The sequence below is a fragment of the Triticum urartu genome, chromosome 7A (assembly GCF_056163025.1).
Source record: "Triticum urartu cultivar PI428250 chromosome 7A, HENAU_Tu73, whole genome shotgun sequence".
In the NCBI taxonomy this organism is placed as follows: Eukaryota; Viridiplantae; Streptophyta; class Magnoliopsida; order Poales; family Poaceae; genus Triticum; species Triticum urartu.
The window spans coordinates 159,263,942-159,336,030 of record NC_141879.1 but is presented as its reverse complement, the minus strand read 5'-3'; the positions used below and the strand labels follow the sequence as shown (position 1 = coordinate 159,336,030).

Below are 72,089 nucleotides of genomic sequence, written 5' to 3'. Positions count from 1 at the left end.
GAGATTAGGCTGAGTGAAGATGTACTTGAGACTCTTGTGATCAGTGAAAATGTCCACTTTTCTTCCCAATAGAAGATGTCTCCAAGTCAAAAGAGCATGCACAACTGCCGCCAACTCGAGATCATGAGTGGGGTAGTTCTTCTCATTGGGCTTCAACTGGCGAGAGGTATAAGCAACAACTTTCTTCTCTTGCATCAACACTGCGCCAAGACCTTGGAGAGAGGCATCACAAAAGACCTCGTATGCTTTGGATTCATCAGGCGGAGTCAAAACTGGAGCAGTGATCAATTTCTCTTTCAAAGTGTTGAAAGCAATATCACACTCCGGAGACCAAACGTACTTGAGGTGCTTCTGGAGGAGATTTGAGAGAGGCTTCGCGATCTTAGAAAAGTTTTCAACGAATCTTCGGCAATAGCTTGCGAGACCGAGGAAGCTACGGAGTTGCTTCACGTTCTGAGGAGGTTCCCAATTCACAATTGCAGACACCTTCTCAGGATTCACGGCAATGCCCTTGGCAGAGATGATATGACCAAGATAAAGAGCCTCATCGAGCCAAAATTCACACTTGGAGAACTTGGCGTAGAACTGATGTTCTCTGAGCTTATCGAGTACCAAACGCAAGTGCTTGGCATGATCTTCCTTGTTCTTCAAGAATACCAGAATGTCATCGAGATAGACCAAAATGAAGTCATTGGTGTAGGCATTGAAGATGAAATTCATCATGCGAGAGAACGTCGGAGGAGCGTTGACGAGGCCAAAAGACATGACAGTGTATTCATATGAACCAAAGCTTGTCCTGAAGGCCGTCTTGGGAATATCTTGCTCACGGATTCGAATCTAATGATAACCCATATGGAGATCAAGCTTGGAGAATACTTGGGCAACTTTGAGTTGTTCGAACAACTCGTTGATGTTGGGAAGTGGGTATTTGTTCTTGATGGTCTTCTTGTTCAATGGACGGTAATCAACACAAAGTCGGTCCGTTCCATCCTTCTTCTTCACAAAAAGAACACCACAACCCCACGAAGAAGAACTAGGCCGGATGAGACCCATTCTCTCTTGCTCATCGAGTTGCTTCTTCAGCTCCTTCAACTCTTCAGGTCCGAGCTTGTAAGGACGCTTGCACACAGGTTCCGTGCCAGGCTCAAGATCAATGACGAATTCAACTGGCCGTTGCGGGGGCATTCCTGGAAGCTCTTCTGGAAAGACATCTTGATATTCGCAAACGATTGGAATTTGAGAGATGGCATCCAATTCACCCTTCTCATTGAGAGAAAATAGACGGATGGTATTATCCCGAGCGGCAAAGACAATTACATCCTCAGACGAATGAGTCAATTGAATCTGCCTGGCTGCACAATCAAGCTGAGCCTTGTGCTTAGAAAGCCAATCCATCCCGAGAATAAGATCAATATCCGAGTTACCAAGAACCATTGGAGATGCCAGAAACTTGAAATCACCCATCATGATAGAAATATCCAGAATCTCGTGGTTAGCGAGCAAACATTTACCCGGAGAGACAACTGCTAACGGATTATGCATAACTTGGGAAGTCAACTCATGCTTAGATGCAAAAGGCTTCGAGATGAAACAATGCGATGCACCGGTATCAAAAAGTACTTTTGCGGGAACATCATTAACAGGAAGGTTACCCATGATCACATCTGACGAATCCTCTGCCTGAGCTGCATTCATCAAATTGACCTTGGCGTGCTTGGGGTTATGCTTGACCACAGTTGTACTTGCCGATCTCACAGGAGGAGGAGGAGGAAGACGCCTCTGGTTGAAACACTTGTTGGCATAGTGACCCTTTTCTTGGCACTTGTTGCATGTGACCTCTGAAAGCGGACGGTGGTACGGAGCACTTGATCTTGGAGGTTGAGACGAAGTCTTGTTCTGAAAACCAGGGTTGGGTGGGTGGGAAGAACCACTACCACCTTTGCTCTTCTGCTGATACGGCTGACGGAACGGAGGAGGAGGAAGCCAATACTTCTGCTGCTTGGCCACTTGAGTAGAGGAAGAAGGCGTAGTGTCTCTGACTCGCTTCTTGGAAGCATCACATCTCAACTCGGCCTCTTGCTTCAGTGCCATGTTGTAGAACTCATCGTATCTCAAGGGCTCAAAGAGAACAAGAGCTAGCTGAATTTATTCTCTGAGACCACCCCTGAACTGGTATATCATGTTCTTCTCATCAGGTACGTCCTGCTTGGCAAAGCGGGCGAGCTTCTGGAACAACTTGTTGTAGTCATAGACAGACAAAGAGCCTTGCTTCAGGTTGCGGAATTCCTCACGCTTACTTTCAACCACGCTCTGAGGGATGTGATGAGCTCGGAAATCTTAACGGAATTCATCCCAAGTGATCAGACGTCCACCTCTGGAATCCTTGTACTGCTGGAACCATTCTACAGCTTGATCTTTGAGTTGGAAGGAAGCGAACTTGACAAAATCTTCAGGCCTGACGTTGCTGCACTCAAAATGCTTACACAGATCCACGAGCCAATCATCAGCATCGGTTGCCTCAACACAATTGCTGAAAGTCTTTGGCCCATTAGCAAGGAACTGGTTGAGTGTAGCAAAGTGATTCTGATTGTTGCCTTGATTCCCTTGATTGCCTTGATTGCGCTCTTGGAGAATTTGCATGATCAACTGTGTGTTTGCGTTGGTTGCGGCCATCACAGCTTGCCATGCCTCCGGAGGAGGTGGAGGTGGTGGCGGATCAGGATTCGGAGTCGTGCGCGTTGGAGGAGCCATCCTGAAGAGGTTGACATCCATTAGCACATTGATAGACAAATATTGAAGCTGAATCCAACGGAATGAAAATTGCAACATAAAGTCTTCACATCCGAACAAAATGAACGAATGCAGTCCTCTTGAAATGGTCACACATCCATAAATTGAGAAGCCACGTTGAATTAAGGTAGATAAATAAATAAACAAGGTACGGCTCAAGAACGAATAATCGGTAAGAAATCCCAATCTCAAACCAATATCCGTGGAAGAAGAACTAGAGCTACAAGAATTCCCACCTATGAAACTCCCGAACCTTTCCGGTTATGCAATCAGGTGTTGGGGATACAGGGGAAGCATAATATCTCACCCAAACTAGCAAATCCTGCATCCAGCTGTATCCATCCTTCAACACATAACCGAGAAAAACTTCGGAAACCATCTACCTCAACCTTCGAAAAGCATCCGTTATACAAGTTATGGCAATACTCCCGAACTCCCGCCCCAGTACTGGGTGGAGTCGAGGTTATCTCACCAACGAACTGCATAAAAGAGATTTTTGATGTCGGCGTACTAAACTCAGGTATTCCAGAATTGCAACGATAAAATTATGATGACAACACCTCAGAGCTCAACTCCCCGGGACACTTCCACTAAACCCCTGACAGGAGGCACCAAGACAATGTTCTCATCATAAAACCATCGGAACGATTCCAAGATACCCGCGTGATCCTAAAAAAAATTTAGTGAAATTTGAGACGAGAAGAGTCAAAACTCTACGTCAGGATGCCTTACCAGAGCGATGAGGAGACTGGGAAGTAAAAAGAATTCCTAAACTCTCCGATATATAATTCCTAAATGACTCAAAACATTTTTCTAGACACAACTCGGCCGCTAAAAACAATCAAGCAATGGGGCTCCTAAGGTCAGGGAAGGCTCTGATACCAAATTGTAACACCCTCGATGCGACTATATCTCCCATGTGTCGAGGCACGACTTAGAGGCATAATCGCATTGAGGGCATATGTCGCAAGTCAGGTAATCATCACAAACATCCCATGTAATATAGATAACGAAAAGGGATAACATAGTTGGCTTACACTCACCACGTCAATCAAGTACATAAATAAAATACATCATCCAAACACTCATGGCCCGACTACGGCGCCAAAATGGAAGATAACCCAACAAGCGACATGGTCCCCATCACCCCCAACAGGGCACCACTACTGATCATCAGGAAAGGAAACATAGTAACGTTGAGAGTCCTCGTCGAACTCCCACTTGAGCTCGTACGTGTCACCTGGAGCGGAATCACCTGGACCTGCATCTGGTGTAATAGTAATCTGTGAGCCACAGGGACTCAGCAATCTCGCACTCTCGCGATCAAGACTATTTAAGCTTATAGGTAAGGTAAGGTAAATATATGTGTGGAGCTGCAGCAAGCGACTAGCATATATGGTGGCTAACTTATTCACAAAAGAGAGCGAGAAGAGGAGGCAAAGCGCGAACGAGAAACTAAAGGACAACCTGCGCAAGCATTACTCCAACACCGTGTCCACTTCCCGGACTCCACCGAGAAGAGGCCATCACGGTAACACACTCGGTTGATTCATTTTAATTAAATTAAGATTCAAGTTATCTACAACCGGACATTAACAAATTCCCATCTGCCCATAACCGCGGGCACGGCTTTCAAAAGTTCAAATCCCTGCAGGGGAGTCCCAACTTAGCCCATGACAAGCTCTCACGGTCAACGAAGGAATAGACCTCCTCCCGAGACGTTCCGATCAGACTCGGTACCTCAGTTCTTCAAGACACTTCGACAGGTTAAAACAAGACCAGCAACACCGCCCGAATGTGCCGACAAATCCCGATAGGAGCTTTACATATCTCGTTCTCAGGGCACACTCAGATTGTCCAGACTTCCAGTAGGCCAGCCCAGAGTTGCCCCTGGTAGCCACCGGCGGCTGACGAGGTGGACCAACACTCAGAGGAGCACTAGCCCGGGGGGGTTTAAAATAAGATGACCCTCGGGCTCCAGAAACCCAAGGGAAAAGAGGCTAGGATGCAAATGGTAAAACCAAGGTTGGGCATTGCTGGAAAAGCTTTAATCAAGGCGAACTATCAAGGGTTTCCCATTATAACCCAACCGCGTAAGGAACGCAAAATCCGGGAACATAACACCGATATGACGGAAACTAGGGCGGCAAGAGTGGAACAAAACACTAGGCGAGAGGCCGAGCCTTCCACCCTTTACCAAGTATATAGATGCATTAAGATAACATGGAAATATAATGATATCCCAACACGTAAATAGATGTTCCAACAGGGAACGGCCTTCAATCTTCACCTGCAACTAGCAACGCTATAAGAGGGGCTGAGCAAAGCGTAACATAGCCAATCAACGGTTTGCTAGGACATGGTGGGTTAGAGTTTTGACATGGCAATTTGGGAGGCTGGCAAGCAAATGGTAGGCATCGTAGCCTTGGCATAGCAAAAGAGCGAGCAAACTAGCATAGCAAAGATAGTAGTGATTTCGAGGGTATGATCATCTTGCCTGCAAAGCTGTCAGAGTTGACTGGATCCTCGAAAGCAAACTCAACAGGCTCCTCGTTAGCGAACTCGTCTCCCGACTCTACCCAAACAAGACAAACAATCAACAAGGATACAATCAACCACGTGCAAGCTCAAACAATAAGATGCAATGATGGTATGTTATGCGGGATGCGATGCGGGATGCATATGCAAGATATGACAGGAAATGCATGAACCTGGCCTCAACATGGAAATCCAAGTGTGCCACTGGAAAGATGAGATGAAATCGCTTGAAAACGATATAAAGAACGCCGGAATCGGAGTTACGGTTTGGAAATGGCAAGCGATTCAAATATGACACCGGTCTGCGATTTACAGCAAGTAGGCATCTAACTGCAATGAGATGAACATGCTACAGCACTCAAACATGGCATCCAAATACATGGCAGGGAAGCATTCAAGATGCTTAACAAAAGTCTAGCACTGAGCTACGGCCAATTCATCCATTAACACGTTCAAATAAGCATGGCAAAAATGCATATGGCAAACAGATCTCAGACTTAGTGAAATTAACACTTGTCTGGAATTTCAGACCAAGTAGCTCTCTTCGGAGCAACAAAACAACATGCTACAGGACCTGAACATGGCAAAGTAAAATATGACATGGAGATACTCAAATAGCTTAACAAAAGTCCCTTAGTGACATTGAGCCAAAAGGGATCAGAAAATATACTAACAAGCACATGAACATAGCAAAAACATAATCAGTTTTCAGACTTAGTGAAAACTGGCACATGCTGAAACATAACTCAAGTAGGCATGTTTACGAGCTCGATGCACTCACTACGGTGCAATTCATGACAAGAAAAGCATACATCTATCAAGAACACACAAAATACAAGCTATACATGGCAAGAACAATGGCATAGCATGCACGGATCAACTACAACATCATTGGCAAAATTGCAAACAAGTTGACAATCTGCCCAGATTCATAAAGTAGCAAAAATAGAGCTCGATTGACTCAAGCTAGGGTACTCCATAATTGCAAACAAATACATGGATGGATAGAGCACTACAATATTAACAAAACTCCTTTACTGATCATCCTCAAAAGTGGCACGGATCACTAGGAAACAACATGAACATATGGCATCATGAGATAAACAGGTCAAGGACTTAGTGGAATTGCTAAGTCCGTGAAAACAGAATTACCAAGTGCCTCACTTTGCAAGCTTGCACTAGTCACCACACTCATCACAAAAATACATGGGTTGCACCTCTGGAAAGATGACAAAACCCTTAACAAAACATATGTAGAGCATCTGGGCATAACATGCACACAATAATCATGGCAAAAATGACAAATGTCTAAGATGGAGTAGCAGATCTGATAATTAACTCAAGTAGCCCTCTTCTAACAACATTTCGGGCATCAAGATGAACTCAAATGAAAATGATGTGATGGAATGAAATGATGTACTCTCTGAGATGAACAATTTGATATGCCATATGCCAAAAACGGAGTTATGGATGAGGAGATATGATGCCATGAACAGGAACACTTAAGCTAGGGTTTCGGGAAAAATAACAACCGAATCTCAGATCCAGATCGGATCCACTGTAGCAGCACTGTAGCTGGCGGCGCGCGCGACCCGAGGATGGCTGGCCGGAGTCGTGGTTCTCGCCGGAGAGAAGGTCGCCGGAGTGAGGGGGGTCGAAGAAGGACGCCGGGACGGAGGTGCGGCGAGGTGGAGCTGCTCCGGTGGCCTTGGCGCGGCCGGACAAGGCGGCGGGGTCGGCGCCGGCGACGAGCTAGCGGGCGGCGGAGGCGGCCGGCGCTCGAGGCGGCGTGCGGTGGCGCTCGAGGGCGCGGAGGCCCTGGCGGCGAGGCGGAGGAGGCGCGGGGCACCCGGGAGATGGGCCTCGGGGGGCCCGGCCGGGCCGAGCGGGCCGGCGGGACTGAGGCGGCGGTGATGCGGTCCCGCGGGGCACGGAGCAACGGGGTGGCGACACATGGCGGCGATGGGGAAGCGGACAATGTCCGTCGGCGGGTTTTTGTCCGGTGCGACACGGGGGAAATGGATCTGAGGTTAGGGATGGAGGGGATCCGGGATTTTTAGGAGGGGTTCTATTTATAGCCATAGAAGGAGCTAGGCGAGCCCAAATGAGGTGCGGTTTTTGGCCACGCGATCGTGATTGAATGCTCTAGATGATGGAGCAGAGTTAGGTGGGTTTTGGGCCAAATTGGAGGGGTGTTGGGCTGCAACACACATGAGGCCTTTTCGGTCCCTCGGTTAACCGTTGGAGTATCAAACTAAGTCCAAATGATACGAAACTTGACAGGCGGTCTACCGGTAGTAAACCAAGGCCTCTTGGCAAGTCTCGGTCCAATCCGGAAATGTTTAATCCCCACACACGAAAGAAAGGTAGAAATGACCACCGGAGGAGAACGAAGCGCCGGAATGCAAAACGGACAACGGGGGAAATGCTCGAATGCATGAGACGAACACATATGCAAATGCAATGCACATGATGACATGATATGAGATGCATGACAACGATAACAACACACGGAGACAAAAACCCGAACCCGAGAAAATAAAATAACTTAACGCCGGAAACGGCAAGAGTTGGAGTACAAATTGGGTAAGTTACATCCGGGGTGTTACACGGGGGCTTAGCTGCAGTCCAGTACTCGCCTAAGTATTTGAAAATCCTACCGAGTGGTGAGCCAGCCTCCCACTCGGGGGCTTAGCTGCAGTCCAGTACTCGCCTAAGTATTTGAAAAATCCTACCGAGTGGAGATCCAGCCTCCCACTCAGGGGCTTAGCTGCAGTCCAGTACTCGCCTAAGTTTGAAAAATCCTACCGAGTGGAGAGCGACCCTCCCACTCGGGGGCTTAGCTGCAGTCCAGTACTCGCCTAAGTTTGAAAAATCCTACCGAGTGGAGAGCGACCCTCCCACTCGGAGGCTTAGCTACAGTCGAGTACTCGCCTAAGTTTGAAAAATCCTACCGAGTGGAGAGTGACCCTCCCACTCGGGGGCTTAGCTGCAGTCCAGTACTCGCCTAAGTTTGAAAAATCCTACCGAGTGGAGAGCGAACCTCCCACTCGGAGGCTTAGCTGCAGTCCAGTACTCACCTAAGTACGAAACACATCCCAATCCGCAAGGACGACGAGGTGCAGGTCGATTGCCACCTTCTCCTTTGGAGCTTCGCCACAAATACAACGTGCACTCCATCCCAAACCGCAAGGACGACGAGGTGCAGGTCGACTGCCACCTTCTCCTTCGGAGCTTCGCCATAAATACAACGTGCGCTCCATACCAATCCGCAAGGACCACGAGGTGCAGGTCGACTGCCACCTTCTCCTTGGGAGCTTCGCCACAAATACAACATGCGCTCCATCCCGATCCGCAAGGACGACGAGGTGCAGGTCGACTGCCACCTTCTCCTTCGGAGCTTCGCCACAAACAAAATGTGCACTCCATCCCGACCTGCAAGGACGACGAGGTGCAGGTCGACTACTACCTTCTCCTTCGGAGCTACACCACAAATACAAAAGTTGTCTCGAGTGAAGAACAAGTTCCACTCGACGGAGAATTCGTGAAGATATTCAACGATAAACCAAGTTCAGATAAATCCTAAAGGTTCCAGACCGCAGATTGAAGTGCTCGGGCATTCAGCCCAAAAGAGTTTAACGGTTACAAAAACCACTCAGCATTCCGAGGCAAATTTAAGGTGGGGCATAAAAGTTTGTTCACTCCGCAGGAGGAGGACTGGTAGGCTCGACGAACTCGTCCAGGTCAACGCCATCGGCGATCCGAGTGGCTGCAGCAATAAAAGTCTCCATAAAAGATCGGAAGTCATGCCTCTGGGTGTTGGAGACCTTGATTGCTGCCAGCTTATCTTGTCGCACCTCCTTGCAGTGGACACGAACCAAAGACAGAGCCACATCTGCACCACACCGGGCAGAAGATTTCTTCCACTCCTGCACTCGACCAGGGATCTCGTTAAGTCGAGTCATCAGAGACTCGAGATCATTCTGGAGCGTGGCCCCTGGCCAAAGTGTTGTGTCGATCCGTGATGTGGCGACCTTCAGTCGAGCCAAGTAGTCCACAACACCGTCGATGTGGGATTCCAGTCAGAGCAGATTCATGGCAGTTTCATCTTTCACGGGAGAGTTGATGGGGTCCAAACCTGGCTCAATCCACCCAGTCTCCTCCTCGAAGTTCTGGCAAAACTCTGCATTCACGATCCAAGGATAAGTCAATTTTCGTATGCTGAGTCGACAAAAAAAACATCAGTCGGAACAAAATGTATACCTTCAAGCTTGATGAAAAACTTCTTGGCAAGGCTCCTCAGATAACTCTCTAGGTCGTCCCTCCTGCGAGCGATGCCTTCCATCTTCTCGTACAGGTTGACATTGTTTTTCTTCAAGCGCGTGCACTCCTTGTTGGCTTCGTTCAGGGAAGATTTCATCTTGGCGTTCTCTTCTTCCAATTGTCCGACTGAAGCCAGTTTCTATTCAGCCAGAGCGGTTCTGTCGTCAGCTTTCTTTTGAGCGGCAGCCAAATCCTGATCCGTCTTCGCCAGAGCTTCATTCAGTTTTTCTGCAAAGAAATGGTGCTTGATTCAGAAAGAGCAGAAGGGTACTCAAGCCTAAGACAAACCAGTCGACAAGCTCGTCTTACCATTGGCGTCGTACTTGGCCTTTTGCAGCTCTATCTTGGCCAATTCCATGTCAAGGTTTAGCTGGATCTGATGTTTCTCCAAGTCAGCAAAGCGAGCTCCAAGATCGCAAGATTTTTGCAAACAGGGAGGTGAAGTTATTTTACAGCGAAAAACGACAAAGACAATCAATACTAAGACTACGGTCGACTGCCCGCAGTCCACCATAGTCTTGGGGACTACACCCAGTGGGTGCACTTTGCGTGCCCCCACCGGTTCGGTTTACACTCGACACGGCCAGACCAGATCGAGTGAAAGAATCAAAATACAAAGACTACAGTCGAATGCCAGCAGTCCACCGTAGTCTCGGGGACTACACCCAGTGGGTGCACTCAGCATGCCCCCACTAGTCCAAAAATTCAATCGACGCACCCAGTGGGTGTACAGATGCAAAGATTTTTGGAAAGAGAGTCTCCAGATAGCATATCCTAACAGAACAAGTGGTGACCAGCTAACCTGAACATTGCTTTGGAGAGCCGAGCTGGCGTCATAGGCGGCCTGACTGGCGTCCCGCACCATCTTCACCTTCTCCATCATAATGCCCGCCTGGCGTATGGCTTCCTTGGCAGCATTCACTTCGTCCTCTGGGACATGATGGATCGCAAAAACTGAAGGTGGGTCGGCAGGAGCTTGAGCAGTCGACAAAGAAGGCAGGGCACTCGACAATGGTACGGCGAAGGTAACAGAACCCCGATTGGCATCACCAGCGTCCTGAACGACTGGTTCCGCCATCGGCGTCGACTGTGGCACCTTGCTTGCAGGAGCTTTCCTATTTTTCCTCGTCAAAGGCCTCTCAGGATCTTCATCATCATCATCGGGGAGGTCAATAATGTTAGGAGCTGTTCAAAGATCAATCGCCAAAATCACATCACCCAATGGTACACATTGCAGTTGAGTCGACCAAATAAAGACAGAATGACAGAAATCATACCCAGATTGGAAGTGACTGCATCCTCCATTACCTCATCCTCATCTCTGTAAGCTGAGGTCCCGGAAGTAGCAGCGTTACCAGTTCCAAAGTTCGTCTGGTTAAATCAAGAAAAAAAAATAGCACGGAGCGTCGAGTGAATACAAAGGGAGACACTCACGCAGAAGCGACGGGATGTCAATCTTAATCTTCGGCAACGCCTTCCGAGGCTTCTGCTCTGCAACTTTGAGATGCTTTGACACTTTTTCAGTTGGGGTTGGTGAAGATGTCCGAGGACGCTTTGAAGACTGACCAGTCTGAGCAATCGCCTTTTCACGGGCGCTCGGTCGTTCTTGGTCAAGCTTGGATCGCCTCTCCCTGCAAGGAGGCGACTCGACTTCTTCTTCGTCACTTGAGTCGTCGCTTTCTTCGTCCTCTTCTCCGTCAGAATGCCATTCGCCACTGTCGCCGCCGCTCGCCTCTCCTTCCAGATCTTGCTCTTGCTCTCCGTTGGGCACTGAGTACATTTCGATAAGGGCCTGAAAGAAAGCAGGAAGAATAAAGTCAGTCGACGCAGTATAGACAGCTGCGTGAGTGAATTCAGATTATAATCAAAAGCTCAGGATCGGACCTTTTCTAGTTCGTGGGACTGGTCGAATGGAGGAACTCTCCTGGCTCCCCTGGGGTTGTCCTTGTTTTCGGTGATGCCCGACAGCCACCCCTCCAGTGTGTCGTCATCGACCTCCTCCGGGTGAATCCGAGTGGTGACGTCAAGACCCGAATACATCCACATCGGATGGTCACGAGCTTGAAGAGGCTGGATGCGCCGCCAAAGGAAAACCTCCAAGAGATCCATACCAGTGACCCCGTCACGGATAAGCTGGACCACTCGTTCGACCAGCACCCTAACTTGCGCCTTCTCCTCCGTGAGCACCTTCAAAGAGGAGGGTTTCCTCGCTCGGTCCATGGTAAAAGGAGGGAGGCCAGTCGACTACCCTAGTGTCGGCTGGTCTTTGCAGTAAAACTAGGTCGACTGCCATCCGCGGACCGAGACAGGAAGAATCATGGCCCGAAAGGAACTTTTCCCTCTCATCTGAACACCAAGACCCCCACACATCTGAATCACTTGTGTTCTCTCGTCACTCGGATTGGCCTTTTTCACCGTCTGAGAACGACAGGTGAAAATGTGCTTGAAAAGACCCCAGTGAGGCCGACAACCCAAGAAATTCTCGCACAAAGACACGAAAGGAGCGAGATACACGATTGTGTTGGGAGTGAAGTGGTGGAGTTGTGCCCCAAAGAAATTTAGAAATCCCCAAAAGAAAGGGTGAGGAGGCAAGGAAAATCCACGGTCGACGTGGGTGGCAAGGAGAACGCACTCACCCTCCCGAGGTTGCGGCTCGGATTCCTTCCCCGGAAGCCGCGCCGATCCATGGGGGATCAGTCCTCCGTCGGCTAGGTCGTCGAGGTCTTCTTGGCGGATCACCGAGCGGATCCAGTTGCCCTGGATCCAGCCCTTCGGCAGGCCGGCTCATGAGGAAGATCCACCCCGACTGGTCGCCTTCCCCTTCGCCTTTGCCGTCGCCTTCTTTGCCCGCTCCAGAGCCGCCGTCTTCTCCTTCCCCATCATCGCCGGCGAGACGCGTACGGAGCGGCGGCGCTGGGGCGAGAGCGAGCGCGACAAAGAAGCCTGAAGAGGAGAAGAGGAAATGAGAACGCACTGTTCAAGAAACCACGGTCCGACGCCTTATATGAGGTCGCTTCCGAGTGGCTGACTGGTAGGCCCGGACGATCTGTCAAATCCCGTCACAATCGTGCGCGCGATACGTGGCAGAAAAGGTGGCATGGAGATCGAGGCGGCTCCGCCCTATCCCATCCGATTACTGCAGCCTCCCCCGTCCCACGCGCTTCCCAAAATTCGAATCCCGCGCGCTTCCCAAAATTCGAATCCCGCGAAATCTGCGGGCAGCAGAACAACTTGTCAGACGGAAGATCTCCTCCACACCATCACTCGGAGCTTTTCAAGTAAAGAAACTCACTCGACAAAAAACTAAGAATGGATCAAGGCAACTGAAAAGGAAGTTGCTGTCATCACTCAGGTTCATTGATCCGAAACAAGATATGCTCATGGCATGAAAAATGAGTCGGAGAAGTTCTCAACTCCTTCCCCACTCAAACCTCAATTCATTCAGGGGCTAATGATGAAGCTATGTACCTAGGGTAGGGTCATGGACCTGTCCTAACTGCCCTACCCAAGGACATCTCTAGAAGAAATCACCTTTCAATCGACTTGGAGGTGTTCCACTCGATAGACTCGAAGACACTCGACCAAGAAGCAGTCACTCGACCAAGATCCAACCACTCGACGGCCAGGAGACCTAAAGTCACTCCGCACGCTAACGGTCGGTCATTAAGTAGCTTTTATGGTCATCATAGCACTTTATTAGGGGCGTTACCAGTAACGCCCAACCTTAATGTATTTGAAACCCTGCATAACTGAGGGCCGGAGGGGTCTGGCGAACTCTATATAAGCCACCCCCCTCCTCAGTGTAAAGGGTTCGCACGCCTATAATTCATACACACATAATCCAGTCGACCGCCTCCGGGCTCCGAGACGTAGGGCTATTACTTCCTCCGAGAAGGGCCTGAACTCGTAAACCTCGTGTGCTTACAACTACTCCATAGCTAAGATCTTGCCTCTCCATACCTACCCCCTACATTACTGTCAGACTTAGAACCACGACAGCGGTCAGTTGGAGCATGCTAGCAGCATGTATAGTATGACATAAAGATTTGCAAGGTACACACGGATCTCAATGTTCCAGACCCATTGACTAAAACCTCTCTCATAAGCAAAACATGATCAAACCCCAGAACTCATTGGGTGTTAATCACATGGCGATGTGAACTACATTATTGACTCTAGTGCAAGTGGGAGATTGTTGGAAATATGCCCTACAGGCAATAATAAAATGGTTATTATCATATTTCCCGTTCATGATAAATGTTTATTATTCATGCTAGAATTGTATTAACCATAAATTTAAATACATGTGTGGTTACATAAACAAGCACCATGTCCCTAGTGAGCCTCTACTAGACTAGCTCGTTGATCAAACATGGTTAAGGTTTCCTAACCATAGACATGAGTTGTCATTTGATAACAGGATCAAATCATTAGGAGAATAATATGATGGACAATGACCAACTGTAAGCTTAGCATTTGATCGTATCACTTGAGTTTATTGCTATAGCTTTCTTCATGTCAAGTATATATTCCTAAGACCATGAGATCATGAAACTCCCGGATACCAGAGGAATACCTTGTGTTCTATCAAACGTCACTTCATAATTGGGTGACCATAAAGATGCTCTACAGGTATTTCCGAAGGTGTCTGTTGAGTTGGCATGGATCGTGACTGCGATTTGTCACTCCGTATGATGGAGAGATATCTCTGGGCCCTCTCAGTAATACAATATCATAAAGAGCTTGCAAGCAATGCGGCTAATGAGTTAGTCATGAGATCTTGTATTACGGAACGAGTAAAGAGACTTGTCGGTAATGAGATTGAATTAGGCATGGAGATACCGACGATCGAATCTTGGGCAAGTAACATATCGCCGGACAAAGGGAATTGCGTATGGGATTAACCGAACCCTTGACATCGTGGTTCAGCCGATAAAAGATCTTCGTGGAAAATGTAGGAATCAATATGGGCATCCAGGTCCTGCTATTGGTTATTGACCGGAGAGGTGTCTCGGTCATGACTACATGATTCTGGAACCCGCAGGGTCGCATGCTTAACGTTCGTTGATGCTAGAGTAGTATTGGGATATTTGATGATTGGTAACCGAATGTTGTTCGGAGTCCCGGATGAGATCGTGGACGTCACAAGGAGTCTCGTAATGGTCGAGAGGTAAAGATTTATATATGGGAAGTCATATTTTGGGTTCTGGAAAAAGGTGTAGTTTTTTCAATATTGTATCGGGAAGCTTCCAGAAGGTTTCGGAGGATTCCGGAGGGGTCCAGAAGTCCACAAGTCGGTCCATCACGTCCCAAGGGCTGGCATGGGCTGAGGGGAGGCACCCTGGCCTTATTGGGCTAGGCGGCCATGGAAGGGAAAAGGGGGAATCCTAGTAGGAATATGATTGGACTTGGAGTCCAAGTCCTCTCCCCCTTGGCGCCAACTCCTATTAGGAGTAGGGGTGGACTCCCAGTCCTCCCACTTGGAGTCCAACGCTTATTTGGCTCCGTCGAAAGAGTAAGCCAACGGATTTTTGGTATACTCCGGTGTCCGGTACATCTGGGACTTACCTGCACATTAACCCTTCTTAACCCTTATGCACTTTCCGGTGATTGCACCGAATGTCCGATGAACCACTGCAGGAAGACAATGCCAAAGTGCCACTTGTTGACTCCAGAGGATGATGATTTAGAAGGGGCACTTTGAAATCTAGAGGACAATGAATCTTTGAGTTGGTCGAAGCATTGCCTGGAGAACGTATTTTAGGATGGCTGGGTTGATCATGTTTGCATGGTGGAAAGAAAGGTTGTTTGGATGCCGAGTGGTCTTATCTACTACTTTGGTTTTGTTTGGAGGTTGTATCTTTGTACATAATCGTGAGAGTTTGGTCATGTTTGATTGTCGAGAGATTGTACCCTTTTACACATTTTTTTGATTTTCTTTTCTAGGAACATTAGTGCTATTTTTTTAGACGTGTGATGTTCAGATTTTTTATTGTGGGACCAGTGTGACTTTTTCTTTCTAATCCTGGGATGGTCCAACCTTTTTGGATTGGGAGTTGAGTGCACGTTGAGATAATTGCATCTATAGTCCTCGTACTTGCAGGCGACGTCCAACTCAGTCCTGGAACTTGCGTGTTGCTTTAATACGGTCTCGGTACATGAAAATACGTGGCCAATACGGTCCCTGAGGTTGAAACGCCAGTCCTGGCTCTACACGTCACATACGTATCTCGTATTTTTGTAGTGGAGGCCACGATTCGTGCGGCCCATATGTCAGTGGGCCAAAAAAAATGAAAAAACCAACACACAGGGGGGATTCGAACCCACAAGCTCTGCCCAACCACTGCCCGAGCGGGCCACTAGGCCAATTGCGTGATCTTGTGTAACATGTGGATGCACTATGTATTATAAGCATATCAGAGTCTCTTTAAAAATATACATGAATTTTAAAATATTCATGAGTTTTTTAGAAAGCAAAAACGTTCATCGATTCACAAAATGTTCATGATTTAATAGTAAAACGTTGTGTCTACAACAAATGTCCATGAATTTTTAAAAATATTCAAAACAATATTTAAAAAATGTTCACTGATTCAAAAATGTATTGATGAATTCAAAAATGTTCGTCACAAAAAAAATGTTTCTGAATTTCAAAAGTTTTTCACGTATTTCAGGAAATATTTTCCTATGCAAAAAAACTTGTTGACGAGTTCCAAAAAACCTGTATGCAGTTTCAAAAAATATTCACTAAATTGGAAAAGTTCATGAATTTAGAAAATGTCCGCAACTTCAAAAATATGGTGAACATTTTGGGAGTGCATCTCCTCACATACATATAGTGAGTGCAACTTAGAAATTTCCAAAAGATAATGTTCGCAACTTAGAAAATTTGCGCAACTTGTACAGAAGACTAAATATATAGGGCGTGCATCACCTCACATATCGTGCGCGCGCACACGCACGCACGCACACACACACACACACACACACACACACACACACACACACACACACTTGGTATTCATGAATTGATTTTTTTATGTTCCTAGATTCAAAAAATGCTCATGATTCAAAAGTAAAAGTTTGTGTATAGAAAAATGTGCTTGAATTTATCAAAATATTGAAGAAAATGCTTCGGGTTTAGAAAAATATATTTCCTAAATTTTGAGAAAATTTTCACTGTTTAAAAAAATATTGATGAATTCAGAAAATGTTCACCACAAACAAAATGTTTATGAATTTCAAAAGTTATTCAGAAATTAAAAAAAAGTTTGCCTATGCAAAAAAACTTGTTAACGAGCTCCAAAAAGCGTACTTAAAAAATATGGTGAACATTTTTTCAATTCTAAAAAGAAGTTTTAAATTCGAAAAATGTTCAGCGCGATTTTTTTAAATGTTGACCGGTTCTTAAAAACTTGTGAATTAAAAAATATTCGCAATTTCAAAAAAATTGTATGCAGTGGGCTCAGTGGGGTACGCACCAGGTTGCTCGTGCCCTTTTCTTAGGGTTTGCTCGCGCCAAATAGGAGTCTGCCAAAAAAATGAACACGAACGAAAAAACAGAACATGCAGAAGACAGCTGGGCCGTAGCTATAAAACAAAAGGAACATGCCCGTACAGCCCAAAAAAAGACTGTGAATACCTAATTATATTTCTTTTTACTCAAAAAAACTAAATATATTTCTTGTAAAGAGGATTACATATATAGGGTGTGCATCTCCTCAAATATCACGCGTATACGCTTGGTCTGGTGGCTAGCACGCTTCTTCGGCCCACATGTTGCGGGTTCGAACCACAGCACCCCCGCGCGATATTTCTTTTATTTCTCAATACCCCACTGACATATGGGTCCAACCTAACGAGCGGGGCCAGTCTGACGTGGCATACGGCAGAATACACAACACGTATGCAAAGCTTACACCCAGGACCGGCGTTTCAACCTTAGGGACCGTATTGATCACGTGTTTTCATGTACCGGGACCGTATTGAAGCAATACGCAAGTTCCATGACTAAGTTGGACGTCGCCAGCGGGTACAAGGACTATAGATGCAATTATCTCGTGTACGTTGGATGGTCCAACCTACTATCATCGAGATTGGTTGTTATTTTTGTGGGTAGGGTGGAGGGTACACCTGGCTTATGAGATTTATTGTGATTTTGCTGCGTAAGGTACGGGTCACCTGGATTATGAAGATCTACTGAAGGTTCTAGTGCATTGACGAAAATAGGCCCATCGGATTAAAGGCTAGATGTTTTTAATTATTGTGGGATTTTTCTAAAGTTATTTATCTTTTTTCTGGTGATCCCATCAAGTATTTTTTTATATGTAATAATAATAGGATGGATTTGGATATGATATACTACTTTACTTGCATTGACATAGTATAGGATTGTACCATTAAGGTAGATTCAAGGTATTGCATATGATGTATTTGCTTAGTTGCAAAGTTTAAAAATGTAGAGGAGTTATTACATCATATCCTCTTACTAGAACAATTGCAACGGGTATAAATATTCTAATACATCAGTTTATGCTTTATCGGCCCATATTGGCAAGTGTGTAAGTAAATAATTATTAAATTATGCCTGTGATTTAACTTATAGTTTGATAAGAATTTTGGTAGGTAAATTAAAGTAAAATTGGTTCAGAATGTAAGCAAATTAATACATGATTGATTATCACACAAGAAAGGTTGGACGAAAGGGAAGAAAAGTGAAAGATGAAACCTTACATTCTTTTTAAGTAGATAGAACAGATTACAAATGACATCAAGATAGAATTGGACAAAAACGGAAAATAACAACGACGGAATGATCGGACACGGGTCACCCACTGTCGAGCAGTCGAGAAGTTAACAGCAAACCGATCTTATTTTTTGGCAAGCTAGCTCCTGATTGAGATATAGCTTGAGGGGTCAGCACGCACCTGCCCGGAATCCGAGTCCACCACCCCTAGCGTCGTACAACATCTCCAACGTTCTCATTTGGACATTGCCGAGGAACCCGACGTAACCATCTGACCCGGACTCGGTGAAGGCCAGACAGCCATCCAACAGAACCCCATTGGGGACATCGAGGTCGACCGTGACGCCGCCGGTGAACGTGAGAGCGACCTTGGGCACGGTAACGTCGCTGTATCCGGTGAAGTTGTAGCATGTGTCGTCGTCGTCGCTCGGGATGAGCGGGTAAGCCGCCATGGCCGCCCGGAACGCGGACCGGAGTTTAGCGTAGGGCGTCGACGGCAGATGTGAGATGATATTGCCGCAGTCCACGATCAGGCCCCCCTCAAACACCTTCCGTGGGATGCGGAGCTGCTTCCCGCCGACGCTGATGCCGGTGAGCTTCACCAGGTAGGAGGTTCCGTCATCCATGAAGTCAGTCATCGGCGTGAATGAGAAGCCCGAGGTGTTGCTGGGAGCGCCAAGGGCTAGGAACCCGGTGCCGCTGCTCACCGGCGGGAGGCAGTAGGAGAAGGAGCCGCCGTAGAGGGCGGAGGTCTGGACCGGGAGCGACTGGGGCGCCCCGCCGAGCCCGAGCAGGCCGTCGGTCTTGTCGTCGGCGCCGCGCTGCTTGTATGCACAGCCGAAATGGAAGTCCTTGACCACTTCGCCGGGGGCCAGCGTGAGCGCCTCGTTGCTGTACACGCCCCTGGTCTTTAAACCTCCTCCGTACTCGACTCGATACCCGCACTGGGACTGGGTGCCATTGTCGTTCATGCTGCAGCCATTGCCCAAGTGGTTGGACTGGAGGCTCTTGCAAACGTCGGAGCCGCAGGGGATGGGTGCGTAGGTGGAGGACTTGCGCGGGTCGAACAAAGGATCCTTCTGAGGGTAGCAGTCGGTGGAGTTGCATGGCGCGCATTGCACCCACGACAGGTCGCTGCCGGTGTCCATGAGGAGGACCTGCTCCACGGCCGGCGTGCCCAGGCCCAACGTCACTACGTACTCCTGCGAGTCCACAGAGGTGCCCAGGTGCGCCGGGATGCTCACCTTGCCCTCCATGATGGTTGTGGTGCCCCTCCCTCTCAGTGCTCTGCTCATGATGTAGTCTGCGCGGACACGGCTTCTGTGAAGCGCCTCGGCGAAAGATGATGGCTTGTCGGTGGACGGCGACTTGGCGCAGGGTCCGTGCCTGTGCAACAGCGGCACAACGGCGCCGGCGCGGTCTGGCCGCGGCATCACTAAAAGAAACATCAGAGTGTCATAGGACTGTTCCTAACATGCAGATCGGTTAGCGTCGAAAATTATGCCATGCTCAATTCATGCACGTACGTACCTGTTGATGTGGAGGTGGAGCAGACATCTTGTGTCTGAAATGAGCTGGTTGACACCACAACAAAGCTTTGCTTACCGTTGCCTGCAGCAGAAATGGTGGAAAGGTAGCTGCCAAATACGACCAGGAGGATGCACAAGAACAAGGGAGAAGCCATTGGAAGTTACAGTAGTATACAACGGGCTTGTTTAACCCAGTCTAGCTAGGACGCCCAAATTTATACACCAAGCACACGTACAAGAATCTATGTACCAATGATTATACCAAGGACTGAACAATCACTAAGAATGAAAATGGGCTCGAAGATTATACCAAGGATTGATGGGGTGTAGCCGTACGTGGTTGTCTTAGCACAAAAACAAGGATACTTTCTCTCCTCGAGTTAACCCGCACTCCTTTGTCATGTACGTTCACCGTCCACTTCTTACCTTGTAACTAGATACTAGAGTGCAATTTATTCTTAGAGTCCAACTCAAACATCTAACTTCTAACCACTTAGGGTTTTTTTTGCGAATAATTTTAACCACTTAGGTTAAATCTTCAACTTTTTTAATGCCCCTTATTTTGGACCCTATGCTTGTTTGCTAAAACAAGTAATGATAAAGCCGAAGCAAGCCTCGAGCGACATTAAACCTATTAAGCTATACATGAAGGGCGGCCAACCAGCTATGCCACATGGCGCAAGCTGGTTGGCCGCGGTGAGAAATCTTTTAAAATTGTTTCAGATGAGGGTGTGGATTATTATTAGGCTACACGTGAAGGGCAGCCAACCAGCTATACCACGTGGAGCAAGCTGGTTGGCCGCGGTGAGAAATCTTTTAGAATTGTTTTAGATGAAGGTGTGGATTATTTTTTAAATGTATTTTTTAGATGGGGGTGAGGACCTCTGATATTTTTGTTAAATGCATGGTTATGCAAGGTGGCACTCGCTGGTAGGCTGCGGTGGTAATTTTGTTTTACATTTTTTTAGATGAAGGTGAGGATTTTTTCTGAGGTGTTCTTTTAGACGAAGGTGGGGATTCTATGTATTTTTGAAAATAGAAATATGCGCACAACTTACTCTCAAGCAGCGCCATAAGGTGGTGCCCCAACCACTAGTGGTAGGAAATATACCGTCTTCTATAATTTTCACATGAATTTGATGTTTAAATGCTTCAAAAAAATTAAAGCATGCTTCAAAATTTGATGTTTATTCAGAGTATGCACATTTCTTGAGGAAATAGTGTCTTGATTGTTCTGTATAAACAGGTTTATGTGGTCATCTGTTTTTTCTAATAATCAACTTAATTATTAATTTCTAGACTAGACGGGAGAACAAGCCTTTACTTGCATGATGTTCCGTTGGATGGCTGTGATTTGATCTGATTCCATTTTTCACAATTCAATTTCCTTGAGTTTGTTCACTTATATTTCTTGCCTATATTGAGGGACCATGTTGTGAATTGTAGAAAAAAAACTAGAGATTTTCGGCGCCTACATCTTCGTAATGTTCCTATCATTTTTTTTTGTCAAAATATATGGGTGCGACTATGCATGCCATCATGATCTAGTACATACAGGAGACTAATCATGTTTGTTAAGTGAATACACAGTTATTAGTCCCTTTGGCATCTATGTGCGTGGATCGAGGCACCAAAGTGAATATGACTCCAGCATGATGACAACGAGAAAAGAAGCATAGTTTTTTCGGTTAAATCTTGAGTTGTAGGGATCCCGCACTATATTAAGAGGTGATCAAAGGGGTTCATGAAATATTTGCTCAAGTCAACATCTTCTCAGCATCATTCCACTCACATCTCTACCAAAAAGTCTTTGGTCGGCCTATCCACAAAATCAATCTTGTCAAATAGCCACTTCTACTTTCACTATTGCATTGTCCGGGTTCCTACCCGGATGTCCGCGCTATTGCCGGATCATCCAGGTTGCATTCCAGACATCCAGCTTGGCTATCACAAGACAACAATAGGTTTACCCTGGAACTGGATTGTACGGGATCCAACTCGTATGTTTGTCAACAACCCATAAGTGCTGCCCGAACAATCAAACGCAGGAGTGTTTTCAACCGGGCTACCCCGGGCGTCCTGACAATGTCCCAGATATCCATGTGGCACTACAAGAATCAAATAGTTTGTCATCAGGCAAGTACAGACGGCAAAAAATTTGCCGTCAGCTGGCAGACAACAAAGAGTGTCGGCAAAGCCTAAATCGGCAAAGAGTACTTTGCCATCAGCTTTTCATTTGGCAGACGGCAAAGATTTTTGCCGTCGGCAAAGAATTTTTTTGTTAGAAAAACCTGACCCAACAGTCCACGTAGAGCTAATGGACGACGACAAACACTACAGTATCCATCAACAGTTGTTGTTCCAAGAATCGACGACGAACAAATAAATTTCACAATACAAAATTACTCTATTTACACATAATCAACAATCACTTGTTGTTCCAGCACAAAAATGTTGCTCTATTTCACAAGATGAACAGATTACACACGAAAGGATATAAGAGATCCGAAGCAACGAGGAGCTCAAGGCGTCCGCCGCTGTGTCGGAGCTCGCCACGCTCATCCAAGCACTGGAGATCTGGCGCGACCCCGCCCTTCAATGCGGTGAGGGCCACCACTCCTTCAGGCGGGAGGTGGTGCCGCATCAATGGATGGGGTTGGGGCCAACGAGGCATGCGGGGGCGACGGTCCCAGGGCAGGCAGGCGAGGTGGTGGCCAGAAGGTGGCGACGGGGGCCGGGGCTGGCAGGGGCGAGTGGAGGGGGGGAGGCCGGCGGGGGTGATGGGGGACGGGGCAGGGGCCACCATCGACGGGGGTGAAGAGGGAAGTGGTCGGGGCCGACAGGCGAGGTGGTGGCCGGCAAGGCCGATGCCGGCAGGCAAGGTGGTAACGGGTGCCGGCGGGCTCTGGATGAAGAGTAGAGAGAGGTACGAGAGAGAAGGGAGAGAGATCGTGGTGGTGGTGGGTGTCAGGAGAATAAGGGATAGAGAGAGTGTGGTGGGGGCGTAGGATGGGGCGTGGGCGTGTGGGTTTTGCGTTGTGGGGATGTCTGGAGCAGATCATGCCATGTCAACGATCCATGTGACCGATCCGCGTGGTGTGTTTCTTCTTTGTTGTCTACAAAAAACACAGATGGCAATTCTTTATCGCCTGTAAAAAATAATAATTAGACTGCAAAGTATGGTGAAAAAAAGAGTAAAAATGATTTTTGTGGATATTGCCTACATTCCTAATGTGGAAGGTAAAATGGTTTTTTAGAACTTATAGGACCCAACTAGAGCACACTTGCAGTTCGAATTTGAATTACTTGATGTAAATCAATGAAATATGTCAATATCACATTGAAATTCAAAAAAAATTGGTAGCTGAAATCTCATGTGGTCTACTTTAGGTGAAAATTGAAAGGGCACAATTTACAATATAATTCCTGGTATTTGCTTTAAAAAGTCATCTTGGGCAGTAGAAAAATAGAAAAATGAAAAATTAAATTTTTATTTGCGATATTTTTAGTTTATCATTTTTCCTATAAGAAATTACACATAAAAGGCCTCCATGCAAAAGGATTTTAATTTTTGAGCTTTTTTCATTTTCTATGATTTTTTCATATTGTTGTCAAAATTACATGGATGACTAATCATATAAAATTGCACCCATTTTCTGATTTGTACACATATTCAAATGAAATTCATACAAATCATGATTAATTTCAAGTGCATGCAAACAACTGGAAATATAATCCAGTTTTAGCATACGAAATTCTTACAAATCATAATTTATTCGAATAAACAAGAAGTTCGGCGCGATCCTATTCCGAAATCAGAAACTAATCTTCTTTTTCAAGCTGCGAGCGACACGCGGCAATGAAGACCTCGAAGCTAAGACCATCCCAGAAGGCACATCGTCCGACGATGTTTCTGGGTGGCATTGGGTTGGGGCTGTCGAAGTGCTGGATCCAAGCGGTGTAGTCCTAGGAGAGGATGCGCGGCCATAATGGGTTGTTAGGCTCAAAGTCCGAATGCGCCCGCTCGTCTGGCGTCAGACATGCCTAAAACCTACAGACGGTGCGCGCAAAGGCTACTGAGTCGACGGCAGGGATAGGCGCCACCAGAAGAGCCCCCTGACTCACAATCCATCCCATCGACAGACATGTGCCCAGCAGCACAGGGATGTCGTAGGTCGCGAGAAGCTCGGCTTCATGGAGAGTAATGTTGCGTGGCCACACCATGGATGTGGAAAGGGAGGTGGGAGAGGAGGGATATGGTTTGTGCTACAGTGGTGCCGGAGGTGGATAAGGTTGTAGAGGTGAGTGGCGAAATGGGATAGGGGGCTACATGTATGGCATGAGAAGGGTGGGTTGCGGCGTTAAGCCACCATTGATGTGTTGGGGAACGTTGCATGGAAAAAATTCTATGCACATGCAAGATCTATCCATGGAGATGCATAACTACGAGAGGGGGAGAGCATCTATATACCCTTGTAGATCGCTAAGCGGAAGCGTTTATCAACGCGGTTGATGTAGTCGTACACCTTCACGATCTGTCCCTAGGGCGCCCTAGGGCACCCCCAAAGGGGGTGGAAGCCGCCCTGGGCTCCTGCCCTATGTGCGTCCCCCTCCCCCTTTCCTTCCTATGACGCAGGGGATAAGGCAGGAGGGGAGGCGCCCTCCCTTCCTTTTTCTCACGTGGAAGAGAAGGTAAGAGGGAGCTAGCCCTCTTCCCTTCCTTTCCTAGGGCCGGAGCCATGAGGTGGGACGCGCCAGCCCCTTATGGGCTAGTGTGCTCCCCTCTTCTTGGGCCGTTAAGCCCAATAACTCCCCGTGGTCTCCCGGAACCCCTTTCGGTGATCCGATAAATACCCGGTGCATTCGAAAACTCTTCCGGACACCAAACACTATCATCCTATATATAAATCTTTACCTCTGGACCATTCCGAAGCTCCTCGTCATGTACGTGATCTCATCCGGGACTCCGAACAACATTCGGTCACCAACTCACATAACTCATATAGTATTATATCGTCAACGAACGTTAAGTGTGCGGACCCTACGGGTTCGAGAATGATGTAGACATGACCAAGACGCTTATCCAGTCAATAATCAATAGTGTGACCTGGATGCCCATATTGATTCCTACATATTCTACGAAGATCTTTATCGGCCGAACCTTTTATGACAACATACGTAGTTCCCTTTGTCTGTCGGTATGTTACTTGTCCGAGATTCGATCGTCGGTATCTCCATACCTAGTTCAATCTCGTTACCGGCAAGTATCTTTACTCGTTCTGTAATACATCATTTTGTAGCCAGCTCCTTATTCACTTTGCTTGCAAGCTTCTTGTGATGTTGTATTACCGAGAGGGCCCAGAGATACCTCTCCATCCTATAGAGTGACAAATCTCAATCTTTATCCATGCCAACTCAACAAACACCTTCGAAGATATCTGCAGAGCACCTTTATGATCACCCAGTTACGTTGTGACGTCTGATAGAACACAAGGTATTCCTCCGGTATCTGGAAGTTGCATGATCTTATGGTCGAAGGAATATGTATTGACATTAAGAAAGCAGTACCAATAAATTGAACGATCATATGCTAAGCTAACAGATGGGTCTTGTCCATCACATCATTCTCCTAATGATGTGATCCCGTTATCAAGTGACAACACATGTCTATGGTTAGGAAACCTTAACCATCTTTTGATCAACGAGCTAGTCTAGTAGAGGCTCACTAGGGACACAGTATTTGTTTATGTATCCACACATGTATTTAAGTTTCTGGTCAATACAATCCTATCATGAATAATAAATCTTTATCATGATTAAGGAAATATAATAATAACCACTTTATTACTGCCTCTAGGGCATATTCCAATAGTCTCTCACTTGCACTAGAGTCAATAATCTAGATTACATAGTAATGAATCTAACACCCATGGAGTCTTGGTGTTGATCATGTTTTGCCCGCGGAAGAGGTTTAGTCAACGGGTCTGCCACATTCAGATCTATATGTACTTTGCAAATTTCTATCTCTCCATCATTAACCTTTTCATGAATAGAGTTGAAGTGTCTCTTGATGTGTTTGGTTCTCTTGTGAAATCTGGATTCCTTCCCTAAGGAAATTGCTCCAGTGTTGTCACAAAAGATTGTCATTGGACCCGATGCACTGGGTATTACACCCAGATCGGATATGAACTCCTTCATCCAGACTCCTTCATGCGCTACTTTCAAAGCAGCTACGTACTCTGCTTCACACGTAGATCCCGCCATAACGCTCTACTTGGAACCGCACCAACTGACAGCTCCACCATTCAATATAAGTATGTATCCGGTTTGTGACTTAGAGCCATCCGAATTTGTGTCGAAGCTAGCATCAACGTAACCCTTACGACAAGCTCTTGTCACCTCCATAAATGAAAAACATATCTTTGGTCCTTTTTAGGCACTTCAGAATATTCTTGACTGTTGTCCAGTGATCCAATCCCGGATTACTTTGGTACCTCCCTGCCAAACCTATGGCAAGGCACATATCAGGTCTAGTACACAACATGGCATACATTATAGAACCTATGGCTCAGGCATAGGTAATGACTTTCATTCTCTCTCTATCTTCTGTTGTGGTCGGACTTTGAGTCTGACTCAATTTCACACCTTGCAACACAGTCAAGAACCCTTTCTTTGACTGGTCCATTTTGAATTTTTTCAAAACTTTATCAAGGTATGTGCTTTGTGGAAGTCCTATTAAGCGTCTCGATCTATCCCTATAGATCTTGATGCCCAATATATAAGCAGCTTCACCGAGGTCTTTCATTGAAAAATTCTTATTCAAGTATCCTTTTATGCTGTCCAGAAATTTTATATCATTTCCAATCAGCAATATGTCATCCACATATAATATCATAAATTCTACAGAGCTCCCATTCACTTTCCTGTAAATACAGACTTCATCGTAAATCTGTATAAAAACATATGCTTTGATCATCTCATCAAAGCGTATATTCCAACTCCGAGATACCTGCACCAATCCATAGAATGATCACTGGAGTTTGCACACTTTGCTAGCTCCTTTAGGATCGACAAGATCTTAAGTGGTAACCTCACAAAAGGCTCATTCTATTTCTCACGGTTTTTAGTTGTTTTTTATTCATGTTTTTCTAATATTTTCCTTTTACTGTTTTTTGTTTTCTTCCTTTTTATTTTTTATTTTCCTTTTATTTCAAAAAATAAATTATTTATAAAAACTTTCTGAACATTTTTTATTCATAAACATTTTTAGGAATTCAAGATTTTTTTATTGATGCACATTTTTCAAATTCATGATCATTTTGAAAATTCATGAATTTCCTTAAATACGTGAAATTTTCAGAAAAGTTGGGAACACTAAAAAAGAAAACACCACAAATTCTGGGATCATTAGAGTTCTTTTTTCTGGCACCATTAAGTAAGAAAGCCCCGTAGAATGTACCCTTTTACACTTTTCTTGAATGTTTTCGCGACGTTGACAAGATTCACAAATTTTAAAAAATGTCTTAAAAAATCTAAACTGATCAAAGTTCAAAATATTCATGAATATGAAAATGTGCACATATTTGAAAAAAATGTTGAATTTGTCAATTGTTCTTGATTTTAAAATTGTTTACAAATTTGAATATGGTTCATGAATTTCGAAATATTTCAGGATTTTCAAATAAAATGTGATAGAATTTGAAAAAAACTGTAACTTTGAATGAAGATCAAGATATTTACAAAAAAAATTAAAGATTTGAAAAATAAAATAAAAAGGGGAAACAAAAAAAAGGAAAAATAAAGAAACCTACAAGAAAAAAGGGAAAGAAAAAACAAAAATTTGAAAATGAAAAAGGGGTAAAAATGAAAGAAAACAGATAAAATAATTGTAAAAACAGACTAGCGGTCCGGTCCATTACCGCGGGGAATAGGATCCCCCACTGTATGTATAGCGTATTACCGTACTATGTTTAGACAAAGTATCCACATACATGGCCCATAGTGATAGATCTTAAGTGGTAAACTTATAGAAGCTTCGTCCAGTTTCTCTGGGTTTTTGAGCAGTTTTTTTCGGGTTTTCTATTATTTTCCTTTTTCTATTTATATATTTCCTTTTTATTTTTCATTTTAACATGTGAATTCTTTATACAAAAATTCTGAACTTTTTTTGAAATTCAAGCTATTTTTAATACATTTTCCAAATTCATGAACTCTCTAAAATATGTGAACAATAAAATAGAAAACACGAAAAATTTGGGAACACTAGAGTTATTTTTTTTCTGGGATCATTAAAGAAGAAAACACAACGGATTGTTGGAAAATGCAAATGGTGCTCGGGCACCTTGGTGCCCATTAAAAAAACATTTTCTACAAAGCAAAAAAAGTTGAATCTTTTTTTACAAACATATACACATGTATACTACATATGTGCAAAAATTCATAACATTTTACTTTCACATGTGGTGTACAAAAAGAGACAAATATATATTTTCAAATGGGACACTTTGTATTTGGGCAAGAATTTTGTTATTTTTGTACAGCTTACAATTGTGTTTTTTCACACAAATTTTCATGGGATCCATAGTGAACACATACAAGTTTCCGCAAAAAAAGATTCAATCTCTTTTAGACTTCTAAATTTTGTTTTTGATCTTTTTTTTTTGAAAAAATGAGCACCACAAGCTCGCTCTTCACAGATTGTACCTTTTTACACTTTTTTTTTGAGTTTTTGGATCATTAGAGTTATACATTTCTTCACCTGTGTGATGGTTTTTAATCCTGGGATGGTCCTACCTGTTTGGATCGGGAGTTTAAGTGTAGATGTACGTGGGATGGTCCAACCTATTAGGATCAAGGGATTTTTTTTGCATGGATTAGGATCAAGAGATTGGTTGTGATTTTCGTGCCTAGGTTGGAGGGTATGGGTCCTTGTCGTTTATGAGATTGATTGTGATTTTGATGCATACGGTATGGGTCGACCTGGATTACAAAGATCTAAAAGATCTAGTACGTTGGCGGAAATAGGCCCAACGGATTAAAGGCCAGATTTGTGGGATTTTTTTGCGGGTAAAACAACTTGTATTACTCACTTATAATGTCATTACAATCATCAGAGGCAATCCTCACCACCTCGTCTGGGCCTGACCCCAACCAAGTCATAGTTCTACCTTGAGCCAAAGCAAATCGAGCTAGGCAGTCACTAGCCTTATTAAGCAATCTAGAAATATGAGTAATACAAGTTTGTCTAAGGGTCCTTAAATGCTTGATCTCCCTCACAATGGAGGCATACACCGATCGATCATCATCCACACATGAAATCATCGTTACTGCTTCCATAAAATCCAGCTCCATAGCTATAGGCAGGTCGCTGCATTGGATGGCTAATGAAAGGCCCTCCATGCAAGTGCAGAGTTCGGCCTCCAAAGCGTCCCTACAAGAGAACAAGGCCCGGCATGCTGAGAAATTAATAGTACCATGATGATCTCTTAGGATCATTCCCGCTCCCGCCCTCTCCGATGAAACAAACGAGCCGTCTGTGCTAAGCTTCAGCCATCCGGGCTCAGGAGGTTTCCAACTCTCTGGCACCTGGACATTAGCATGCGCTGCTGGCGCCGGTACATCGAAGATGATACACGATTTACCTTTTGCTGGATCCGCTTGAGGGTATAGCTTAATTCCAATGAGGGAGTCCAAGTATTCTCGGAGGAATCTAATAGACACTTCCATGAGAGGGGCCGGCTTGTGATGAACCACCTCATTACGGATAAACCAACACCTCCAGAAAATCAACAACACCATCATCCGACCAACCTAATTCAAAGGAGCAAGGACATGCAGCAGCCACACCTTCTCATTGTTCAGTATCAAATGTTGGTCTGGTAGTGGCCATACAGTCGCCATGGCTAAATAAAGATCACAGGCAAGCTGACAATTAATGAATGGATGGAAATTATCTTGTTCTTCAACCCCACAGACCGGGCAAATGCTCGATGTTTCAAGGCCTATACGATGTTTCCGCTGCCACGTTGGTAGAGAATCAGTGGCCAGCCGCCACGCAAAGGTCCGAACTGTAGGAGGAGCCCACCCTTTCCAAATAAAACTCCAGCAAGATCTACTTCCGGATGGGTTTGAGCTCGACGAAGCAGCCGTCGCATGGTGCACAATATCAAACGCCCATGTGTATGCAGACTTAACCGAGAATACTCCCCTCTTATCCGGGCCCCAAGCCAACACATCATCTCCCAGCCTAGGAGACGCTCGGATCTTCAAAATTTCATGCACATCCACTGCCAGAAAATAGTGAGATATAAGCCCATAGTTCCAAGAACCATTCTCATTCAGCAAGTCCGAGACGAAGCGAATACGGCATCTTCCTTGGGGGGGAATTGGTTTGTAAGAGAAGGGTCTAGGTATCTAGTTGTCACGCCACACCCGAATACTTCTCCCATTCCCCACCCTCCACACTAGCCCCTTCTTCAACAGCTCCAGCCCGTGACAAATAGCTTGCCACGAAGAAGATGCATTTCCTGAGAACACAGTATCTTCCAACTTACCATATGGGTAGTAGCGTGCTTTAAGCACTTGGGCACATAAGCTTTCTGGTTTGGTTAACAGTCTCCAAGCCTGTCGAGCCAATAAAGCTTGATTAAATATTCTAAAATCACGAAACCCCAAACCTCCTCTATCTTTTAGCTACAAAAAATGATCTCACCCTCTCCAATGAACCTTTCGTTTACCTTCTGCCGAACCCCAATAAAAGTTCCTTACCATACGTGTAAGATCATCGCATACTGGGAACGGGAGTTTGAAAACACCCATAATGTATGTTGGCAAGGATTGAGCAACACTCTTGATCAATACTTCTCGGCCCGGCTGAGCTAAGAGTCCATCACCCCATTGGATCAACCGTTTTGTAAGGCTAGTCTGTAAATTCTGAAAGCGACCTTTGGACATACGGCCTTCCGGAGTAGGCAACCCTAGATACTTTTCCTCAAAGAGAAGGGTAGTAACCTGTAGGGCGCCCCTTACTTCCTCCTTTACTGGATTCGGGCAAGCCTCCCCAAAGAACATGGAACATTTACTAAAGTTGAGACTTTGGCCTGTTGCACTTCCATAAATGTCCAGAGCCTCTTTTACTCTTTCTGCCTGAACTTTAGACGCCTCAAAAAACGGCAATGTCTCATCAGCGAACAACAAGTGGGAGATACCCGGTCCTCTCCTAGAAACTTTAACTGGTGTGATCTCCCTCATCAAAACTTTATTCTTCAAGATTGCTGACAAACCATCCGCCACAAACAAGAATAAGAACGGAGAGAGAGGGTCACCTTGTCGAAGCCCACGCGACGGTGCAAATGAATCCAAGAGGGTTCCGTTGAATTTGACAGAATATCTCACTGACGTGACACATGACATTATCCAGTCCACCCATCGCTGAGAGAAACCCATCTTTTGCATCACTTGCCTCAAGAAAGCCCAATCAACTCTATCATACGCCTTAGATAGATCCAGCTTATACGCACAAAAACTCTTTGTCGGGTCCTTCTCCTGCTTGATATAATGGATACACTCAAAGGCGACAAGAGCGTTATCAGTAATCATCCCCCCTGGTATAAAGGCACTCTGCTCCTAAGAAACAAGGCCATCCAAGAGCGGGCGCAACCTGTTAACCAAACACTTGGAAATAACCTTATAAATGACGTTACAGAGGCTTATAGGCCTATAGTCAGTTATCCTAGGAGGGTTGGAAATTTTTGGGATTAGCACAATGGACGTTGAGTTTACCCCTTCAGGCATAACGTTTGTGCGAAAAAACTCCCTCACTACTGCAAGGACACCCTCCTTGAGAGTACCCCAATTTTGTTGGAAGAACCTGGCCGGGAAACCATCCGGACCCGGTGCCTTGAGGGGGCCAATTTGAAACAACGCATCAGAAATCTCCTTATCAGAAAAGGGTGCACAAAGTTTGATGTTATCCGCCTCCGATACCTTAGCTTCAAGTAAATTTAGGATCGGTGTAGCATCAAGAGAAGGGTCAGCAACAAAAATGCTATGGAAATATTCATTTGCCATCCTTCCCATTGTACCAAGATCTATGTGAACCACACCGATACTATCCGTCAGTTCTCACATCTTGTTCTTCCTTACCCTCCATACAGCCTTGCTCTGGAAATATTTAGTATTTCTATCTCCTTCCTTCATCCAAGTGATTCTAGATCTTTGCAACCATAGCATTTCTTCTTGATAGAGCAGTTCATTCATTTTGTCCATCACTCTCCTAACGTCCTGCCTATCAGCATTCATATGCATTAATTCTTCCAACTGAGATCGCGACTTGGCAAGTTCACATGCAACATTGCCGAACTTCTTACTCCAAGAACTCAGGGTAGCCATCGTTTTGGAGAGCGCATCCCGCAGCTGGGCTAAGTTCTCAACAGCACCAACCGCATCCCATGCCTCTTTCACCACATCAGGTAGTGTAGCATCTCTTTCCCAGAACATCTCATAACGCCAGCTTTTAACTCCAACCGGCCCTGTATCCACTTCACCCTTCACCACGAGCATCACATGATCAGAACACGGTGAAACCACATGAAGAACCAAAGAAAAAGCATATAGATTCATCCATGCATTTGTCGCCACGGCCCTATCCAGGCAAACTTGTACATTGTTCGATCCACCACGCTTGTTATCGTATGTGTATGGTACACCTATAAAGCCAAGATCAACAAGCTCACACACTTCCAGAACATCCCTGAAGGCAATCATCTGTGGTTCACCCCTTGGTGTAGCTGAAAAATGTTCAAAGTCCCACATAGCCTCATTAAAGTCACCCACCACAAGCCATGGCATGTCATTTGTATTCTTCAAACGTTGCAATTTTTCCCACATGAGATGCCTATTTTCCACACGCGGTTCTCCATATACACATGTAATCCTCCACCTGTCTGCACCTTCCTGCGTACGCACTAGGGCGTCGATGAATCGATCCTCCTTTTCCAATATTTCCATCTCATACGACTCATGCCAGTAAAAAGCCAATCCACCACTCATGCCATTACTATCAACTCCCGTAAAACCCTTCAGTCCAATGCGGTGACGGATTCTCCTCATCTTCTCCGCCTTTTGTCTAGTCTCACATAAGAAAACCATAGTGGGGGAATGCGACTGTGAGATAGTCGCTAACTCACGAACTGTCCGGGAATTCCCCCCTCCCCGGCAGTTCCAACTTAAGATATTCATTGGGCCCGGCGGTCCCCCTCGAAGGAGGCCGCCTCATCATTCATAGTTGTGTCATCATCACCTCCCTCATCCCCCTGCTTCCTTCTCTTCACAATGGGCACCCTATCAGGTGTAGATGACGAAGGGGCCGCTTCATTCACCCCTGCACCGCCCCCTCCTTCCAGCATAAGAACTGTATTTGGGACTTTCCCTACAAGGTTCGGCATTGGCTACCCCCTCACCATGACAACACCATCAGAACCCATAAGCCTCTTATGAGCCAAATGAGTATCATCATCGCCAATATTTACAGTCCCCGGGGTAGCAAGAGCGCCATCCCCCACCCTTTGAGCAACTTCATCTCTCCTATCCGGTTGTGTCTCACCTCCTCCTCTACCTCCCAAACCTCCACCTCCTCTCCCACCTCCACGACCCGCCCGACCTACCCCCCTCGCCCCTTGGCCCGTAGCCGACCAGCCCCTTCCACGACCCCCAGCACCACCTGCCATCGTCGGCTCATTAGTCCAAAGGAGCCAGTCTCCCCACTCACAATCAACTGGGTCATGAATCCCGTCGCCACATTCTTCCACTACATGACCCATACAGCCACAAAAGTAACAAAAATCCGGCAACTTCTCGTAGGTGACTGGATACCTTTTCATCTCCTTGAGAGTTATACTCACAAATCGCACCAACAGCTTCTGAACATTCACAAAAACCCTGACCCTTAGATGGGTGGAGGGATTAATTCTCCCTTCGTTAACTACCACAGTAAACGGCGGCTCCCCAACCTTCTTAGCAACTTTTTCAGCTAGAGCCTTCTTCCTTGTTAGACCATCCGGAAACCCCTTGATCCTCGCCCAGATGGGATACATGTCCAGGGCATATTCAGAGACATTAGTGAAACCATCATACTCCACGATGACTACCGGATCCCTCCTGAATTGCCAAGGGCCTCCCTCCATGACACGCTTCCAATCACCAAGGCAATGGCATTGCGCCAAGAACAGGTTCGGTCCCTTGATATTGAAGGTAACTCCTTGGGCACAAGCCCATGCGTTCCTCATCGAGTTCAGTAACGCCGCATGGATGAACGGCCTCATCGTATGAACCCTAAATAAGCACAGCCATCTAACCTCCTTAATCAACCCCTCTACCTCCCCTGATATATCAAGATCCTCCTCCTCCTCCCCATGAAGATTTAGGCCCTCAAAAACGTCTTCCAACTCCTGATCTGGACCAAATTGATCCCATCCATGAGCATCCGCCCCCGATCTTCTACTATGTCCTCGTCTTCCGCAGTCTCCATAGACACTCCCCCACCCGAAGCGGCGGCTGCCTTGCGCTCCTTCGACTGACCTTCAGCCCCTTCCTCGCCTCCCCTAAACCCTAACCCGCCTTGTTCTTCCTTCTTACCGCCCCAGTCATCCTTGGGATCCAGATCCGCCATGCAACACCTCCGTCTTGTTCCCTGGAGAACGGCCTGCGAGACGCCTGCCGCGATCGCTGATCCAATCGCTAGATTTGTTGGGTGGACTCCGGCGTCGCTGTCGGAGGAATAGGTGGACTCTAGGAAACCCTAGAGGATGGTTCTCTAGGAATAGGTGGACTCTAGGAAACCCTAGAGGATGGTAGATTTGTGGGATTTTTTAGGTTATTTATCTATTTTCTAGTGATACCATCAAGTACTTTTTACATATACTAATTTGTTGCGTACAGTATGGGTCCACCTGGATTATAAAGGTCTAAAGGTTCTAGTACGTTCACAAAAATAGGCCCACCGGATTAAAGGCCAGATGTTATTATTTATGATATACCCGCATTAATATAGTATTGGATTGTACCATTAAGTATATGCATCTTTAACGTAGACTCAAGGTATTGCATATGATAGTACTTGCTTAGTTGCAGACTTTGAAAATGTAGAGCAGTCATTATATTACCGGGATATGTAACTTCCGAACGTTCGAATCTTGGGAATAGATCCTAACGAGTATTTTGCCGCACATCAGCATCGAGAAACCCCCGCGATATTTCTCCCCCACTGATCGGTAGCTGCCTAATTTTTTCACCGATCGAAACGCTCCCCTCGCTTTTTTTCATGCTGATCATTGCTCGATCGCTAACTTCCTTTTTTCCACTCGAAACACTCCCTCCGCTGTTTTTTCTCGTGTTGATTATTGCTCAGCATAAAAGGAATAAAAAATTATATTTATTGTGCCAATAACCAACTCACCTAATATCATTTTCTTGTCTTCTAAATGGAAACTTTCTATTTGAAGCAAAAGAAAAGTTACTCCTTTATCGTTTGTTGGCCTTCTCTAGTACATTATTTCGTACTGGGCTATAAATTGTGGAATTAGGCATACGTACAAAAACTTTTTTTGGTTAACTTTGATCTAAGGGAAAACAACCTGTTGAAAATATCCCCGATAGTTTGTATGTAAATGGCATGATAATTTGCGCATAGCGGAGTTGATAACTATTTGCACAAACACCATGGTAACTTTTGATTCAGAGGGGAAAAAAGTTATTGGAAACATTCCCTGGTAACTTTTGTCTGATAGTATGGTAATATACACATCATAGACCTGATAACTTACGTACAAACGCCGCGATAAGCTTGACCCCCAGAGGGAGTTGTTGAAATTATACCCCCGATAACTATTGTGTAATAGCATGGTAATATAGGCACAACAAGGTTGATAACTCATGCACAAACAGAGTAATAGCTTTTTGCCTGAGAAGAAAGTTGTTGAAAAATGTACCGTCGGTAACTTCTATCCAAATAGCATGGTAATATTTGCACCGTGTACGTGACAACTTATGTACAAATATCCCTGATAATTTTTGTGTAAATAGCATGATATGTATCGCGCCGCAGAGCTGATAATTCAAGTACAAACATCACGATACCTTTTTCACCCAGGAAAAAAGTTGTCGAAAAATGTGCCTCCGGTAACTTCTTTGTAATTCCTATGATAATATACACACAGTTGAGCTGATAACTCGCGTACAAACACCGTGATAACTTTTCACCTAGGGAATTTTTTGTTGTTGAAAAACATACCCCTGGTAACTTCCGTGCAAATATCATGGTAATATATGCACCGTAGAGATGATAACTTCGGTAAAAAAATGAGGTAATTTTAACCCATGGAAAAAAGTTGTTAAAAACATAGCTCCGGTAATTTATGTGCAAATAACATGGTAATATATGCACCTCAAACTTGATAATTTGCGTAGAAACAATGCGGTAACTTTTTTAGGCATAGGAAAAAGAATTTGTTGAAAAAACATATTGCCGATAACTTACGTGTAAATAACATGGTAAGTTAGGCACCGCGGACCTGATAACTTATGTACAAACATCGTGGTAACATTGATCCAAGAAAAAGTTGCTGAAAATATAGCCCGATAAATTCTGTGTAGATAACATGGTTTTTTACATGTCGCACACATGATAATTTATGATCAACACCATGGTAACCCTGACCCAATATAACAAAGTTGTTCAAACATCATACCGTAGGGCTGATAACTTTATGTAACCTCGGGGTTGGTAACTTAAGTTAAGGAAAGAAAAGAAAATCTTGATATAAAAGTAAAGAAGGTTCCAATATCTAGTTTATATGCAGTAAATTATAGTTGGTTGAGCTGGTTAGTGTGTTGCACATTTGGAGTAGAGATCATGGGTTCAATCCCATGTGCACGCATTTTCCTTTGTATTTTTTTCTTTTTTATATCTAGAAAAAAACGCAGCGGTAAGTAATGATCAAGTAGGTGAAGTCCAATTTGCTAGACAAGAAATGACATAAGGTGAGTTCGTAGTTGGATTAGTACTTGATACAAGAGGGCAGAGTTCGAATCCTCTCTACCAAAATTTTCTTTTTTGTCTCCCTTGCGTGGGAGAGATAAAAAGGAAGGAATCATGCTGATTAGGAAGAAATCGAGGGAGGCGGGATAGGATCGATCGGGATTAGGAAGGAATCGGCCCTTGAGTGGGAGAAATAAAAAGGAAGGAATCGTGCTGATTACGAAGAAATCGAGGGAGGCGGGATAGGATCGATCAGGATTAGGAAGAAATCAAAGAAAATCCCATGTGCACGCATTTTCCTTTGTATTTTTTTTCTTTTTTATATCTAGAAAAAAACGCAGCGGTAAGTAATGATCAAGTAGGTGAAGTCCAATTTGCTAGACAAGAAATGACATAAGGTGAGTTCGTAGTTGGATTAGTACTTGATACAAGAGGGCAGAGTTCGAATCCTCTCTACCCAAAATTTCTTTTTTGTCGCCTTTGAGTGGGAGAAATAAAAAGGAAGGAATCGTGCTGATTAGGAAGAAATCAAGGGAGGCGGGATAGGATCGATCGGGATTAGGAAGGAATCGGCCCTTGAGTGGGAGAAATAAAAAGGAAGGAATCGTGCTGATTACAAAGAAATCGAGGGAGGCGAGATAGGATCGATCAAGATTAGGAAGGAATCGTGCCAGGGAGGCGGGACGGGATCGTTCGGATCTACTCTCTCCGTCCCATAATATAAGAACGTTTTTGACAAACGTTCTTATATTATGGGACGGAAGGTGTCGGTGCGGAACGACACCTATGGGATCACAAGAATCCCTACTACGGTTGGCAGGGCGTGGGGTCGTGAGAAGAGCGGATCTAACAGGTAGCACACGGTTCGTTTATCCAGGTTCGGGCCGTGAGGATGCGTAAAACCCTACTCCTGCTTTGGTGGATTGTATATCTGTGTTCTTGAGCTAGCTATGGGGCATGAGGAGCTCCAAAAAGCCAAATCCTTCTCTTGGTCGCCTCGGGCCTCCTTTTATAGGAAAAAGGGTTGCCACAGTGGCACACAGGAGGTGGAAAGGGTACAGTGATGCGAGGTTATCCCTCGCATTACATGACAAGGCGCATTTAATGCGTCTTGCTTAGTTGTCCTTGCTTTATCGGGGACGGGGGAGAGATCTGCCTCGTCCGTCGCCGCTCCTTCTTGTGTCGACATGCGCCCTGGCCAGCGACGCCTGCGATGCCACATAGGTAGGCAGGCAGCTGAGGTGGCGCAATGGTGGGTCTTCACGAAGATCTGCATGCTGCCACGCAGGTGCCTGCCCAGCTGGTTGGGTCGGCAGCTGCATGCATGCGGTGGTGGAGGTTTAGTTGGCGTGGGCCTGATGGTGGCCCTGCAGGTGTCCTCAGTAAGGGTCTTGCCGGGGCCCCGACAAGGGTCTTGCCGAGGCGCTTGCTGTCATCCCCAGCAAGGCGCTTGCCGGGGGCCTTGTGATCTTCCTCGGCTGGGATCCCGCCAAGGGTTGTCGTCTCCTTAGTGCGTATCTGATCTTGAATGTCTTCACGAAGATCTGCATGCTGCCACGGGGATGTCTCCCGAATCCTTGCCCTTTGGGGGCAATGGACTCAAGGGTGATTCGCTCCATAGGCGCGGGACGAGTCGCCGCGGCAAGGGTCTTACCGGGGCTGCTAGAACTGTCTCCCGGCAAGGATCTTGCCGTGGGAGTACGCTTCGTCCCCTTTGCTCTTCGTGGTCTTGGCCTTGGCGTCGTAGTTCTCTTGAGCTTCGGTCTTACCCTGGCTCACCTCCCTTGCCTTTCTTGGTGTGGTGGTGCCCGTGGCTCAGACTGCCCGTGCACAGTTATAGGGGTACAAAAAGTGTACCCCTCTTTTTGTACACCGACAGGAGCCCCCGTGCATGGTCCACACATAAGCGCAACGCGTTGTTTGGGCTAGGCCCAAAAATAGTGCGCGGGCAGGCGGGGCGGTTTTTACCGCGGTAAGATTCTTCGCGCGCTGCGCTTTCCACGACTCCCGCGCGTGGCGCGGCGTGGGGAGGTGCGTGTGACGTGGGCAGCATGCGTGGGGTTGGGCTCTGCACGCATGCGTCATGTCGTAGTAAAGGGGCGGTTCGCGCTCTCCCCATAAACGGAGGGAGGCGTGGAGGCGCGGCCCATTTACTGAATGGGGCCGAGGCGCAGTCCTCGAGGCGTCAACTCCCCACAATCACAGGGTGGGGAGAGGTCACCTCACCCATCCCCTCGGTTCTGCACGTCCGCCACGTGTCTCCCATGCGCTTGGGTGGCAAACGGTGGAGGCGGGAAACCGGGTCGTCGCTGGTTGGGGCAGCGGGTCGGCCTTGGCTCCCTGCGCCTCCCGTGTCTTGATTGGCCGAGCGGGGCGGCCGAGCCCCAACCCCGATCCTTTATAAAGAGCAAGAGGGGGGATGGTGTCCCGCATTCTTCCATCTTCTTCTTCCTTCAGCTTCTGCTCCTCCCTTCCATCCGTCATTGAGAGAGGGAACCCCGGTCCTTCAACAGTGGCGGCGAGGGTCGCCGCTCGACAGCGCGCCCCTCCTTCCCCTGCGCCTGCGGTGGCAGAGCCAGTCGCGAGGGGAAGGGGGAGGGGCGAGGCCGTGGACGAGGCCGGGGCGCTCGGGGAAGAGGAGGACGGGGCGGCGTGCCGGCCTCGCCTCCGCCAGCAGCTCCTCCTCCAATGGAGGGCCACGTTGTGGATGACCCTTGTGAGTTCTTTGTCAGGCTGCGCCGGCCGCCGTGCCGTCGCCTTCGTCTCCCGACTCCATTTGCGTGGGAGATGGAGCTGGATTCGCTGGAGTCATTGTGGCTGCACATGAGGGGCTGCGGGATCAGTGGCCCGTGGGCCCGCGTCAACTTCCCCGCCCCTCACGTGATGTATCTTGGTCGGGGATGGAAGACGTTTGCTCATATCCACCGCTTAACGGAGGGGCTCACTCTCCATTTTAAGCTGATGGAGGGTGACCTTCTCTCCGTCAAGGTCTTCGGGTGCTTTGGGACCCATGCAAGATGCTGCGTGGAGAGCTCTTCTGATAGTGAAGACTCCTCCTCGGGCGGGAGTGACGAGGAGGACAGAGGCAACGACGATGAGGGTAGTAGGCGGCAGGATGACGGGTCCGATTAGGTGTCAGGTGCCGCTCCGTGCGGCACCGGCGACCCCATCATCCGCGTCGCCGACTCCCTCAACTTCTCGGGGTCGTCTCCTCGGGCGGCTGGCGTTGGGAGGCTGTGGAAGAGGAAGAGGGCGGGCGGCAAGGCCGTCAAGTCGGAGTACGCGGGTACCGACGCCTTCGACGCGTGCTGACGTCCTGCCGCCTCGTCTTCGAGCTCTGCTTCCGGCGCCGCCATCACCACCCAGCCTTTGGACGGCCACCAAGATGTTCTCTTGGTGTCTTCTGCCACCCATAGCTCGCCTAGGCACTCCTTTCGTCCCTTTTGCCTCCTTGACCTGCCTCCTGAGGAGAGGGACAAGAAAGGGATTACGGACACCTTATCTCTTTTTAGTTTGTAAGCCTTCAGGCCTTTGTTGAATCTAAAACTTGTAATCCCATCATTCATATTTTTCATTCCCTATGGACTGTACCTGAGTGAAATGTTTTTAATGAAAAAGGGATGCTTGCCGGGTCATTTGTTTGTGGGTGAAACCCACAGCAGGGAATAAATCCTTGATATTTTTAAGATAAACATTTCCTTGCCCGACAGCAGGCCTTGTCGTCTCCCCACTTCGCTCGACCTTCCTCACGCCTTTGGCGGAGGCAGGGACGAGGCGGGTTCAGGCTCCTTATTTCATCCTTTCGCTGCCGCGACTACGACCAAACTTAGCCCCAGGAACGAGCCCTAGGGCCTAGAGTTATGGGAGCACGGTAGCTTAGGGGAAAACAAGGTTTCACATACCTCGGTCCATAATGGAATGCATGATAAGGGATGAAGAACTTATCTGAAGCTGCAGTCCCCGGCAACCCTGGTTCGCCGTGGGTGAATCTTTGCTCTTGCAGCCCCCGGCAATACTGGCTTGCCGGGGACTAGATGCTGGTCTGTTCCTCTTTTTTTTTCCTCCCCAAGCGGTTCAGCACGGATATCTGTGTGTCCTGTGAACCAAAGGAGACAAAAGAAAGACAAAGAGACGCACACTCGACCTCTAAGCTAGGGGTTAGTCGCCGCTAAGCACTATCAACCCTAACCAAGGACGAGACTCGACCTAGCATGCATGCTATAACTTAGGGCGCCAGCACTTCATTTACTTATGCTCAGGGTCTGCGCCTGGCTTTGTACAAAGGGTTACATGCATCATCGGCAAGGCTCGTACAAAAGGTGGCTTGCCGGGGGGGCCCGGCAAGCCGCGCCTTACGGGTAAAACTTGCGAAGATGCTCAATGTTCTAGGAGTTACTCACCGGAACGGCATCTTCGGTCTCTAGGCGGACTGCGCCGGGCCTGGTGACTCGTATTACCCGATAAGGGCCTTCCCACTTTGGCGTCAACTTGTTGGAATTCTTGGCCGATTGAACGCGCCGAAGAACAAGGTCGCCTTCCTCAAAGCTTCGGGCATGAACCTTGCGGCTATGGTAGCGGCGCAAGGCTTGATGGTAGCGTGCTGCTCTCACAGCCGCCCGAAGATGATCTTCCTCAAGGAGCGTTGCGTCATCTTGGCACAGTTGCTCTTGCTCAAGCTCATCATAAGCGAGTACTCGAGGTGACCCGTATATGAGTTCAGTGGGGAGAACTGCTTCTGCCCCGTATACCAGGGCAAAGGGTGTCTGGCCGGTGGCTCGATTTGGTGTCGTTCTGATTGACCAAAGAACAGCCGGAAATTCATCAATCCAGCGCCTTCCACTCTTGTGCAGCCTGTCAAAGGTCTTTGTCCTTAAGGCTCGCAGTACTTCAGCGTTTGCCCTCTCATCTTGACCATTGCTTCGTGGGTGAGCAACGGAAGCGAAACAGACTTTGCTGCCGAGGTCTTGGGTATATTGCATGAAGGTGCGGCTTCTGAACTGTGTACCATTGTCGGTGATGACCCTGTTGGGTACACCAAAACGGCACACTAGTCCCTTGAAGAATTTGATGGCTGACTGAGCTATGACCTTCCTCACTGCTTCTACCTCTGGCCACTTTGTGAACTTGTCGATTGTGACGTACAAGTACTCAAAGCCCCCGACAGCGCGGAGGAAAGGGCCCAGTATGTCGAGCCCCCAGACCGAGAAGGGCCAGGAGAGAGGAATGGTTTGAAGGGCTTGAGCTGGCTGATGAAGCTTCTTTGAATGGAACTGACACGCTTCACACCTGGTGACTAGTGTCGTCGCATCCTGGAGGGCGGTGGGCCAGAAGAAGCCTTGCCGAAACGCTTTGCCGGCAAGGGCCCTTGACCCGATGTGGGATCCACATATACCTCCATGTATCTCCGCCAACAGCCCCAGTCCTTCCTCTTGAGGGATACACTTCAATTTCATGCCGTTCGGCCTCTTTCTGTACAGGACGTCATCGACGAACTAGTACATAGTAGAGCGACGGGCTACTTTTTCCGCTTCTTCCTGCTCCTCAGGAAGTTCCCATGTTTGGAGGAATCGGACGGTATGCTGTGCCCATGCTGGAGCCTGGGGCTCGAGGGCGAGGACTAAAGGTGTTTCCTCCGCTACAGGAGCGGCTGTCTCGACGGCAAGAACTTGATGCTCCGCCGGAGCTAGCCGTCCCGTGGCAGGCTCAGTATCTCCGGCAACATCCTTGCTGGCGGCTCCGGGGAGCTCGGCGGGAAAGTACTTGCCGGGCCCTGATTTCCTCCTCTTGTTTTGCTCTGTTGATGGATCAACGGATGGTTGAGTTAGTTGAAGCACAAAGGTACCTGGTTCCACAGGTAGCTTGAGGGCAGCGCGCTTTGACAGGTAATCGGCGATGTCGTTCTCCGCTCGGGGAACGTGCTCCGCCTGTATACCATCAAAACGCTCTTCCAGCTTTCTCACTTCATCGATGTAGGCCTTCATCAACGGGCTCTGGTAATCTTTGTTGACTTGTTTGACGATAAGTTGCGAGTCGCCCCTGACGATGAGTTTCTTGATTCCGAGGTCTGCCGCGATCCTAAGACCAGCAAGCAACCCCTCGTATTCAACAGTATTGTTTGTTGACACCTCCCTGGGGAAGTGCATCTGGATCACGTACTTGAGGTGCTCTCCGGTGGGCATGACAAGCAGTACGCCAGCCCCGGCGCCCTGTAAGGAGAAAGCTCCATCAAAATACATGATCCAGTCACAACTTGCCTCCTTGCCGGGGAGAGCAGTCTCTTGGGTTTCTTCGTCAGGCGTCGCGGTCCATTCTGCAACGAACTCCGCCAGGACTCGGCTTTGAATCGTCGAGGTACTCTCAAACTTGAGGCCAAAGCTGGACAGTTCCAGTGCCCACTCTACGATCCTTCCCGTTGCGTCTGGATTTTGCAGTATCCATTGCAAAGGGAGGCGAGTGACGACAGTGATTTCGTGCACCTGGAAGTAGTGACGCAGCTTCCTCGAGGCCATAAGAAGGCCGAAGAGCAGTTTCTGCACACCGGAGTACCTTGATCTAGCCCCCTGCAGAAGGGAGCTAACAAAGTAGACTGGGTGCTGCATCATCTTCTTCCTTGGCGGCACTCCAACCGGCTGCGTCGTCTCGGCATCGAGCTCCGTCGTTGCTATTACCTCCTCATCAATTTCTCTCTGCACCACTAGTGCGGCGCTGACCACCTGGTTCGTTGCCGCCAGGTACAGCAGCAACGGTTCCTGTGGCCTAGGCGCAACTAGTATTGGCGCGGAGGAGAGGTACCTCTTCAAATCTTGCAATGCTGCTTCGGCTTCTGGCGTCCACTCCATCGGGCCCGCCTTTTTCAAAATCTTGAAAAAGGGAAGGGCGTGCTCGGCAGACTTGGAAATGAACCTGCTCATGGCGGCAATGCAACCAGCAAGCCGACGCACATCCTTGACTCGCTTGGGCGCTTCAATCTGCTCTATAGCTTTGATCTTGTCCGGATTGGCCTCTATCCCACGCTGTGACACAAAGAACCCGAGAAGCTTGCCAGACGGGACGCCGAAGACGCACTTCTCAGGGTTCATCTTGAGATTGATCTTGCGTAGGTTTGCAAATGTTTCTTGTAAATCTGATATGAGGGTTGCACTGTTCTTGGTTTTGACCACTATATCATCCGTATAAGCTTCCATATTTCTATGGAGCTCGGGTTCAAAACCAATCTGGACCGCCCTTGCAAACGTTGAACCAGCACTCTTCAACCCGAAAGGCATCCGTATAAAGCAATACGTACCACATAGGATGATGAATGTCATTTTCTCTTCATCTTCCCTTGTCATGAAGATCTGGTGGTAGCCGGAGTAGGCATCGAGGAATGACAACAAATCACACCCAGCTATGGAGTCAACAATCTGGTCGATGCGCGGCAACGGGAAGGGGTCTTTGGGACAAGCCTTATTAATATCTGTGTAATCAATACACAGCCTCCACTTTCCATTTGCCTTGCGCACTACCACCGGATTGGCCAACCACGTTGGATGGAGCACTCCTCTTATCAAACCCGCTGCTTCCAGTTTCCGGATCTCCACTGTGATGAACTCTTATCATTCCAAAGCTTGCTTTCTGACCTTCTGCTTGACGGGCCGCGCATGAGGACAGACAGCAAGGTGGTGTTCAATCACCTTCCTGGGAACGCCTGGGATGTCAGATGCTTGCCATGCAAACACGTCGACATTCGCCCGCAGGAAGGTGACGAGCGCGTCTTCCTATTTGTCGTCAAGGGTGGAGCTTATGGTAAAATCTCCTCCCGTGTCGTCCTCCTTGGCAGAAACCTTTTTGGTTCCCGGCGGTGTGGCCCTGGACTTCTTGTTTCTGTCGGCGGAGCTCTCTGGCACGTCCTCGACGGGAGCGCTACACTCCGAAGAGGTGCGCTTGCCGGAGTGGGTGCCTGAGGTCTCACCGGTCTTCTTCTTTTGCCTTCCCAGGGCTCCAGCGGCAGGAGCAAGCGCCTTAGCAGTGGCGGCTGCTGCAACTGCTTGTTGATAGAGTTGGTCAGCGCAAATTAGCGCATCCTTCTTGTCTGATGGGACGGTGATGATCGTCACAGGCCCCGGCATCTTCAGGGTGTTGTAGGCGTAATGTGACGCCGCCATGAACTTGGCCAGCGTTGGGCGGCCAAGGATCCCGTTGTAAGGCAAGGGGATCTTGGCAACGTCGAACACAACCCTTTCTGTCTTGTAGTTCAGATCACTCCCAAAAGTCACGAGCAATGTGACCTTTCCCTTAGGTTGACTCCTTCCCAGGTTGACCCCCTGAAACGTGCCCATCTCTTCGAGGTCTTCATCAGGAATCTGCAATTTCTCGATCACGGCAGGCGAGATTAAGTTCAGACCGGCCCCGCCATCGACTAGCATCTTTGTCACCTTGAGGTTGCGTATTGTTGGTGAAACCAACAATGGCAAGCACCCGACTGCAGTAGTGCGATCAGGGTGATCCTCAGTGTAAAAAATGATAGGTGTGCTGCACCACTTCAGCGGCCTTTGGGCATCAAACTACGGTTCCGCCGCTGTAATCTCACGCGCCCACTGTTTAAGCTGGCCATGAGAGGTATGCAGCGAGGTGCCGCCATCGACGCACATGGCCTCTGTAGCTTTTTGAAATCCTTGGTCACCAGACTCATCGTCCTCTTCGTGATCATCGTCTTCTGGCTTTTTGTCACGGCCCCGGGCGGGCCTCTCCCGCTGTTTATCTTTGCCGCGACGGCCCGCCTGGCCGTCAAGCTTCTTGCGGGACCCCTCAGCACCGTCCTGGCCTTTCTCCTTGTCCCGCCTCTCATATTCAGCCCTCTGCTTCTCAGCAAGGAGCTCTACCTGTCGGCAGTTCTGGAGATCATGGCCTTTGGTGCGATGGATCTTGCAGTATTGCTTGTCGGAGTTTCCTGACTTCTCGGCAGCCGCCAAGGCCCGGCAGGCGACACATCCGGCAATTTCCTTGCCGGGGTCATCTGCCTTGGTTTTCTTGGCGGAGCCGGAGTCACCAGATCCCTCGACGACAAGCACAGCTTTACCTTTGCGCTTCCTGTTGCGGCGCCGGCCTTTCTTCGCCGGGGCGGCAGTATCCTCCTCTGAGGAGTCGGTTTCCACGCCGGCATCTTCGCCGGAGTACTTCCTTCCCTCTTCAGCTCGGGCGCATTTGTCAGCAAGAACATAGAGTTCTGCCACATCTTTCACCTTGTTCATTGCCAGTTCTTCCCGCATCTTGCGGTTACGCACATTCTGATGGAACGCGCTGATGATGGCGGAAGGGTGAACATCAGGGATATTGTACTGTACCCGGCTGAACCTCTGTATATACTTGCGTAGACTCTTGCCTCCCTTCTGGGGAATGACATGCAGGTCGCTTGCTTGGCCATGGGCTTGGTGACCCCCAGTAAAGGCGCCCACAAACTCATGGCACAAATCCGACCAGGAGGAAATAGAGTCTACCGGCAAGTGCATCAACCACGACATGGCGTTAGGTTTAAGAGCCAATGGAAAGTAATTCGCAAGCACCTTATCGTCGCGGGCTCCGGCGGCTTGCATCGCGATGGTGTAGATGCTGAGGAACTCAGACGGGTGAGTCTTGCCGCTGTACTTTTCGCCAATGTCAGGTTTGAAGGTGCGGTGAGTGGGCCACTGGAACTGCCGCAGCTCACGGGTAAAAGCCGGACAGCCTATCTCGTAAGGTAGGCCTCCAGGGCTCTCCAGGGCCGAGTGGTTCACAGCAGGCCCTGCTCGCCTGTCTGACTGGTGGCGCGCTCCGCGCCGGCGCTCGATAGTGATTCGAGCATCTTCATGGGCTCGTTCCCGAAGAACTTGGCACTGGTCACAGTGGGTCCGCAGGTCAGACGATGCTATGGAGATGGCGTCGCCCATGACGTCGCGACGAGCCAGCGTCCGCGGTACCATATGGGGAAGAGGTGAATGCACCGTGGTCGCTGCGCCGCCGGCTTTTCCGCCACTGGTCCGCGGGACTTCATCAGAGCGTCGACCCGGGGGCCCCACCGGACTTGGTTCGTCTTTGTTGGCCACCGCAACAAGGCTTCGGATAGTGGCTCTCCATTCGTCGAGTTTCCCCGTAGTGGGAGGAAAGTCGAGGAGCAACTGCGCGCGCGCTAGGGCCTCTGCTGGCGTCGGTGGCAGCGAAACCTGCACGGATCGCGACGCGGTTTGACTTCTGACCATGTCAGAAGGAGCTCTATCACGACCCCGCGGTCGCATGCCGTTTTCACCAACGCCTCGGCGAGTGGGCAGGTCTTCTATGTCCCGGGAGTGGTGCTCGGGGCTCTTCCCGCGGCGACGCCCGGGATCTTCGGCGTGATTACGCCGTTCGTCGCGCGCTGCCTGGGAGGAACGCGCTGTTGACGCCGCGTGGGAGTCTTGGAGGCCCTCGCGTCGCCTTCGGGCGGGGCGGCGATGACCTTGGAAGGCCCCGCTCCACCCGCGAAGGACTTGGCTCCGCCTTTGGATTTGGCGACGTGTGGCCCGTTACCAGGCGGACAAACATCGCCGCCTCCCAAAATTCGGCTGTTGGGATGGTGTTGGTGTTCGCGAGCAGCGCCCCGGGTCCTCTCTGCGACCGGTCCGCTGCTCGCCCGCGTCGGGACGGGCTGTCCGGCTTCCGACTGGCCAACCACCACCATCGTCTTCTTCTTGGGCGCCATGATGATGAAGAAGCGCCGAACTAAATGCTAAAGCCGATTCTCACAACTGCGCCCCCTACCTGGCGCGCCAGAGATGTCGGTGCGGAACGACACCTATGGGATCACAAGAATCCCTACTATGGTTGGCGGGTCGTGAGAAGAGCGGATCTAACAGGTAGCACACGGTTCGTTTATCCAGGTTCGGGCCGCGAGAATGCGTAAAACCCTACTCCTGCTTTGGTGGATTGTATATCTGTGTTCTTGAGCTAGCTATGGGGCGTGAGGAGCTCGAAAAAGCCGAATCCTTCTTCTGGTCGCCTCGGGCCTCCTTTTATAGGAAAAGGGGTTGCCACAGTGGCACACAGAAGATGGAAAGGGTACAGTGATGCGAGGTTATCCCTCGCATTACATGACAAGGCGTATTTAATGCGTCTTGCTTAGGTGTCCTTGCTTTATCGGGGACGGGGGAGAGATCTGCCTCGTCCGTCGCCGCTCCTTCTTGTGTCGACACGTGCCCTGGCCAACGACGCCTGCGATGCCACGTAGGTAGGCAGGCAGCTGAGGTGGCGCAGTGGTGGGTCTTCACGAAGATGTGCATGCCGCCACGCAGGTGCCTGCCCAGCTGGTTGGGTCGGCAGCTGCATGCATGCGGTGGTGGAGGTTTAGTTGGCGTGGGCCTGATGATGGCCCTGCAGGTGTCCTCGGTAAGGGTCTTGCCGGGGCCCCGGCAAGGGTCTTGCCGAGGCGCCTGCTGTCATCCCCGGCAAGGCGCTTGCCGGGGGCCTTGTGATCTTTCTCGGCTGGGATTCCGTCAAGGGTTGTCGTCTCCTTAATGCGTATCTGATCTTGAATGTCTTCACGAAGATCTGCATGCTGCCACGGGGATGTCTCCCGAATCCTTGCCCTTTAGGGGCAGTGGACTCAAGGGTGATTCGCTCCGTAGGCGCGGGACGAGTCGCCGCGGCAAGGGTCTTGCCGGGGCTGTTAGAACTGTCTCCCGGCAAGGATATTGCCGGGGAGTCCGCTTCGTCCCCTTTGCTCTTCGTGGTCTTGGCCTTGGCGTCGTAGTTCTCTTGATCTTCGGTCTTACCCTGGCTCACCTCCCTTGCCTTACTTGGTGTGGTGGTGCCCGTGACTCAGACTGCCTGTGCACAGTTATAGGGGTACAAAAAGTGTACCCTCTTTTTGTACACCGACAGAAAGAGTATCATATAGGCGCGAACGTTTGGAATATATCGCTGTCCTTATATTATATATCCTCTTATCACAAATGACGACGGGATAAAATCGAACAAACACGGAAAAATAACAGTGAAGGGATGATCAGACGGACACCCACTCTGGAGCAATCGAGCCGTTAACAGCAAACCGATCTTATTTTTTTGGTAGGCTAGCTCCCGATTGTGGTATAACTTGAGGGATCAGCAGGCACCTGCCTGGAATCCGAGTCTACCACCCTTGACGTCGTACAACATCTCCAACGTTCTCATCTGGACATTGCCGAGGAACCCGACGTAATCATCTGGCCCGGACTCGGTGAAGGCCAGACAACCATCCAACAGAACCCCGTTGGGGACATCCAGGTCGATCGTGACGCCGCCGTTGAACGTGAGAGCGACCTTGGGCACGGTGACGTTGCTGTATCCGGTGAAGTTGTAGCATGTGTCGTACTCGTCGCTCGGGATGAGCGGGTAAGCTGCCATGGCCGCCCGGAACGCGGACTGCAGTTTCGCATAGGGCGTCGATGGCAGATGTGAGATGATATTGCCGCAGTCCACGATCAGGCCCCCCTCGAACACCTTCGGCGGGATACGGAGCTGCTTCCCACCGACGCTGACACCGGTGAGCTTCACCAGGTAGAAGGTAGCGTAATCCATGAAGGGGGTCATAGGCGTGAAGGAGAAGCCCGAGGTGTTGCTGGGCGCGCCGAGGGCGAGGAACCCGGTGCCGCTGCTCACCGGCGGGAGGCAGTAGGAGAAAGAGCCGCCGTAGACCGCGGAGGTCTGAACCGGGAGCGATTCGGGCGCGCCACCGAGCCCGAGCAGGCCGTCGGACTTGTCGTCGGAGCCAATCTGCTTGTATGCACAGCCGAAATGGAAGTCCTTGATGACGACGCCGGGCGCCATCGTGAGCGCCTCGTTGCTGTAGACGCCTCTGGTCTTCAATCCTCCTCCGTACTCGACTCGATACCCGCACTGGGACTGGGTGCCATTGCCGTTCATGCTGCAGCCATTGTCGAAGCGGTCGGACTGGAGTCTCTTGCAAATGTCGGAGCCACAGGGGATGGGAGCGTACGTGGACGACTTGCGCGGGTCGAACAAGGGATCCTTTTGAGGGTAGCAGTCGGTGGAGTTGCATGGTGCGCACTGCACCCACGACAGGTCGCTGCCGGTGTCCATGAGGAGCACCTGCTCCACGGCCGGCGTGCCCAGGCCCAACGTCACCACGTACTCCTGCGAGTCCACGGAGGTGTCCAGGTGCGCCGGGATGCTCACCTTGCCCTCCTTCTGCTCCTGCATCTCCATGATGGTGGTGGTGCCCCTCCCCCTAAGTGCTCTGCTCATGATGTAGTCTGCGCGGACGCGGCTTCTGTGAAGCGCCTCGGCGAAAGATGATGGCTTGTCGGTGGACGGCGACTTGGCGCAGGGTCCGTGCCTGTGCACCAGCGGCACAGCGGCGCCGGCACGGTTGGGCCGCGGTGTCACTGAAAGAAACATCCGAGTGTCATATTGTATGTTCCTAACATGTAGATTGATTAACGTCGAGAATTATGCCATGCTCAATTCATGTGCGTACCTGTGGATGTGGAGGTGGAGCAGACATCTTGTGTCTCAAATGACCTGGTTGACACCACAACGAAGCTTTGCTCGCCGTCGCCTGCAGCAGAAATGGTGGAAAGGTGGCTGCCAAATACGACCAGGAGGATGCACAAGAACAAGTTAGGAGAAGCCATTGGAAGTTAGTATAGACCAGGGCTTTTAACCCAGTATAGGACGCCCTAATTTATACACCAACTCACCAAGCACACGTACAATAATCTACGTGGGACTGACTGAACAATCACGAAAGATGTGAATGGAAGATTATACCAAGGACGAGGTAGAGCCGCCGATGTGTTTACACTCATCTTAGCAGTACGTAGAACAAGGATACTTAGTAACTTTCTCTCCTCGAGTTAACCCGCACCCCTTTGTCATGTACGTTCACTGCCCGCTTCCTACCTTGTAACTAGAGTGCAATTTATTCTTGTCCAACTTCTAACCACACTTAGGCTAAACCTTCAACTTTTTTAATGCCCCTTATTTTGGACCCTATGCTTGTTTGCTAACACGAGATAACGGGGATCTCACACTAGTAATGACCGTATTCGTGGGCTCTTGTAAAACTGTACTCTCCCTTATTTATATATGAGGCAAAACTTTTGCCTTCGTTTCGGAAAAAAAAATAAAGCCAAAGCAAGCTTCAAGCGACATGGTAGGAAATGTACCGTCTTCTATAATTTTCACATGAATTTGATGTTTAAATGCTTCAAAAAAATAAAGCATGCTTCAAAATTCAATGTTTATTCAGAGTTTGCACATTTGAAATAGTGCATCGATTGTTCTGTATAAACATATTTATGTGGTCGTCTGTTTTTTCTAATAAGCAACTTAATTATTAATTTTAGACTAGACAGGAGAACAAGCCTTTACTTACATGATCTTCCTTTGGCTGGCTGTGATTTGATCTGATTCCGTTTTTCACAATTCAATTTCCTTGAGTATGTTCACTTATATTTCTTGCCTATAATGAGGGACCATAGTGTGAATTGTCAAAAGAAAAACTAGAAATTTCTGGCGCCTACATCTTTGTAATATTTCTATAAAAAAATTGTCAAAATAGATGGATGCGACAACGCGTGCCATCATGATCTAGTATACACATGAGACTAATCATGTTTTGTGTGTCTGGATCGTTCATGGAACGACAGGAGGTGGTTGGTATCTTCCATGCTAAGCGGGTTATTCTCAGGTTGAGTGTTTATTCACTCGCCATCGCACGAGAAAATGGCGGTAATAGGGATGCCCAGTCCCAAACTGCAAAATACAAAAAGAGTTAATCGCTCGAATAATCAAACAAAAACTCCCAGTGGAGTCAAAACCTTTACTTTGATCTCTTGAGAACCGCCACTAGCCTGTTTAGCATGGGAGATATTGATAACTGATAGTCGTGAAGTAAATGAGAAGGGTGCATGTCTCAGAATATCATTTATCTCTGTTTTAAAATTTTGAGCTCTCGCACCTTTGCGAAGGGACTATCTATTTACTTTTATGGTGTGTCATCACCTTCTAAAACAAGCGCTAGAAACTGAGAAAGCACAACTGTCATGACTTATGCATTGTGTGTAGCTAATGTTGGGTGCATCACGACTGGATCTTTTCTATCATGAATTACAATGTTTAGTTGTTGCTTGGACTTTGAAGATACTCTGCATTTATGTTTTGCGGTCTCAGAAAGGGCTAGCGAGATACCACTATTGTCATATTATATCATGGTTGTTTTGACAACATGTTGCCATTCGAGATGTCTTATCATTGCTCGCTAGCTGATTATGTCATTGATATGAGTTAATATAATCTTTAAGAGTTATTGTCGGCATGGTTAGTTATAGTGTTGGCTGAAAACCTGGATGATGTTTAATCTTATTTATGCAAACAAGTGCAAAAAAGTTCGTAAATTTTTTCTTTTTCACTTTGAGTTTATCAACTGAATTACTTGAGTATAAGCAAAGGTTTAAACTTGGGGGAGTTGATACGTCTCCAACGTATCCACTTTTCCTAATGTTTTTTCTCTTGTTTTGGACTATAATTTGCATGATTTGAATGAAACTAACCCCGGATTGACGCTGTTTTCAGCAGAACTACCATGGTGTTGTTTTTGTGCAGAAATAAAAGTTCTCGGAATGGAACGAAACTTTGCGAGGAATTTTTATATAATATATAAGAATTTTCGGGGCCAAGACCTACCGAAGGGGGGCACCTGGGTGGGCACAACCCACCAGGGCGCGCCCCCCTCACTAAGTGCGCCCAGGTAGGTTGTCCCCACCTGGTGGCCCCACAGACCCTGAAACCAACGCTATAAAATCCTACTTTCGAAGAAAAAATCAGGGAAAAAGAATTATCGCAATCCACGATATGAAGCCGCCGCCAAGCCCTGTTCTTCCTCAGGGGGGCGGGGGGGCAGATCTGGAGTCCGTTTGGGGCTCCGGAGAGGGGGGGTCTTCGTTCTTCGTCATCACCAACCCTTCTCCATCGCCAATTCCATGATGCTCCCCACTGGGAGTGAGTAATTCCTTCGTAGGCTCGCTGGTCGGTGAGGAGTTGGATGAGATTCATCATGTAATCGAGTTAGTTTTGTTAGGGCTTGATCCCTAGTATCTACTATGTTCTTAGATTGATTTTGCTATGACTTTGCCATGCTTAATGCTTGTCACTTTGGGCCCGGGTGCCACGATTTCAGATCTGAACCGTTTATGTTATCACCATTATATTCATGTTCTAGATCTGATCTTGCAAGTTATAGTCACCTACTACGTGTTATGATCCGGTAACCCCGGAGTGACAATAACCGGGACTTCTTCCGGTGATTATCGTAGTTTGAGGAGTTCATGTATTCACTATGTGTTAATGCTTTGTTCTGGTTCTCTATTAAAAGGAGGCCTTATATCCCTTAGTTTCCAATATGGACCCTGCTGCCACGGGAGGGTAGGACAAAAGATGTCATGCAAGTTCTTTTAATAAAGCATGTATGACTATTTGCGGAATAGATGCCTACATTATATCGATGAACTGGAGCTAGTGCCATATCGCCCTAGGTTATAATTGTCTCATGATGAATATAATCCAACAAGTCACCGATCCAATGCCTACGAATTTATCCTATATTGTTTTTGCTAAGTTACTACTGCTATCATCACTGTTACACTTGCTACAAAACTACTGCTATCACTGTTACCACTACTATTGCTGCTGTCACCACTATCAAAACTATCATATTACTTTGCTACCGATTACTTGCGGTAGATAATTAATCTTAAGGTGTGGTTGAATTGAAAACTCAACTGCTAATACCTTGAAATATTATTTGACTCCCCTTGTGTCGAATCTATAAATTTGGGTTGAATACTCTACCCTCGAAAACTGTTGCGATCCCCTATACTTGTGGGTTATCAAAGCCCGTAGTAGCCACGTAAAACTTGCAATAACAAAGTACAGGATGTCTAACTTGTTTTTGCAGGGCATGTTGTGATGTGATGTGGTCAAGACGTGATGAGATATAAATTGTTGTATGAGATGATCATGTTTTGTAAAAGTTATCGGCAACTGACAGGAGCCTTATGGTTGTCGCTTTACTGTATGAAATGCAATCGCCATGTAATTGCTTTACTTTATCACTAAGCAGTAGCGATAGTTGATACGTCTCCAACGTATCTATAATTTTTGATTGCTCCATGCTATATTATCTTCTGTTTTGGACATTATTGGGCTTTATTATTCATTTTTATATTGTTTTTGGGACTAACCTATTAACCGGAGGCCCAGCCCAGAATTGTTGTTTTTGCCTATTTCAGAGTTTCGCAGAAAAAGAATATCAAACGGAATGAAACCTTCGGGAACGTGATTTCTGGAACGAACAAGATCCAGGAGACTTGGGCCCTACGTCAAGCAACCAACAGGGAAGCCACGAGGTAGGGGGGCGCGCCTACCCCCCCCCCCCCAGGCGTGCCCTCCACCCTCGTGGGCCCCCTGTTGCTCCACCGACGTACTCCTTCCTCCTATATACACCTACGTACCCCCAAACGATCAGATACGGAGCCAAAACCCTAATTCCACCGCCGTAACTTTCTGTATCCACGAGATCCCATCTTGGGGCCTGTTCCGGAGCTCCGCCGGAGGGGGCATCGATCACGGAGGCCTTCTACATCAACACCATAGCCCCTCCGATGAAGTGTGAGTAGTTTACCGCAGACCTTCGGGTCCATAGTTATTAGCTAGATGGCTTCTTCTCTCTTTTTGGATCTCAATACAATGTTCTCCCCCTCTCTCGTGGAGATCTATTCGATGTAATCTTCTTTTGCGGTGTGTTTGTTGACACCGATCAATTGTGGGTTTATGATCAAGTTTATCTATGAACAATATTTGGATCTTCTGAATTCTTTTATGTATGATTGGTTATCTTTGCAAGTCTCTTCGAATTATCAGTTTGGTTTGGCCTACTAGATTGATCTTTCTTGCAATGGGAGAAGTGCTTAGCTTTGGGTTCAATCTTGCGGTCTCCTTTCCCAGTGACAGTAGGGGCAGCAAGGCACGTATTGTATTGTTGCCATCGAGGATAACAACATGGGGTTTTTATCATATTGCATGAATTTATGCCTCTACATCATGTCATCTTGCTTAAGGCGTTACTCTGTTCTTATGAACTTAATACTCTAGATGCATGCTGGATAGCGGTCGATGTGTGGAGTAATAGTAGTAGATGCAGGCAGGAGTCGGTCTACTTGTCTCGGACGTGATGCCTATATACATGATCATACCTAGATATTCTCATAACTATGCTCAATTCTATCAATTGCTCAACAGTAATTTGTTCACCCACCGTAAAATACTTATGCTCTTGAGAGAAGCCACTAGTGAAACCTATGGCCCCCGGGTCTATCTTCCATCATATTAATCTTCCAACACTTAGTTATTTTCATTGACTTTTATTTTACTTTGCATCTTTATCAAAAAAATACCAAAAATATTATCTCATCATATCTATCAGATCTCACTCTCTGTAACGCCCACGATGCGGCTATATCTCCCACGTGTCGAAGCACGACTTAGAGGCATAACCGCATTGTAAGCAATGTCGCAAGTGAGATAATCTTCACACAACCCATGTAATACATAAGAGAAAGATATACATAGTTGTCTTACAATCGCCACTTCACACAATTACATGAATAAAGCATTACATCAACCAGATACAATCAAGGTCCGACTATGGAACCAAAATAAAAGAAGACTACCCCAAATGCTACACAGACCCCGATCGTCCCAACTGGGCTCCACTACTGATCAACTGGAAATGGAACAACATAACGAACAAGATCTTCATCGAGCTCCTCCTTGAGCTCGGTTGCGTCACCTGCCCGGTTTCATCGGCACCTGCAAACTGGTTTTGGAAGTATTTGTGAGTCACGGGGACTCAGCAATCTCACACCCTTGCGATCAAGACTATTTAAGCTTATGGGTAGGTAAAAGGTATGAGGTGGAGCTGCAGCAAGCGACTAGCATATATGGTGGCTAACATACGCAAATGAGAGCGAGAAGAGAAGGCAAAGCATGGTCGAGAAACTATGATCAAGAAGTGATCCTAGAACAACCTACGCCACACATAACTCCAACACCGTGTTCACTTCCCGTACTCCGCCGGAAAGAGACCATCACGGCTACACACGCGGTTGATGCATTTTAATTTAGTTTAAGCTTCAGGTTTTCTACAACCGGACATTAACAAATTCCCATCTGCCCATAACCGCAGGCATGGCTTTCGAAAGTTCAAATCCCTGCAGGGGTGTCCCAACTTAGCCCATCAGAAGCTCTCACGGTCAACGAAGGATATTCCTTCTCCCAGGAAGACCCGATCAGACTCGGAATCTCGGTTACAAGACATCTTGACAATGGTAAAACAAGTCCAGCAACACCGCCCGAATGTGCCAACAAATCCCGATAGGAGCTGTACATATCTCGTTCTGAGGGCACACTCAGATGAGCGCTCCGTACAATTAAAACCAAACCTCGAGTTTCCCCGAGGGGGCGCTGCACAGGGCTCTAGTTTGGACCAACACTCAGAGGAGCACTGGCCCAGGGGGGTTTAAATAAAGATGACCCTTGGGCAGGCCTACCCAAGGGAAAGAAAAGGCTAGGTGGCGAATGGTAAAACCAATGTTGGGCATTGCTGGAAGAGTTTTATTCAAGGCGAACTGTCAAGGGGTTCCCATTATAACCCAACCGCGTAAGGAACGCAAAATCAAGGAACTTAACACCGGTATGACGGAAACTAGGGCGGCAAGAGTGGAACAAAACACCAGGCATAAGGCCGAGCCTTCCACCCTTTACCAAGTATATAGATGCATTAATTAAATAAGAGATATTGTGATATCCCAACAAATATCCATGTTCCAACAAGGAACAACCTTCATCTTCACCTGCAACTAGCAACGCTATAAGAGGGGCTGAGCAAAGGGGTAACATAGCCAAACAACGGTTTGCTAGGACAAGGTGGGTTAGAGGCTTGACATGGCAATATGGGGGGGGCATGATATAGCAAGTGGTAGGTATCGCAGCATAGGCATAGCAATAGAGCGAGCAAACTAGCAAGCAAAGATAGAAGTGATTTCGAGGGTATGGTCATCTTGCCTGAGATCCCGAAAGGAAGAAGAACGAGTCCATGTAGAAGACAAACGGACGTAGATGAACGGATCCTCACAACTCGACATTATTGGAACCAACCCGAAGAAGCAACACCGAAAAGAAGCAAACAACATAGTAAACAACCACCACATAGACATGGCATGATGCACAACCAAGTATGATGCATGTCCGGTTTAATGAAGCATGGCATGGCAAAGCAAAGTGCAACAAACAATCCTACAAATTAAATGGAGCTCAATATGCAACTCTGTTGCATATTGACGAAACACCATGTGACTTATTTAGTTCGATCTTGTTTATGTACCCAACAATATTAAATGTAGTTAAACATGGCAAGAGGGTGAAGCAGATGAAAAACTACCTATCTAGGCAAGTTTAAATGAGGCCGGAACAACAAAACAACAAGTCTGGAAACTCCTCATGTGCATATATTAGGTTTGGTACTTTTCTGCCCTAAACCATATTTTAGAGTTGTTAAACATGCAAAGTGATGCCACCAAGTTAAACTATGCATTTTTCTACCCCATTTACATATAAAGTTTGTTAGGTTTGGAGCTACGGTTATTAAGTTATGAATTAAATCATTTTAGCAAGTTATTTAGGCAAATTTAAACAAACAGCATTTTAAACCTTTTAAACATGGATGAAAGTGGCATATAATTAACCTACACATAATTCTAAGCATTTTTCATATATAAAACATTTCAATCCGATGCACGGTTGTGGAATTATTAAATGCATGATCAACAAGGGCTTTTCTGTAAAACTGTAAACCTCTGGATAAATAGACAAATTCGCAGCAGCGGAAAAAAACACTATGGGCCGAATCTGGTGCACTGCTAGGCTGAACAGAGAGGAGGGGCTGAGGGAGCTGCTCACAGCGGGCCTTGGGCCGGGGAAGCAGGCCAGCAGGAGCGGCCCGACGGGGGATGGAGCTGGGCCTCTACAGATCGAGGCGAGGCGCTGGCGGATCGGGGCTGGACGCGGCCGTTGCAGAGGGTCAACGCGGGACAGCCTGGTTCGTCCTCGACTCGTTCCTGCAGCAGGGACTGGGCGGTACTTGGCGCTGGCGTCTCCCGGCAACGAGGATGGGGCGGATCCAGGTGGAGACGACCAGGAACAGGGCGCGGGCACGGATCCGACAGCGGGGGTTCCATTCTCAGCGCCGGAATGGAGGCGGGATGCACCGGCAGGGGAGCTTGGAGCTTCGAGTGGTTCGGGCGCGATGCAGATGCAGAGGAGGCTGGCTCCGAGGCAGATGGGCGTGGGTCAACAGGGCGCGGATGAGGTCCCTGGCGGCGGGGCTTGGAGAGCTCGGCATCGAGGAAGGAGCTCCACTCCGGCGAACTCCCATGGCGGCGGTGTTTCCTGTAGGGCGGCGTCACTGGTGAAGAGCAGAGAGAGGGAGAAATGGAGGGAGAAGAAATAGGCGAGGAAGAGGAGCGACGGGGAGCGCTTGACCTGGTGGGGGAATTGGCAAGGCTCGTCTGCGGTGAGAGCTTCGATGGCCGGGGAGCCTCTCCTGTTGGGCTCAAGCGAGGCAACAAGGAGGAGGCAGGCGCGAGGCCTCCTGTTCGTCTGCTGCGGCCAGAAGGACGAAGAGGAGGGCACACAAGGTGGAGCTCGGGCGCGCTGGATTAGGGAAAAGGAGGAGGTTGGTTGGGTGGATCAGACAGGGGAGATCCCGAGGAGGATTTGGAAAACGGCAGCGGGCGGCGGGACACATCTCCTAGATTTTAGGGTTTGTCCAAAATGACTAAGGGAGACTATATATACCTCACAGATTAGGTTACGGGCTACCTCGTCCCTCCGATCATAATCGGACGGTCGCGAATAAATAGCTAGGGAGTCCAATTTAACAAAATGGAGATGTTTTGTAGATGTTTGGGGATGATCCGGGCACAATGGTGACGACTGCCCGGGTCGGGTCCGGGGAAGTTTCGGACGCGCACCCGAGGGGTCGATTGGAACTTGTGGGCTGTGCAGAAGGCCTCAGGCTGAGAAAAGAGAAGAGAGAAGGCCCGGCGACTGTTTCCGGAGACCGAAAACGTCCGACGTTTGACCGACTATACTGTTGCTATAGTTAATCGTTGGGGCGTCAAACGAACTCCGAATGCGATGAAACTTGACAGGCGGTCTATCTACACTATAATAAGACCACACGCCAACTTTCTTCCCATCCGAGAACATTTTCCGGCCACTTATAAAATAATATTTCGGATGTGCCGCGGGCGCGTGCAAGTGAGTCTGGCCTCAGAACGGACAACGGAAGGAACTGGGAGACCCGGACGAAGGCAAGTTTCGAAAACATGATGATGCAATGCACATGATGACATGATGAAATGCAACACGCAGGCAAATGACATGGCAACGATGGCGAATAACTGGAAGACACCTGGCACACCGGCCTCGGAGCGTCACAACACTCCACCACTATGAGAGGATCTCGTCCCAAGATCTAGGATGGCACCGGAGGGAAAAACGGAAGAGAAAGAGAAGAGGTAAAACTAAGTTGCTTCTTTGACAAACGAGTGAAACCAAAGAACCTTGAGAGGTTGAAAAAATTGAAAGAAAAGAATACAATGAAGATGAACGAAGTGGAAAATCACTCCGTTAGGAAAGAGGAACAAGGAACATCACGAGAACCCTGTAGGTTGAAAGACATGAGAAAAGGGTTGCAATGAACAAGAAGTACATGCAAGCACTCCGGTAGAAACGAGAAGTACAAGGAACGATAAGGATCAATTACGACAACACTCCGGTTAACAAGATAGAGAAGGAATAAGAATGATATAATTTGGGCAGCACTCTGACTGTAAATGGAAGGAATTGAACATGATCTGACAAAAACAAGATGATCGGTTGAAGAGAGCAATATCACAATGCCTCCGGAAAGAAGGAATAGAAGTTAGATCGTTAGGAAGAAAGAAAGTACAAGAAAATGATAACTTCTACCACCAATGAATTTGAAAGCGTCCTTGGAAAGAAGGATTGAATGGAGTTGTTGGAAAACCAACAACGAAAAGAATAAGCTTGTAGTGGGCTTATGGAAAACATCTCGAAATTATGAGGTGAAATTCTGCCACTACTGGAAACAATAGATTGGATTGATATAAACAAAGGGACGGGACTATTTCGCCGGGAGGATAAATGAAGAACTTGGGTCACTTATAAGCACCATAAATAGCAACAATCCTTAGAGAAGGCTTTAGGAGAAACATGATACAAGATAACTCCAACGAAGAGATTGGTGGATTTAAAATATCTCATTCTTGACAACATGTGAATCATGAAACACACAGAAAATGTCAAAAATGACATAATACCACCTCAAAAGATAAGATAGAGCGAATTGGACTTTGAGATGCAAGATGAAGAATGCTTGCGCTCCTCTGAAAAGAATGTAGATGAAGACTTCGAGAAGGAATTAAATCCTTGATGAACCATCATGTAGAACCTTCATGCAGAACTCCGTTAAAAAAACGAATGATCAAACGGAAAGAAAGAGAAGTTGAAAACACAAGGTGAATCCTTGTACCGATTTAGATGAATCTCCGTGGTGAAATAATTGAAAAAGGTTGGAACTCCAGGAAAAAGAGAAGATGAAAACAATTGAAATCAGGAATTTGATGAGCCTCCGGAATAGGGAATTGAGTTCACTCGATGAAACAAGAATAAGAATTACATTATGCTTATCCTTCACCAATTAAATTGATGACAATCAACGGATTTGGCATATTACTTATTCTCGTAGAAAAGATTAAGAGAGATATAACATAAAATTCAGAATGTCTTCCACGAACCACCGTTAGGATTTGGAAGAACGAATAAATTGATATGATAACGAATGACGAGAACTCTTGCACGAACCACCGTAAGAATTAAAATGACCGAAGGAAAGATAAAGGAACACCGGGAAGAATTATGAAATGAACGAGGATAGTTGATAGAATTTAGATACAAGTGAACGAAGAGATCCCGAGGTGATTAGAGAAATTTGAATGATGCACCGGTAAGATTTAGATAACGAGAGCTAAAAGCTGAGAATGAATAATTCTGAGATGTTGGGCTCCAGAGAATCAAACTGAAAAAGACTCCTGAATTACTCCGGATGGGTGAAAAGAATTCTCACAATCGAATACAATTATGAGAGGATGGCAACAAGCTGGAATCACGAATCTTGAAGAGAATGGAGCAAGATTGAGAGAAAAATCTTCTTCGGTCTTCAAATGCAGAGGATGACGATGAGAAACACCGCCATGAATTGTTGATGCACTCCGGAATGAAAAATAGAAAAGGTTGAGCCAATGATGAAATTTTTTGAAAGATTTTGGAGAAAAGGCATTTGACTGATGGTAAATCATTCTTACGTCAAACTTCAAAAAGAAATTTGAGGATAGCTCTGGGAAAATAAGAAGAGTCAGGTAAGATCCTGGGAAAAGACCTGTGGGTTAGGGCCACTCAAAAGATACACTGTTGAAAAGGTCGCTTGGATGATAGATTGCACCAGTTGAATTAAAAGGCTTGAATGAGATAACAACCTCGCAAAAGCTTGAACGAATTGAGAATGGAAACTCGAATCTTCGAGAAATCCTCAGCACTCCGGAACAAATGAATAGCGAGAAATGAATGAATATGAGGTGCACCGGCATGAGAAGGTATTTGAAACGAGGAAAGGATATGATCAACAAAGCTTGAACTGAATCCACCGGAGAAGAAAAGAATGTAGAATAATGAACTTGAAGCTTCGTTAGAGTCTTCATGAGAATAACCGGATAAGAACACTGAAAGAAAGGAATGAAGGGACTTCACATCCATAAGATGGATACTTGATTAAGATATATGAGTCCTTGAATAAAACAAGGGTGGGTGGGCGGGAAAAACAAAGGCAGCTTTGGACGAATGAAATGAACACCGTTGAGAAGAACTGATAATTGATCTTCTGATGTTGAAATGATAGGATCATCTTGAAGAGAATCACACCGGTTGGAAAGGATAGACATGACAATCTCAATTATTAGGACGGATTAGTATTCACATCGGAGTATGAGAACACCGTTTAGGAAAGGTATGGAATCAACACTTGACTTCGAAGCAACTCGAATACCACAACTCAAAACAAAAATAAGGATCGACTTGCAGAATAAGCCAGAACAAACATATGATAGAGATTTCGTCCAAAGTTTTCGTGGTGGGGCCTACACGGGCTCGATCATACAACACCATCATGTACAAGGCAGTGCACATGACATACGAAGCGTCCCCGAGTCAGCATAGCCAAGGACTCTTTAAGACACAACAAGACCACTGTAAAACCAACCGTGGATAGGCGGACCACTAGACGTCGAACCCCAATTTCATATCATACATCTGTCGGAAAGATATCCTAGGAGCTACTTGAATTCCCACTTATAAACTCCCGAAACTTTCAGGTTATGCAATCAGGTGTTGGGGATATAGGGGAAGCATAATATCTCACCCAAAACTAACAAATCCTACATCCAGCTGTATCCATCCTTCAACACATAACCAAGAAACCTTCGGAAATCGTTTACCTCAACCTTCGAAAAGCATCCGTTATACGAGTTATGGCAATACTCCCGAACTCCCGCCCCAGTACTGGGTGGCGTCGAGGTTATCTCACCAACAACTGCATAAAAGAGATTTTCGATGTCGGCGAACTCAGATATTCCAGAACTGCAATGATAAAATTGTGACGACAACACCTCGGAGCTCAACTCCCCGGGACACTGCCACAACCCCTAAATGTCAGGAGGCACCAAGAACAATGTTCTCATCACAAAACCATCGGAACGATTCCAAGATACCCGCGTGATCCTAAAAAAAATTAGTGAAATTTGAGAAGAGAAGAGTCAAAACTCTGCGTCAGGATGCCTCACCAGAGCGACGAAGGGACTGAGGAGTAAAAAGAATCCTACTCTCCGATATATATATATAATCCTAAATGACTCAAAACATTTTTCTAGACTCAACAACGCCAGCGATTCGATCAAGCAGGGGGGCTCCTAAGTCGGGGAAGGCTCTGATTACCAACTTGTAACGCCCACGATGCGGCTATATCTCCCACGTGTCGAAGCACGACTTAGAGGCATAACCGCATTGTAAGCAATGTCGCAAGTGAGGTAATCTTCACACAACTCATGTAATACATAAGGGAAATAGACACATAGTTGGCTTACAATCGCCACTTCACACAATTACATGAATAAAGCATTACATCAACCAGATACAATCAAGGTCCGACTACGGAACCAAAATAAAAGAAGACTACCCAGAATGCTACACAGATCCCCGATCGTCCCAACTAGGCTCCACTACTGATCAACTAGAAACGAAACAACATAACGAACAAGATCTTCATCGAGCTCCTCCTTGAGCTCGGTTGCGTCACCTGCACAGTTTCCTCGGCACCTGCAAACTGGTTTTGGAAGTATCTGTGAGTCATGGGGACTCAGCAATCTCACACCCTTGCGATCAAGACTATTTAAGCTTATGGGTAGGTAAAAGGTATGAGGTGGAGCTGCAGCAAGCGACTAGCATATATGGTGGCTAACATACGCAAATGAGAGCGAGAAGAGAAGGCAAAGCACGGTCGAGAAACTATGATCAAGAAGTGATCCTAGAACAACCTACGCCACACATAACTCCAACACCGTGTTCACTTCCCGTACTCTGCCGGAAAGAGACCATCACGGCTACACACGCGGTTGATGCATTTTAATTTAGTTTAAGCTTTAGGTTTTATACAACCGGACATTAACAAATTCCCATCTGCCCATAACCGCGGGCATGGCTTTCTAAAGTTCAAATCCCTGCAGGGGTGTCCCAACTTAGCCCATCACAAGCTCTCATGGTCAACGAAGGATATTCCTTCTCCTAGGAAGACCCGGTCAGACTCGGAATCCCGGTTACAAGACATCTCGACAATGGTAAAACAAGTCCAGCAACACCGCCCGAATGTGCCGAAAAATCCCGATAGGAGCTGCACATATCTCGTTCTGAGGGCACACTCAGATGAGCGCTCTGTACAACTAAAACCAAACCTCGAGTTTCCCCGAGGGGGCGCTGCACAGGGCTCTAGTTTGGACCAACACTCAGAGGAGCACTGGCCCAGGGGGGTTTAAATAAAGATGACCCTTGGGCAGGCCTACCCAAGGGAAAGAAAAGGCTAGGTGGCGAATGGTAAAACCAATGTTGGGCATTGCTGGAAAAGTTTTATTCAAGGCGAACTGTCAAGGGGTTCCCATTATAACCCAACCGCGTAAGGAACGCAAAATCAAGGAACATAACACCGGTATGACGGAAACTAGGGCGGCAAGAGTGGAACAAAACACCAGGCATAAGGCCGAGCCTTCCACCCTTTACCAAGTATATAGATGCATTAATTAAATAAGAGATATTGTGATATCCCAACAAATATGCATGTTCCAACAAGGAACAACCTTCATCTTCACCTGCAACTAGCAACGCTATAAGAGGGGCTGAGCAAAGGGGTAACATAGCCAAACAACGGTTTGCTAGGACAAGGTGGGTTAGAGGCTTGACATGGCAATATGGGGGGGGGCATGATATAGCAAGTGGTAGGTATCGCAGCATAGGCATAGCAATAGAGCGAGCAAACTAGCAAGCAAAGATAGAAGTGATTTCGAGGGTATGGTCATCTTGCCTGAGATCCCGAAAGGAAGAAGAACGAGTCCATGAAGAAGACAAACGGACGTAGATGAACGGATCCTCACAACTCGACGTTATTGGAACCAATCCGAAGAAGAAACACCAGAAAGAAGCAAACAACATAGTAAACAACCACCACATAGACATGGCATGATGCACAACCAAGTATGATGCATGTCCGGTTTAATGAAGCATGGCATGGCAAAGCAAAGTGCAAGAAACAATCCTACAAATTAAATGGAGCTCAATATGCAACTCTGTTGCATATTGACGAAACACCACGTGACTTATTTAGTTCGATCTTGTTTATGTACCCAACAATATTAAATGTTATTAAACATGGCAAGAGGGTGAAGCAAATGAAAAACTACCTATCTAGGCAAGTTTAAATGAGGCCGGAACAACAAAACAACAAGTCTGGAAACTCCTCATGTGCATATATTAGGTTTGGTACTTTTCTTCCCTAAACCATATTTTAGAGTTGTTAAACATGCAAAGTGATGCCACCAAGTTAAACTATGCATTTTCTACCCCATTTACATATAAAGTTTGTTAGGTTTGGAGCTACGGTTATTAAGTTATGAATTAAATCATTTTAGCAAGTTATTTAGGCAAATTTAAACAAAGAGCATTTTAAACCTTTTAAACATGGATGAAAGTGGCATATAATTAACCTACACATAATTCTAAGCATTTTTCATATATAAAACATTTCAATCCGATGCACGGTTATGGAATTATTAAATGCATGATCAACAAGGGCTTTTCTGTAAAACTGTAAACCTCTGGATAAATAGACAAATTCGCAGCAGCGAAAAAAAAACACTATGGGCCGAATCGGGTGCACTGCTGGGCTGAACAGAGAGGAGGGGCTGAGGGAGCTGCTCACAGCGGGCCTTGGGCCGGGGAAGCAGAGCAGCAGGAGCGGCCCGATGGGGAATAGAGCTGGACCTCTCCAGATCGAGTCGAGGCACTGGCGGATTGGAGCTGGACGCGGCCGATGCAGAGGGTCAACGCGGTACAGCCTAGTTCGTCCTTGACTCGTTCCTGTAGTAGGGACCGGGCGGTACTTGGCACTGGCGTCTCCCGGCGACGAGGATGGGGCGGATCCAGGTGGAGGCGACCAGGAACAGGGCGCGGGCGCGGATCCGACAGCGGGGGTTCCATTCTCGGCGCTGGAATGGATGCGGGATGCACCGGCAGGGGAGATTGGAGCTTCGAGTGGTTCGGGCGCGATGAAGTTGCAGAGGAGGCTGGCTCCGAGGCAGATGGGCGTGGGTCAACAGGGCGCGGAGGAGGTCCCTGGCAGCGGGGCTTGGAGAGCTCGGCGACGAGGATGGAGCTCCACTCCGGCGAACTCCCATGGCGGCGGTGGTTCCTGTAGGGCGGTGTCACTGGTGAAGAGCAGAGAGAGGGAGAAATGGAGGGAGAAGAAACAGGCGAGGAAGAGGAGCGATGGGGAGCGCTTGACCTGGCGGGGGAATTGGCAAGGCTCGTCGGCAGTGAGAGCTTCGGTGGCCAGGGCTCCTCTCCTGTTGGGCTCGAGCGAAGCAACGAGGAGGAGGCAGGCGCGAGGCCTCCTGTTTGTCTGCAGCGGCCGGAAGGACGAGGAGGAGGGCACGCAAGGTGGAGCTCGGGCGCGCTGGATCGGGGAAAAGGAGGAGGTTGGTTGGGTGGATCAGATAGGGAAGACCCCGAGGAGGATTTGGAAAACGGCGGTGGGCGACGGGACACATCTCCTAGATTTTAGGGTTTGTCCAAAATGACTAAGGGAGACTATATATACCTCACAGATTAGGTTAGGGGCTACCTCGTCCCTCCGATCGTAATCGGACGGTCGCGAATAAATAGCTAGGGAGTCCAATTTAACAAAACGAAGATGTTTTGTAGATGTTTGGGGATGATCCGGACACAACGGTGACGACTGCCTGGGTCGGGTCCGGGGAAGTTTCGGACGCGCACGCGAGGGGTCGATTGGAACTTGTGGGCTGTGCAGAAGGCCTCAGGCTGAGAAAAGAGAAGAGAGAAGGCCCGGCGACTGTTTCCGGAGACCGAAAACGTCCGACGTTTGACCGACTATACTGTCGCTATAGTTAATCGTTGGGGCGTCAAACGAACTCCGAATGCGATGAAACTTGACAGGCGGTCTATCTACACTATAATAAGACCACACGCCAACTTTCTTCCCATTCCGAGAACATTTTCTAGCCACTTATAAAATAATATTTCGGACGTGCCGCGGGTGCGTGCAAGTGAGTCTGGCCTCAGAACGGACAACGGAAGGAACTGGGAGACCCGGACGAAGGAAAGTTTTGAAAACATGATGATGCAATGCACATGATGACATGATGAAATGCAACACGCAGGCAAATGACATGGCAATGACGGCGAATAACTGGAAGACACCTGGCACACCGGCCTCGGGGCGTCACACTCTCGTAAGTGACTGTGTAGGGATTGACAACCCCTTATCGCGTTGGTTGTGAGGATTTATTTGTTTTGTGTAGGTGAGAGGGACTCGCGCGTAGGCTCCTACTGGATTGGTACCTTGGTTCTCATAAACTGAGGGAAATACTTACTTTGCTGCATCACCCTTTCCTCTTTAAGGGAAAACCAACGCAATGCTCAAGAGGTAGCAAGAAGGATTTCTGGAGCTGTTGCCGGGGAGGTCTACGCGAAAGTCAACATACCAAGTACCCATCACAAACCCTTATCTCCCGCATTACATTATTTGCCATTTGCCTCTCGTTTTCCTCTCCCCCACTTCACCCTTGCCGTTTTATTCGCCCTCTCTTTTCCGTTCGCCTCTTTTTCGCTTGCTTTTTGTTTGCTCATGTGTTGGATTGCTTGTTTGTCACGATGGCTCTACCTAGATTTGGTGATCTTCACCTTAAAAGGTTAGAAGAGATCAAGAGCAACGTCAGGAGTTTTATGGTTTTGCAATTTGAGCATAATAATTTATTCAGAAACGAGCTTAAGGAACAAAAAAGTTTTATGAGTTATATGAATAAAGAGCTCGATGATATGTCTAAAGAATTTGATGGTTTAAGATCCCAAACTGCTCGTCTTGAGAAGTTGACAGCTGAAATATCGGATAAGTAGGCTACCTTAGTTAATAAGATGGCCACTAAACCGGAGAACTTTGAAAATAAAGATGAAGATCTAAAAGTTATTGATGTGTCCCCTATTAAATCTTTGTTTTGCAATATGAATCTTGATAATGATGGGACTGAATATGATCCACCTTTACCTAGAAGGCGTTCCAAAAATTCGGAGTTTTTAGATCTTGATGCTAAAATTGTTAAAAGTGGGATTGAAGAAGTCAAAACTTTAAATAGTAATGAACCCACTATTTTGAATTTCAAGGAATTTAATTATAATAATTGTTCTTTGATAGATTGTACTTCCTTGTTGCAATCCGTGCTAAATTCTTCTCATGCTTATAGTCAAAATAAAGCTTTTACCAGACATATCGTTGATGCTTTGATGCAATCTTATGAAGAAAAACTTGAGTTGGAAGTTTCTATCCCTAGAAAACTTTATGATGAGTGGGAAACTACTATTAAAATTAAAATTAAAGATCATGAATGCTATGCTTTGTGTGATTTGGGTGCTAATGTTTCCACAATTCCAAAGACTTTGTGTGATTTGTTAGGTTTCCGTGATTTTGATGATTGCTCTTTAAACTTGCACCTTGCGGATTCCACCATTAAAAAACCTACGGTAAGAATTAATTATGTTCTTATTGTTGCAAATAGGAACTATGTGCCCGTAGATTTTATTGTTCTTGATATCGATTGCAATCCTTCATGTCCTATTATTCTTGGTAGACCTTTCCTTAGAACAATCGGTACAATTATTGATATGAAGGAAGGAAATATTAGATTCCAATTTCCATTAAGGAAAGGCATGGAACACTTTCCTAGAAATAAAATTAAATTACCATATGAATCTATTATGAGAACCACTTATGGATTGCCTACCAAACATGGCAACACCTAGATCTATCCTTGCTTTATATGCCTAGCTAGGGGCGTTAAACGATAGCGCTTGTTGGGAGGCAACCCAATTTTATTTTTATTCCTTGCTTTTTGCTCCTGTTTAGTAATAAATAATTTATCTAGCCTCTGTTTTGGTTGTGTTTTTTGTGTTTAATTAGTGTTTGTGCCAAGTAGAACTGTTGGGAAGACTTGGGGAAAGTCTTGTTAATCTTGCTGTAAAAAACAGAAACTTTAGCGCTCACGAGAACTGCTGCCATTTTTATTTAGAAAATGATATTTATTTAATTATTTTTGCAGATAATTAATAGATAAATTCCTCACGTCCAGCAATTTATTTTAGAATTTTTGGGGTTCCATATTTTGCTTTAGCTACACATTACTACAGAATGTTCTGTTTTTGACAGATTCTGTTTTTCGTGTGTTGTTTGCTTATTTTGATGAATCTATGGCTAGTAAAATAGTTTATACACCATAGAGAAGTTGGAATACAGTAGGTTTAGCACCAGTATAAATAAATAATGAGTTCATTACAGTACCTTGAAGTGGTGTTTTGTTTTCTTTCGCTAACGGAGCTCACAGGATTTTCTACTTTAAGTTTTGTGTTGTGAAGTTTTCAAGTTTTGGGTAAAGATTTGATGGATTATGGAACAAGGAGTGGCAAGAGCCTAAGCTTGGGGATGCCCATCGCACCCCCAAGATAATCTAAGGACACCAAAAAGCCAAAGCTTGGGGATGCCCCGGAAGGCATCCCCTCTTTCGTCTACTTCCATCGGTAACTTTACTTGGAGCTATATTTTTATTCACCACATGATATGTGTTTTGCTTGGAGCGTCTTGTATGATTTGAGTATTTGATTTTTAGTTTACCACAATCATCCTTGCTGTACACACCTTTTGAGAGAGACACATGATTCGGAAATTATTAGAATACTCTATGTGCTTCACTTATATCTTTTGAGTTATATAGTTTTGCTCTAGTACTTCACTTATATCTTTTAGAGCACGGTGGTGGATTTGTTTTATAGAAACTATTGATCTCTCATGCTTCACTTAGATTATTTTGAGAGTCTTAAATAGCATGGTAATTTGCTGAAATAATCCTAATATGCTAGGTATACAAGATTAGTAAAAACATTCTTATGAGTGTGTTGAATACTAAGAGAAGATTGATGCTTGATGATTGTTTTGAGATATAAAGATGGTGATATTAGAGTCATGCTAGTTGAGTAGTTGTGAATTTGAGAGATACTTGTGTTAAAGTTTGTGATTCCTGTAGCATGCACGTATGGTGAACCGTTATGTGATGAAGTCAGAGCATAATTTATTTATTGATTGTCTTCCTTATGAGTGGCGGTCGGGGACGAGCGATGGTCTTTTCCTACCAATCTATCCCCCTAGGAGCATGCGCGTAATACTTTGCTTTGATAACTTGTAGATTTTTGCAATAAGTATATGAGTTCTTTATGACTAATGTTGAGTCCATGGATCATATGCACTTTTCTTCCTTCCACCATTGCTAGCCTCTCTAATACCGTGCACTTTTCGCCAGTATCATACACCCACCATATACCTTCCTCAAAACAGCCACCATACCTACCTATCATGGCATTTCCATAGCCATTCCGAGATATATTGCCATGCAACTTACCACCGTTCTGATTATTATGACACGCTCCATCATTGTCATATTGCTTTGCATGATCATGTAGTTGACATCGTATTTGTGGCAAAGCCACCGTTCATAATTCTTTAATACATGTCACTCTTGATTCATTGCATATCCCGGTACACCGCCGGAAGCATTCACATAGAGTCATATTTTGTTCTGAGTATTGAGTTGTAATTGTTGAGTTGTAAGTAAATAAAAGTGGGATGATCATCATTTTTAGAGCATTGTCCCAAGTGAGGAAAGGATGATGGAGACTATGATTCCCCCACAAGTCGGGATGAGACTCCGGACGAAATTAAAAAAAAGGCCATAAAAAGGCCCAAAAAATGAGAGAAAAAGAGAGAAGGGACAATGTTACTATCCTTTTACCACACTTGTGCTTCAAAGTAGCACCATGATCTTCATGATAGAGAGTCTCTTATGATATCAGTTTCATATACTAGTGGGAAATTTTTCATTATAGAACTTGGCTTGTATATTCCAATGATGGGCTTCCTCAAAATGCCCTAGGTCTTCGTGAGCAAGCGAGTTGGATGCACACCCACTTAGTTTCTTTTGTTGAGCTTTCATGTACTTATAGCTCTAGTGCATCCGTTGCATGGCAATCCCTACTCACTCACATTGATATCTATTGATGGGCATCTCCATAGCCCGTTGATATGCCTAGTTGATGTGAGACTATCTTCTCCCTTTTTTTCTCCACAACCACCATTCTATCCCACATACAGTGCTATGGCCATGGCTCACGCTCATGTATTGCGTGAAGATTGAAAAAGTTTGAGAATGTCAAAAGTATGAAACAATTGCTTGGCTTGTCATCGGGGTTGTGCATGATTTAAATACTTTGTGTGATGAAGATAGAGCATAGCCAGACTATATGATTTTGTAGGGATAACTTTCTTTGGCCATGTTATTTTGAGAAGACATAATTGCTTAGTTAGTATGCTTGAAGTACTATTATTTTTTATGTCAATATTAAACTTTTGTCTTGAATCTTTCAGATCTGAATATTCATACCACAATTAAGAAGAATTACATTGAAATTATGCCTAGTAGCATTCTGCATCAAAAATTCTGTTTTTATCATTTACCTACTCGAGGACGAGCAGGAATTAAGCTTGGGGATGCTTGATATGTCTCCAACATATCTATAATTTTTGATTGCTCCATGCTATATTATCTTCTGTTTTGGACATTATTGGGCTTTATTATTCACTTTTATATTATTTTTGGGACTAACCTATTAACCGGAGGCCCAGCCCAGAATTGCTGTTTTTTGCCTATTTTAGAGCTTCGCAGAAAAAGAATATCAAACGGAGTCCAAACGGAATGAAACCTTCGGGAACGTGATTTTTGGAACGAACAAGATCCAGGAGACTGGACCCTACGTCAAGCAACCAACAGGGAAGCCACGAGGTAGGGGCGCGCCTACCCCCCCCCCCCCCCGAGGCACGCCCTCCACCCTCGTGGGCCCCCTGTTGCTCCACCGACATACTCCTTCCTCCTATATATACCTACGTACCCCCAAACGATCAGATACGGAGCCAAAACCCTAATTCCACTGCCGTAACTTTCTGTATCCATGAGATCCCATCTTGGGGCCTGTTCCGGAGCTCCGCCAGAGGGGGCATCCATCA

General features: G+C 46.9%; 2 protein-coding genes across 4 annotated transcripts; both read right to left on the bottom strand.

Moving 5' to 3' along the window:
• Positions 1 to 18,567: 18,567 nt before the first annotated feature.
• LOC125519874 (aspartyl protease family protein At5g10770-like) lies at positions 18,568 to 20,081 on the bottom strand. Of its 2 annotated transcripts, XM_087537805.1 has the most exons (3): positions 20,003 to 20,081; positions 19,936 to 19,971; positions 18,568 to 19,862 (listed from the first exon to the last, which is right to left on the bottom strand). In XM_087537805.1, exons 1-3 carry the CDS (start codon positions 20,079 to 20,081, stop codon positions 18,568 to 18,570), a joined length of 1,410 nt encoding a protein of 469 aa, XP_087393931.1. The 2 variants fall into 2 exon arrangements, with proteins under 2 accessions (XP_087393931.1, XP_048540606.1); XM_048684649.2 differs by lacking the exon at positions 19,936 to 19,971 and having other exon boundaries at positions 18,568 to 19,832.
• Positions 20,082 to 49,054: 28,973 nt separating this feature from the next.
• Positions 49,055 to 50,586, bottom strand: LOC125521482 (aspartyl protease family protein At5g10770-like). Of its 2 annotated transcripts, XM_087538036.1 has the most exons (3): positions 50,505 to 50,586; positions 50,437 to 50,473; positions 49,055 to 50,366 (listed from the first exon to the last, which is right to left on the bottom strand). In XM_087538036.1, the coding sequence occupies exons 1-3, from the start codon at positions 50,584 to 50,586 to the stop codon at positions 49,055 to 49,057; spliced, it is 1,431 nt and encodes a 476-aa protein (XP_087394162.1). The 2 variants fall into 2 exon arrangements, with proteins under 2 accessions (XP_087394162.1, XP_087394163.1); XM_087538037.1 differs by lacking the exon at positions 50,437 to 50,473 and having other exon boundaries at positions 49,055 to 50,337.
• Positions 50,587 to 72,089: the final 21,503 nt, after the last annotated feature.

Bases quoted from the DNA above. Each gene is read 5' to 3' on its own strand.
- LOC125519874 (XM_087537805.1), bottom strand. From the start codon at position 20,081: ATGGCTTCTCCCTTGTTCTTGTGCATCCTCCTGGTCGTATTTGGCAGC. The intron at 19,972-20,002 runs GTAAGCAAAGCT...GGTGTCAACCAG, and splicing joins CATTTCTGCTGCAGGCAACG to CTCATTTCAGACACAAGATG. The intron at 19,863-19,935 runs ATCAACAGGTAC...CATGTTAGGAAC, and splicing joins GATGTCTGCTCCACCTCCAC to AGTCCTATGACACTCTGATG.
- LOC125521482 (XM_087538036.1), bottom strand. From the start codon at position 50,586: ATGGCTTCTCCTAACTTGTTCTTGTGCATCCTCCTGGTCGTATTTGGC. The intron at 50,474-50,504 runs GCGAGCAAAGCT...GGTGTCAACCAG, and splicing joins CATTTCTGCTGCAGGCGACG to GTCATTTGAGACACAAGATG. The intron at 50,367-50,436 runs TCCACAGGTACG...TGTTAGGAACAT, and splicing joins ATGTCTGCTCCACCTCCACA to ACAATATGACACTCGGATGT.